At 44.2% G+C, this 59,958-nt stretch overlaps 3 protein-coding genes across 3 annotated transcripts; 1 reads left to right on the top strand and 2 right to left on the bottom strand.

Moving 5' to 3' along the window:
• Positions 1–7,033: 7,033 nt before the first annotated feature.
• Positions 7,034–13,714, bottom strand: LOC128977781 (histone H3.3A). The gene is made up of 4 exons (XM_054395463.1): positions 13,700–13,714; positions 12,100–12,254; positions 10,436–10,589; positions 7,034–7,685 (listed from the first exon to the last, which is right to left on the bottom strand). The coding sequence occupies exons 2-4, from the start codon at positions 12,225–12,227 to the stop codon at positions 7,557–7,559; spliced, it is 411 nt and encodes a 136-aa protein (XP_054251438.1). The 5' UTR covers positions 12,228–12,254; positions 13,700–13,714; the 3' UTR covers positions 7,034–7,556.
• An 18,210-nt stretch (positions 13,715–31,924) lies between these two features.
• On the top strand, positions 31,925–44,214 carry SDE2 (SDE2 telomere maintenance homolog). Its single transcript, XM_054397276.1, has 8 exons — positions 31,925–32,007; positions 33,569–33,809; positions 34,957–35,074; positions 37,102–37,213; positions 37,716–37,885; positions 38,574–38,685; positions 39,969–40,377; positions 43,451–44,214. The coding sequence occupies exons 1-8, from the start codon at positions 31,925–31,927 to the stop codon at positions 43,664–43,666; spliced, it is 1,461 nt and encodes a 486-aa protein (XP_054253251.1). The 3' UTR covers positions 43,667–44,214.
• A 7,112-nt stretch (positions 44,215–51,326) lies between these two features.
• On the bottom strand, positions 51,327–55,615 carry LOC128978241 (left-right determination factor 2-like). The gene is made up of 4 exons (XM_054396055.1): positions 55,351–55,615; positions 53,990–54,233; positions 52,729–52,968; positions 51,327–51,666 (listed from the first exon to the last, which is right to left on the bottom strand). Exons 1-4 carry the CDS (start codon positions 55,613–55,615, stop codon positions 51,327–51,329), a joined length of 1,089 nt encoding a protein of 362 aa, XP_054252030.1.
• Positions 55,616–59,958: the final 4,343 nt, after the last annotated feature.

Below are 59,958 nucleotides of genomic sequence, written 5' to 3'. Positions count from 1 at the left end.
GCAAGGGGGTTGGAACAAGATGATCTTGAAGGTCCCTTCCAACCCAAACCATTCTGTCATTCCTTAGAGATTTTTTTGGTGCACATCCTGTCTTCTAAAGCAAGTCTTTAGCCTCTGCTGCATGCACTGCTGAGCATCGTATGTTTTAAATTCAAAAAGACAACATGAACTGGGTTTGGTACCCTCTGAAGAAATCAGTAGCTTACATTAAGCAGACCAGCCTACGCAGTTTGTTACAGGCCCTTTTTAATTCTGCTATTGATAGATGCAGTGTCTCTCACCCACTGAGCCAGGGGGGTTTTGACATCATATTATCCAGGTCAGAAGACAAAGCCTCCTCAGATTAAAAGAAAAAAAAAACAAAACCAAAACACAACCATGAACAGTGGCTTTTTGTTCAGCAAAATACTTTGTCTGTTTGTAAGCAAACCTGCCATAAACAAGCATGCAACGTCCACTTAGTGCAAAAAAACCAAACAAAAAGGTCTCCTCACTGATTACTCATTAATTACACATGGTGATGGGAATAATAGACAAGTAAAAGATCCCCAGGGTCATCTAGACCAGGGGAAAATGTTCCTGACACTGAATTCTTCCTCCTGAATTTCCCTCCTCTGAATTCAAGTCTTTGAAGCCAAGTGATACAAAAAGTGCTTTTAACTCCTTACCTATGAAGACCAAGAAAAGTTCCATGCATTTGTTTGCTACAACAAGAAACAAACCTGCAGTAACCAATGGAATCAACATCTTTGATCTGAACACTGCCTCTGCTTCATCAAACCTTGAATTTAACATTAAGCTCTGGAAGACAGACTGAAGAAACATGAGCTACTTCACAGAGGACTTGGCACAGAGTCTCAAGAAGGGCAAGTGTGGCAGGAAAAGCTGGTGCTGGAATGGCAGCACAGGAGTAAGTTTGGATCTGGCTCATTGTGAAAGTGAAACTAAACCGTGTGCTGCTAGGGAAACACAAGAGTCCTGCTTGCCAAGAGGATCTGCCAAGTCAAATTATTTGGCGAACTGAGGAAAAAGGGTGACATGGGTAGCGTGTGTGAGACACACTGCTTTCAGTCACATCACAGAAATGGATTACAATCAACAAGTGGTCACAAAACTCCATGAAAGAAGGGAAGAATGCATGTCCTGGGAGAGTGAGCCCAAACTACAAAACATCCCACTGCTGGTGAGCAGTTCTTTCAACAGAAACAGTTCCTCATGCTCTCCTTCCTGAGAAGGTGGTGATACTGATTTCAGCTAGGTGCCACAACCTGTCACAGAACAGGTGTTAACAAGTTTGCAGACAACACCAAGCTGTGTGACCTGGGTTGGAACACTGGAGGGAAGGGATGCCCTCCAGAGGGACCTGAACAAGCTGGAGGGGCAGGCCCATGCCAGCCTCATGAAGTTCAACAAAGCCAAGTGCAACATCCTACACCTGGGTCAGAGCAATCCCAAGCACAAAAATTCAGGCTGGGTGAGGAGTGGCTCGAGAGCAGTCTGGAAAAGAAGAACTTGGGGGGGGGGGGGGGGGGTGTCAGTTGATGAAAAACTCAACATGAACTGGCAATGTGCACTGGCAGCCCAGGCAGCCAGCTGTATCCTGGGCTGCATCAAAGGAAGCATGACCAGCAGGACCAGTGAGGTGATTCTCCCCCTGTACTCTGTTCCAAGACCCCCAAGAAAGACATCAAACTATTGGAGTGGATCCAGAGGAGGCCATTAAGATGATCAGAGGGCTGAGCACCTCACCTCTGGGGACAGGCTGTGAGAGTTCAGTCTCTTCAGCCTGGAGAAAAGAAGGCTCCTGGGAAACCTTAGAGCAGTCTCCCAGGGGTCAGTACTGAGTCCAGCCCTGTTCAATATATTCATCAATGATCTGGACAAAGGGACAGAGCCTCAGCAGGTTTGCTGATGATACCAAACTAGGAGGAGTGGCTGACATCCCATCAGGCTGTGCTGCCATCCAGCATGACCTGGACAGGCTGGAGAGTTGTGGGGGGACAAATCTAATGAAATTCAGTAAGGACAAGTGTGAAGTCCCACACCTGGGAGAGTACAGCCCCGTGGGTCAGAATAGGTTGGATGCTGCCCTGTTGGAGAGCAGCTCTAAGGAAAAGTATCTGGGAGTCCTGGTGGACAACAGGCTGACCATGAGCTGGCAACGTGCCCTTGTGGCCAAAAAGGCCAATGGCATCAGGGGGTGCATTAAGAGACGTGTGGTCATGGGAAGCTCTTCTCCCCCTCCACTCTGCACTTGTCCCTGGCCTCACCTGGAGTACTGTGTCCAGTCCTGGGCACCCCAGCTCAAGAAGGACAAAGAACTACTGGAGAGACTCCAGTGCAGGGCCACTAAGATGCTGTGGGGACTGAAGCATCTATCATACAAGGAAAGGCTGAGAGAACTGGGGCTGCTTAGCTTGGAGGAGGCTGAGGGGATGATCTTATTAATGCTTACGAAGATCTAAGAGGTGTGTGTCAGGAAGATGGTGCCAGACTCTTTTTAGTGGTCCCCAGGGACAGGGCAAGAGGTAATGGGAATAAATTTGAACACAAGAAGTTCCATCTAAACATGAAAAGGAACTTCTTTATTTTCAGGGTGGCAGAGCTCTGGAACAGGCTGCCCAGGGAGGTGGTAGAGACTGTCTCTGGAGACTTTCAAGGTCAACCTGAATGGGTGATCTGCTTTAGGTGATCCTGCTCGGGCAGGGGCATCAGACTCAAGCTTCAGAGATCCCTTCCAACCCCTACCATTCTGTGAATAAAACAAAGACCTAAACCCAAACAGCCTACAACATACACATTATAAAGACCTTTATCAAAGTCAGAAACCTGGACACACGTGCAACAATAGGCCTCAAAGGGATGCTCAACCTCTGAACGTGTGTCACTTCCATTTCTCCACCCAATACGTTTTAACTCCTCCCCAGGAGAATGTCCACACCACCAGAACTTGTTTCTAGTATCCAACATCTTGGCTGCAACTGAATTGACCAAGCAATAGCATGTAAGAAAAAAAGAAAGAGGTAAAGTATGTTAGGAACTGCTTTTTTTTCCAGATGTTAGAGGAACCTGAAGCCACCTGTTGCCCAGAATATTGTTGCTTTAATATCAGTATTACATCTCTCACAGGATTTCTTAAGCAGATTTTTGTCACTACTAAATTGTCCTGCATTCAGGTATTCCCTTTCCTCCCAACCCATAAATGCCACAAATTAAAAGGAATTTCCATTTTTAAAGATCACAATTTCTTCTACGTGCCAAGTGTAGATACTAAGAATCTTACAAAACTTTAAGCAGTGCTTGCAAACCTGGCTGAGGACAAGTGTGCTTCCCTGGAAAAAAATAAAAACAAACCCTTAAGTTATTTTAAAGCCATTAATATGTTTTTTTCAATAGTTCCCTCAAAACAATCTCATCCAACAAGAAAGAACTGAACAGTTCCAAGAAGACCATCCCTTGTTTTATCAAAGGCACAACTAGGACACCCAAGAGCAGTAAGATATTTTAGTAGATTGTCATCTTGTAGGTCAGCTAACCCTCCCCATGACTCATTTTTCTACCTGTCAGCTCCAGAGGAAGCACCCAGAAGACTAAGAAAAGCTGAGATACCCATTTGGTAAACACCTGCAGACTTGGTACTACAGGTTGATTTTCTTTTTGGGTGATGCCCAAATCTGCACAGCTAACAGGGCCATCAGCAGCCACTGCTCAATCCAAACAGCACAGCACAGGGCAATCTGCAAAATGGGGAAATAGCACTCATTAAAAAAAAAAAAAAAAAACAACTGTTCTTCAATTATTTTTAAACTACACCACTGCATGCAACTGGATCTGAACTACTTTGTCCATCCTTACGAAGAGAGATTGAGGGAGCTGGGTCTCTTTAGCTTGGAAAAGAGGAGACTAAGGGGTGACCTCATTAGTGCTCGTAAATGTATAAAGGGTGAGTGCCAAGAGGATGGAGCCAGGCTCTGCTTGGTGATGCCCAATGACAGGACAAGGGGCAATGGGTGGAAGCTGAGGCATAGGAAGTTCCAAGTGAACAGGAGGAAATTTTTTTTCACTGTGAGGATGACAGAACACTGGAACAGGCTGCCCAGGGAGGTTGTGGAGTCTCCCTCTCTGAGATATTCAAAACCTGCCTGGATGTGTTCCTGTGTGATCTGGTAGAGGTGATCCTGCTCTGGCAGAGGGGTTGTACTGGATGATCTTTTGAGGTCCCTTCCAGCCCCTAACATTCTGTGATTCTGTGATCCTTTTTCACCCTATGGAGTATGAATCTGTAACAATGAAGTGACCAGCAGAAGGGAGTGCCAGCATCACACCAGCAGCTTGAAACTTTAAGGTGCTGTATCCTACTTTCTCCAATAATCCACACACCCCCTAACTATGGATCTCCAGTGCTATGCAGTCCTCCTGTCCCTCCACCACTTCCCCAAGACGTTTTTGTAGGAATGCACCAGGAAAAAGGTGGGTGAAACAGGAACTGCAAATGGTCTTGTTCCTCCCTCTCTGCAGCTTTTGCATTAACACCAACCCTCACCTTTTTGTTTTGCTCTTTCTTGCATTGCACAGCCTGTGAGACACCACCAAGTGCAAGTGAACAGTCAACGCTGGATGAGTTCCCCTAAGACAGCTTCTAAAATCTGCTTGGGGGGAAAGAAAATATAATTCTGAATAACTAAATAAACCCTAAATAAACAAACTCTCAGCATTAAAAAAAAAAAATCTAAGAAAGAAAAAGAAAAAAAAAAGGCAGTGACCTTCTGTATGCCACTTCCTCCACTAACATTAACTAAAAGATCCATCCAATACTGGACTGACACCTGACCCATTTTGGCAGTTTTAAAAAACAACAGCAGTTCTTAATGAAAGCTCACAATTTAATTGTTCTTATTTCCATGTTGCTGCACAGGAAAGACAAAAAGTGTCCTCAGGGTAGGTGGGGGAAAAGCTGGAAGTTAAGTAATTTGATCAGCAAAGCAGCGGACAACTCTGCAGAAAGAAAATCTGTCATACTTGAAAAAAAATAAAAATGAGAAGCAGAGAAGTGGTACCCTAAGATTCCTCAGGAGTGAAACAGACACCACTTGGTATCAATATAGTCATAGACAGCTGACCACTAACAGGATTCACATGGCATCTCTAGGACTACACCCATCATAACCAACACTCTGAAAGAGGCAAAGTTTATCCCTAAGCTTCACAGTTAAATGTTGTGGGCTGCATAGATTCTTGATGACCCCATCTTTCACCAAGAATTCTTGTTCTGCCTTTAACAGCTGAACTGTATTGTTAAACTGGGATACTCCTCACCCCAGTTACCTTAGTAGATAAAGAGCTTGACATTTTGATTACTAGAATTTCTAAATTAGGTTTTCTAATAGAGCTGAGAACAAAACAAACAAACCCCAAACCCAAAAAACCCACCACACAAACAAGTTCCTTATCAATACTTCAAATCCAGATTATTAAACAAACAAAACCAAAAAAGTCAGCCCAATTACCTTTTTGTCTTGACACATGAAACAGAATTCTTAAGCACAGGACAAAACAATGATATTGAAATGCATTTACAGCAAGTTTAACAGGGTTGTACCAAGTAGACAGAAGTGACATCTTAAATCAGTGAAATCTCAGTTGCTCACCTCTTTTATTTCTAGTGTTCTGGATGCTCCAAGACAAGTCTTCCTCAATTTTTAGTTGATAGCTATGAACTTCTTGGCATCAAAAGGATGTGATGATATTTTGTCTAGCATTAGTTTTCTCTGTGACAAGCAACTCCATTTACATAAACTTCGCACTGCACAACTCTGGCAGACAGCATTCGTTACCAGAACTGAGCATCTTACGAATGATTTATTCTGCAATTTTTGAGTCTCTGTTCAAGATACCAAAGCAGATAATACATCTCTTATTAATCCACTTTGAAAATCTTCAGACAAGTTCACTCCTGTGTTTAGAGCTTGCTCAGAACCTCTTGAACAAAGCAGCAAATCAGCTCTGTAAGGGCCTTAGTGTAGAGGTGAAATCTGCTTACATATTTTCTTCTATGTAACTCATTTTGTGATCTGCAAAAGCTAGCAGGAAGTGCACCACAGAACTCATTTCCAGACCAGTCCATCTGAACCCTTAACGAAATTTCAGGTGCAAAACTGAAATTGAGTTTTTACAGAGCATAACTTCAGCAGTCAATTTCTTCACAGGACCTTTCATCAGCGATTGTGGGGGAGATACAAAAAGTCAATTTCAAATACAGCTTCATTCAAGTATTGTAATTAACAAAAAGGGTACAAAAGTGTCTTTTTGACTGGAGTGTACAAACTGAAACTAATCACACCAGGACTAAGCCCTCAAATATGCTCAAGGATGTGACTGAAACAGAAAGGTAACCAACCAAGAAGTGAACACCCACAAACCCAGAAACCAGATAACAGGGTGCAGTAAGTGTTGGGTTTCTGTGAGATTTTTTTGGGGTTGCTGGCATTTGTTCTTCTGTTTTGTGGCTTTTTTACTTTGGTTGGTTTGGGGTTTCTTTAAAGCAAAAAAAACCCAAACCAAACCACCAAAACCTGCAAACCCCAAAACATACCCAAGAAACACCCAAACCACCATACCATACTAAGGAACCACCATACCATACTAAGGAACCAGGAAAATTAGAAATACTTCCAAATTCAGCATTAAGTCAAGTAAGAAAGGAATATAAACAGCTCCAAGATTGCCTTTTCTTAGCACTGTAGCTTAGTTAATGGAGCTCAGTCCAGCTCCTGACTCTACCTGGTAATGTACTACCCAGCTGGCTTCACATGGAATAGACAGAAATTTTACACTCTTAAAAAAAAATAAAAAAAAAAAAATATTTCCCCCCTCACCCCACTACTTCAGCCAAGTGAGTATTCCTGAAGTGTTTCCTAGATCTGCTCTAAGTCTTTAGGCAACATATTGAAAAGAGGAAGTGGAAGATCATTATCTTTTAATCAATTGCAACCCATATATAATATTTAAAAATTGAGACTAAAAGCAGGTATCATTTCATGTATTTTAATAGCAAACTTACAGGAACAGCACAGAAGACAGACAACATTAAAACATGTACTTGCATGTAGGACAACTCAGTTAGAAAAGTATAGTGAATGGATGGAATCTACTGTATGATATAAATGCTACAAACACCATTTAGTTGCCATTGATAAGAAATTTACTTGTTTAAAAAAATCCAAATGCTGGCATTGTCCAGAAAATTTTGACAGGTTTATTTATATCTTTTTTTTTCTTTTTCTTTTTTAATAAAGCTGAATTGTTGAAACTTTTGTTGTTGTTCTTGTTGTTTTTGACCACATTGATGATTTACGTCCCCTTTGTTTATATTAAAAATCCACACACAAATGAAAATGGAAAGAAAACTTGCCAATATCCAATTCTATTTTTCCATTTGCAACCATATACTTAGGTACCTTTGAACCCCATGGAAAAAAAAAATATCTAACGTTCATTACTACCAATAACAGGAAGAAGGTTTTGCTTCGAGAATGACAAACTCATCAGAGTGAGGTTTAGGCACGCTCTCCACGTATGCGGCGTGCTAGCTGGATATCTTTTGGCATGATTGTGACACGTTTGGCATGGATAGCACACAGGTTGGTGTCTTCAAACAGGCCAACCAAGTAGGCTTCACTTGCCTCCTAGTGTAGAAGAAAAAAAAGAGTTAAAAGACACTTTCACTCTCTGAGCGCAAGGAAAACAATAGCAATTCAGAATACAACGTAACACAGGACTGAGGTTAGGGCTTCTGTCTTTATTATTTGCAAACATCACAAGGTTCTAGGTTCTCACAAAAATAAAAGCTTGCATTTTCTAATGAACCACTATTCTACACCAAAGTTGTGTACTACTGCCATTTGGTGAAGACATCCTCCAGAAAACAACTGAACCAATCTTCTGATGGGACTCTCACAAGATAAGGGATGTTATCTTATCAAAAGGTCTGTTTGTTTAGCAAATTCTCTTTTCAAAGGCTGGGTTACACTGTTTGAGTGACTTGTCTGCTTCTTCTTCCAGAGTAAAAGCTACTGAGCATCAGGAAAAATTGGCAGATGCTAGGAAAAAGAAGGTATTCCTTCACAACACAGCTCAGGCACACAGCTCCTTGCCATAGGATAATGAAGAGGTGACTTAAAAAGCCAAAACTTAGCAGGAAATAAAAACATGTAGTGAGCAGGGGAAAAAATGTGTATTAAGAATTATTAGAAATAAAAGGACACCTCCTTTAACTCAGGAACTCCTTGAATCACCAAAAAATGGGACAGCAGTCAGAACTACTATGAAGACACTTGTCCTGTTCCTATACTTTCTTCCTGCCTAAGCATCTCCTGGCTATTTGGGGCACACAGCACAGCTCCCCATTATCACAAAAGGTTTGCACCTCATATCTGAGAGAATCATAGGGTCAGCACCTGGGACAACAAAGGACAAGCCCTACCCTGATTAAAACCATAACCCTGACCATAGCATTTTCCTTGTTACTGAACAAATGCAAACAGGATTCTTCATTAAGATCAATGCTCAGTTGGACCTTATGGTTCTTCTGGCTCCTGTTAAGTTAGTTGCTAACAACCTCAGCACAGCAATGGTAACTGTTTATACACTTTTTGGATAGACACAGAACTTTTAACACTTAATCTCCCAGGAATCATCTCAGCATGAGAGCCTAAGATCAGCACATGGACCAGGACACAGCTATACTGATAAGGCAGGAATGATAGGGCTTGCTTACAGAGAAGAGACTGAGGTCCTCCTTTCCAGGATAAATGCAAGAAAACAGCTTGTGTGAACCATTTAATTACCAGGAACCACAAAAATCAACTTACTAGGTTCAAAGTTTCTGTTTAAAAAACAGATTATCTAACATGAAGAAAGGAAAATTTTTACTACAGCAGATGAACTGCAGCATTAGTAAGTGATTTTGCATGTGGTAGGATATGGGTAGCCTAAGTTCCTCTAATATAGTTTTGCTAAACTACTACATGAAAAGTTAAGACACTCCACTGAATACACCATGCTGGCACAAACACCACGGTACAAAGGGGTTAAAAGTTGGGGGAGTTTTGCAAATATGCAAGCAGGATGCACTGGGCTTACTGTGTGAACAAGTTCTATATACCAACAACTCTTTAATGCAGAACCCAGAACACTCAAAACAAACTTCTGAAAATATAGTAAATGACAACTAAATTTTAATAAGCAGTTGCTGATAAGACAACACACAGGTAAACCTCAGGATTTAAGAACCACCACATCTACTCACAGCAGTAAGGACAGAACAAGAACTAAGAGCAAAACCAGCAGCTTTGAAAATGCATGCAGCCACCTTCTGAAGCTAAGCATCTGCTCAAGTTTACAGGATTTCAGGGCATACGTCTTGACCCTTATCAAGTGGGAGTCATTAACCAGAAAAATACCATTTTGCCTGCATATCAGATATTCTACAGTTACAGACAAGTTCTGGAACAATCTGTCAACACATAAAACAGTAAAGACCTACCTTTAATCACAAGTGTCTTTCTATCACAACAAGGAAATGTTCCCATGATAAGAGTTTTGGAGGGGGGCTAATTTAAATGCAGGAATTTGTGCCAAAAAGAACAAATGATATTTCACTCTTAATATATTCTAAGTAAGTTATTTAAATGATCACATAAAAGCACTTACTTCACTAGTTGTGTTTAGATGTAGCTTATCAAGCTGTTTTTGTTTAAAGAACATTTGAGGATATCATGACCTCCATTTGGACACACCAAAACAAGCTTTACATGCCACTTTCAGACTGCATAGCTTTCAAAAGCAAAGCCTCCAACAAAGCTCGAGGATAGAGGAAACGTTTATCTTGCACCTTATCAAGATGCACTGGTCTGTCAAGGGCAACTACTTTGAGGGGTAAGGGCTAGCAAGAAGAAACACAACCACCACCAAAAAAACCCAAACAAAACCACCCCAAAACACTTCAGCAAAATCAAAGCAAAAAAGCAGCATTCCCCTATCCCCCCAACATTTATAGCTTTTGCAAGGAGCTGATGGCTTATCACTGTGCTATTTTAGCCTGTGATACCTACAGGGCATCACTAGGTCCACTTCGAGCAAGGGAAGGTTGAGGAGCACATCCTCCCACACCAGCCCTCCCCGCCTCTCCTCCAATGAGGTGCCACTCCCACCATGGCAGCCCACCAATCAGGTGGAGTTTGGGCTAACCCTAGAAACAGCCTGGCCAATAGGGGCTGGAGGCAGAGCTCTCTCATACCTTCAGTCTCCAGGTTTTGGGGGGGGCAGAGGGGGATGGCTTAGCCTGGCTGTGACAGCGCTTACAGGACTAGCCCTTGCCTACTAGCAGAAGGCCCTCACCCCCTCAGAACTAGCCCCTGACAGGGTGTTCCCTCACCTGCAAAGCACCGATGGCAGCGCTCTGGAAGCGCAGATCTGTCTTGAAGTCCTGAGCAATTTCACGCACCAGGCGCTGGAAGGGAAGTTTGCGGATCAGAAGTTCGGTAGACTTTTGATAGCGCCGAATTTCACGGAGAGCCACGGTACCTGGCCTTTAACAATGGAGGAAGTTTTAAAAAGAAAAAAAGAAAGAAGAATTAGTATTTAAAACATATTCTGTATCGCCTTAAAGATATGGATTTACCAGTGGATGTTAGGAACAAGTCTTTACCATGAGGGTGGTGGAACACTGCAACAGGTTGCCCAGGGAAGTGGTTGGGGCCCCATCCCTGGAGATATTCAAGGTATGGTTCAACAGGGCTCTGGGCAACCTGATCTAGTTGAAGATGCCCCTGCTGACTGCAGAGGGGGTTGGACTAGGTGACCTTCAGAAGTTCCTTCCAACCCAGACCGTTCTATGATTCTCTGATCTCAACTAAACACTACTCATGTTCTGTTTCTACTAGAAGAGTTCCAGTTCTTATGATATAAAACCAGGTTCACTGGCAAAGGGTCACTGTTTTCTCACCATTGATCTGTGCAAACTTTCACTGGCCTCTCCACAAGGTTCCTTCAAGCCCTGCCTTCAGTTTGGGAAGAGGTGGGCAGCACATGTCAGCTAACTGACACTAACACATCTCAGTGTGTATATGGCAAACCATAACACTGCTGTGAGCTTTTGCAGACTCAAATCCATCCATGAAATTAACACCACATTTATTTCTGTAGAAACTATATTTTCCTACTTGAGCCTTTCTACCTTTCTCCCAGTTGATTAATTCTGCCTCACACCTACTTACAACAGCAGGTTTTTAGATTATATTCTCTATTTCAAGGCTGCTTCTTCCCCAATCCACTTTCTCCCTACCTAGCCCAAGACCACTCTCCAATCTCAAGTGTGACTGGTGCTCACCGAGCAAGGACCGGAAAAACTTCATCATTAAAGGCGACTGTCACACTGACCCACCGCCCACCCTAGCCTACATCCTCCCGTGCACCAACACCCGTATTCGGGACGACCGAGCACAGGACCGTTCGTAGAGTCCCTGCACATCGGTAGCCACGTCGCGCCCTCGCGTGGCTGATTACCGTCTCTACACGCTGAAACGGCGCGGGGAGAACGATCCAACCCTACAAGCAAATTAAAATAACGCCGGGAACAATAAACTTCGCGAAGGCTGGACCCTGCGGCAGCTCTTCAATAACCAGAATTAGTAACAATAAAAATAAGTCATAGAGGTGAGTTTGCGTCTGTGTGATTTGGTTTTTTAGGCGCCGGTACCCAAATGCTCGATAAGGGGCTCATCGTAAATACCGAGCCCAAGCCCGCGCTGGGCATTTACGGGTTTGGGCTGTGGCGTTAAGGGTTTGGGTTTTTTTGGGTTTTTTTTTTAGTAAGTGGGGCCCTGCGCCCCGCCGTAGCGGAGCGGTACCGGCGTGGCGGTGCGTGGTAGCGAGGAAAATGAACAGCCCCCCCCCCCAGCCAACCAATCCTGGTGCCCCGCCCCCCGCAGCCCCGCGGGGGTGGGAGGAGGGAGTTTTGGGGGTGTGGGGGGGGTGATGTGTGTGTCGAGGGGTGCTGCCAGTGCCGTGACGGAGCCGCCTGTGCGTGGCGCTGCGTACCGGTAGCGGTGCGGCTTCTTCACCCCGCCAGTAGAGGGCGCGCTCTTGCGGGCGGCTTTGGTGGCGAGCTGCTTGCGGGGCGCCTTGCCGCCGGTGGACTTGCGGGCCGTTTGCTTGGTACGGGCCATGCTCCTGCCGACGTCGCTGCCTTACACCTGCCGCGGGGAAGGAGGGAGACAGAGAGAGAGGGGGCCGTCCGCCCCCGATCAGCGCACGCCCCCGCCGCACCTGTCTCCCCCATCCCACTCAACGGGCGGACCCCTACTGCCCCGTGCCCCGGTGGCCGCTGAACGGCGGGACGAGCCGTTAGCCATGCCCGCGCGGCCGCCTAACGCCTCCGACTGCCAAACAGGGAAAGAAAAAAAAAAAAAAAAAAAAAGGAAAAAAAATTTAGAAATTAAACGCCTGCTGATCGCGGAATATTAAAATACAGGTTTTTTTTCCCTTTTTGCCCAGGAATTCAATAGCTAGGCGCCGGCGGCAAGAGCCGAGCAAGCCGCCCGCCGGCAGGCGCGGAGAAGCGGCTGTCGCTTCCCCCCGCCGGCCGCCCGTCACCTGCCAAGTGTTTGCAAATACGGCTCGGCAAACATCGGGGGGCTAGCACCCGACCCGCCGCGTCCACCCGGCGAAAACCTCCTCCGAAACTGCGGAGCGGGCGAGAGCGGAGAGACAGCCCCCGCCGGCCCTCTGCCGAACAACCCGGCCAACGTCGCCGCCCGCCAGCGCTCCCTGACCCGCCGGTAATCGCAGGGAAACCGACATTTATCGTGCAAAAAACGAAAAGAGTCCAGATAAAGTGCGAAAAAGCAACAAACTTTTGGGGGGGTTGTTTTTTCTGGGTACCGTCTTTCTCTTTCTAACTGCTTCCCCAAAGCCGCCTCGCTCCCAAGCGCCTCTCACAGGCAAACTCATCTCCCAGACCCAGAACAAAATGGAAACAATCACGAAATGCAGCCCTAGTCCTTTTGCAAAGGAGGAAAAAATAAATTGCGAAAAATAACGCCGAAAAAATCGCAAGAAACTCCAAACCATGTGGGTGCAGATGAAGGGGGAGGCTGTGGAAAAGTTTGCACTCGAAAATCAAAAAATTGCGTTGGGTTTGGGTCGTTTCTTGGGCGAATTTCTTTCCCTTTTTATTGTTTTTTATGCAATAGGAAAAAAAATATGGTCGGTGACCAGAGAAAAGAGACAAGATGGTGAAGCTGAGCAACAACTGTGGGGAGCAGGGGAAGGAAGGCAGGAGAGTTACCCTGGGCTGGCGAGTGGCTCCTCTTTGCGGCCGCTTCCCAGACCCGATCCGGGGGGATGTCGGGCTGAGGAGATAGCTAAGGGACTGGGGAAGCTACTGATGGGGGTTTGGAGAGGGGGCGAGGGGAGCAGAGGGGGGCAACAACCGCGCGAAGTGGGGCCGGGGGTGCCGGCGGAGGGAGCAGTTCCGACTGAGCCGCGAAGGCGGCACGGGGAAGGGGACTTGAAGCCGCCGCTACCTCCCAAGCCCCCCAAAAGTTTGTGAGGAGGGTCAGGGGAATGCGTCGGGGCGCCTCAGTGGGGTGGTGGGGCGCGGGGGAAGGGGGGGCGGCGGGCACTGCGCCAGACTTACCCCGTCCGCTGGGCGAGCGCGGCTGCCGTGCGGGAGGGAGGAGGGAGGAGGGCGGGCGGACGCGAGGAGGAGCCCAAGCTGCTGCTGCTGCTGGCGGCGGCTCGGAGCACAATTGAAAGATGGCTGACTCAGGAGGGCCGGCCCCGCGGCTGGCCCCGCCCCGGCCCCGCCCGCCTGCCAATGGCGCACAATGGAGGGAAGGCGCGGCCCGGCCCCCGGCCCGCCCCCCGTGCCGTGTGTACAAACACAAAAGGCACGCCGCGCGCGCGAAGGGGATTCCCTCCTCCGCCCCCCTGCTCCCATTCCCCCGGCGGGCCGGGGACGCGCAAGGCCACGCCAGAGCCAACGGCCGCCTAACGGCCGCTCAACAACCTCCTCCCCCGCCCAGCCCAGCCCAGCGCCCCGGCCCGGCCCTGCCGGGCTCGCAGCCCCCGGTAGCTGTCACTGCACTGCCGGGCCCCCGCCAGTCGTACCCACCGGGCGGGTGTAGCGGGGATCTGGAAAGCAAGTCCCAGGGGTGTAAAGGCACGGGGCTTCCAGCAGCCGGTTGGGAGGTGGGGCAGCGTTGCAGAGAGAGCGAGGCCTGGCCTTTACCTCCCCACCAAAGTCCGAAGCACTTAATCAGCCCCTTGAGTCCATCTTCCTGGGCTTGGGTGGGGTTTAGGCAGTTGTTTTTTTAGTATGTAGCAGCAATACCAAAAGTGTCACTACAAGCAGGCCCGTCGGGGCTGACCCGGTGAGGATCCCCTGTGGAAGTGCCATATTCCTCGTTCTGCAAAATAAGAGCTCAGCAGCAGGAGGGGACATCCCGAGTCAGTTCTGACTCAGTAACTGTACACACACAATGGGGCAGCAGGGGAATCTGAGGTTTGGGAAGTAAGATGATATTCATCTACTGTATGAGTGCCAACTAGCTCTTTCAAGTTTGAGATGCAGCTACTAGAAAAGCGACATTAAGTTTAGCACTGTCATCACCAGAGGACCCCATCCAGATGTATCAGCTGCCATGTTACTTAAAGAGAAAATTCACTCTATTTTATTCGCTGTTAATGCCAGAAATTAAATGTCCCATGGGAAAGTAACCTCTAATTCCTGAACAGTCACTTGTAGTTTTCTTAACTACATTTCAACTACAGAGTTGAATTATGCACTCACACAATCTGGGCCCACCATCTTGTCTGTCATTTAGATATAAGAAGCACCTGTACATGATATGCAAAATCTTTTAATGGGTAATGATGATGCAACACAGTTCTGTGCAAAGACATCCAAGCTGCCGCCAGCAGCAGAAGCAGTTTAGCAGAGCAACTTGCTCAGGGCTAATCAAGCCTGACAAGGAGAAGTGTTATCGTGGGCAGAACACTCTGCTAGAATAGATATAGGCTGCGCTGGTACTCAGATATTAAGACAACAGTTTTCACTACATAGATCGGTGCAGACATACCAGACATGCACCTCTGTTTATGAGAGGTGACTGTCAAGAAAAAGAAACTACAAAGCAGTTTAACTATGCTTACAGATTAATTAGTGGAATCATTTATCCGTTTATGGAATTTTGTGAGAGAGCAGCACCTTCCTCGATAGCCGGGGAGAGACCTCAAAGCTGTACAGTGTTATACAATGGAATATTTGCAAATGCTGTTAACTCCTGAAAGCCAGACACCAAAACTGGCATCTGCTCCCAACACAACACATGCATCCCATAATGAGCATCTGGAAAAGTCAAAAGCTGGCCACACTAGTTCCCAACTGCAAGAAGCTGCCCAGAGATGAATAATTCATAGATAGCTCATGACAGCTTTAGCTCTGAACACGCTCGGACGTGCAAGGAAGCAGCCGCGCTGTCACCACTCCCCACGTACTCCTCCTGCAGCAAGCAGCTGACCCCGCCATGCTCGGCGGTTGCAGCCCTCACTGGCTGCTCCGGCGGGCGCCGGGCAAGGCGGGCCGGAGCCCTGGTGTTACCTGTTCCCACCCGCGCCCGCCCGCCCCGGGGCTGAGGCGGACACGCGCGGGCGGCACCCGAACGTGCGCGGTTCGAGCGCCCGGCCTGCTGGCGCACCGCCCCCCGGCGCTAGCCCGCCGCCGCCATTGGCGGAGGCACTCTGGAATTCCATGACGTAACGGCCAGGGCGGGGCGCCCGCCCCTCAGTGCCCGCCCGGCCCCGCCGCTGAGCCGGCAGCGAGCGCTTCTTCTCAGGCAAACAGGGCATGGAGTAAGTCCTCCTCTCGCCTCTAGAACTCGGCAGCTGCTGCCTGCCCTACCGCTGGTGGTTCTGAATCATTTAAAATACTTAAGAGGTACTGCAGGCAGCACTAGGAGCTGTTAACGGCCTGCCCTGACACCAAAGAGCCCCGACACAGGAAAACTGTTCCAATATTGCAAACTTTCGCTTACTTATTTCATCCTTGCTGATGAACGCCATTAAAAACCTGCTTGTCCAGGGCTATGGGAATATATTCAACCCTTTTCCAGAGCTATGGAAGCAGCTACGACTCCGGGGTAGCCCTTTCATGCTATTTGTGTGCAAAGAGGACACTGCAGAAAGAGCTGGCACAGGGCTAAAAGGACCCAAGCCGTTCTTTCACTGGCAGCACTGATAAGCATTCGGTCCTCCTTTCCAAAGGCCTTTATCTCTGCAGACCACAGGGATCTTGCAGCCTTCAGTATCCATAAGCGACCTAATGTGATTCCACCGGTTTAACTGGAAATAACATGCCAGACACTACTGCAGCACTTCATCCTCACCCAGCATCACCAACACTGCTGCAAACATGGCCAGATTGCTACAGGAAATAAGATTAGCATGGTAAACAGCTGGTCCAGACTGGAGCCCAAGAAGACTCAAGTGAAACTGGACAGAAAATAGGAACATTCAGATTAGAAGTTGTCCGGGTTTAGCACCTTTCACAGAAAGTACACAGCCCTCATTCAGCAAAATGAGGCAGGTTTTCCACAGTACATACTCATTTTAGCTGTCCAAGTAACATAAAATTTCCAAAATACTTTCTTTCACCTTCAGCTTGTTAGGAAACTCTCATCTTGCCCAGGAGACCCTGGGCAGAAGGCAGCAGGCATTTTTTCTGTCAGGCTCGACTAGTTACAACTCACTGTACCAAGCTGAAAAAACTGTTTCAAAATTGTTACCGAAAATAAAGAAATCTTTGCTTTGAAGCCAACGCTTCGAGTATTCCAAATAGCTCCTAGGTAGCTTCCAGTGTTAGTGCAAGGCACTGGCCCTGTTTGGCACAGAGCTTACAGATCAGCCCCAGTACTATCACAAACTGCAGGAAGGTCTACAGACAGCTACAGCAGTTGCTTCCCTTTGCAGCAGCACAGATGACAAGCCCCAGAACTGCCAAGCAGATGAAGTGTGCCTTTTTTGAGACTATCTGAACAACGGAGAGTAAGAGAGTCTGGAGTATGATTCCTTTCCAGCAACACTGCAGGGATCTTCCAGAAACATTTGAAAAAGGCTTTTCACTACAAGGGATACTCACAGCTTATCACCAAACTTGTTTCCAATCCCCACCAAAAGCACAAACTAAAAATCCAGATGACTTAGTCTAGTTTGAACTCAATAGAGAAATATCCCCTCCTACTACCCAGGGGAAGATGGGGTTGTTATTAATTTCATGCAAAAAGCTACACAGACATTTCAGTGAGAGGAGTATAAAAGCAGACTAGCTTCATTTACTTATAACTCACTTGACTGCTGCTTCCATATATCTCCTCCCAGACCCAATTCTCCCTTCCTATTCTCCTTCAGATTCATCCCTTTTCTCACTTATTGAACCTCCAGCCACACTTCGCATTCATGCTCAGCATCCTCACTCCTATTCCCTGTCCCAGCTTCCAGAATGCTCACTATTCTATGATTTCAAATTTCCTACCCACCTTCCTTGATTCAATGTATTCGCCAAGGCAGCTTCATTTTTCTCCCCTTTCTCTTTGTTTCTATCCCTATCTTTCACCCTCCTGATTTCCCCTGGTTTTTTCCAGCCAGTCCCATACCTGCTGTGTTTCCTTCTGCAGCTCCCAGGCTGGACAGCCTTTCCTAGCCAATTCCAATCTCCGTCCTTAGCAGTCCTGTCCGGTGTTATTTCATCCTCACTCCAGTTCTGGCCAGCCTGCCAGACAGTTTCTGGCTGTGGCTGCTGTACAGTTACAACTTCTCCTGGAAATTAAAGTAAAATGTCAGTACAAAATGCTTACAAAGTTTTGCACTGTCTGCCTCTTAAGATGTATTTAGGAAAAATGAAAACATTTGCAACCTTAACTTTGTATTAACAACACATTTTGCAGACTTAAATATATTCCTAAATAATCATCTACATAAATGGTGAAAATACATTATTTATTATTATTTCCAGTCTTTTTAACTGGCAAGTTACTAGGGGTAACATTGTCATTTAGGAAGGAAAGTGCAAGTCACTTTAAACCTCAAAATTAGTGCCAATAATTTTGTCTCTGTGTAAATAATTTTCCTTTATTATTTATTTTGAATTTTTTTACATCAGGAATTTGTACACTGCAGAAGTTCTGGCATTGTAACAGCAGCCATTGCCCTGCACAGTTCTTTGATACACCTGATTGCCTATTACAACACATAGTGGACATATCTGTTTATTATTTATACTCTCTGTCAATGTATAGGCAAAAATTACACTAGCCAAAACTACCAGCTATATAGTACTCTTATCTTTAGAGATTGGCACCTAGTGGAAATACAGATAAGAAGTGGCGTAGTAGGAGTAGACACAGCTTTTTCTTCTCATCTGCTTTCATTGGGCCTTTTACTCATTTATTTTACCTTTTGCAGATCTCTAAAATATTTCATATACATTTGACATTATGGCCCTGCTCTTTAAAGAAAGCTCTTAAACATGTGTTTGCTTTTATACATGTCTCAATGGATTTCGATGGACAACACAAATGGTGTCTCCCTGAAGACTGATCCCTAAAGTCAAGTCCCCCTGTTTAAATAATAAGGAAGGAGTAGATGTGCCACATGAAATAAACCTTGGAATTCCTGGATTCTTTAGGAAAGCTTAAAAGAGATAGCTCCTTTAAAATGAAAAAATATCAAACTATCAGTCCTGTTAAAGGTATTTCTTTTCACACTTTAAGTATTGCATATGTACAGGGTGCAAACTGCAAAGAGCAATGTCCTACACTTGGGTTGGGCTAATCCCAGGCACAAATATAAACCAGGTACAGAGTGGGTCGAGAGCAGCCCTGAAGAGAAGGACTTGGGGGTGTTGATAGATGAGACACTCAACATGAGCCGGCAGTGTGCACATGCAGCTCAGAAGGCTAACCGTATCCTGGGATGCATCAGGAGGCCAGCAGATCAAGAGAGGTGATTCTTCCCCTCTACTCTGCTGTTATGAGACCCCAGCTTGAATACTGTGTCTAGTTCTGGTGTCCCCACTGTAAGATGCACATAGATCTGTTGGAACAAGTCCAGAGGAGGGCCACAAAGATGATCCAGGGGCTGGAACACCTCTGCTATGAGGATAGGCCAAAGGAACTTTGATTCTTCAGCTTGGAGGAGACTCCTGGGGGACCTTATAACTGTCTTCCAATACCTGAAGGGAACCTACAGGAAGGCTGGAGAGGAACTTTTTACAAGAGTGTCCACTGACAGGACAAGGGGAAATGGATTAAAATTGAAGGGAGGTTGAATTAGATGATCTCTAAGGTCTCTTTCAGCCTAGGCCATTCTATGATTCAGAAAAATCTTTTTTTGGAGACAAACTGCATTTTTCTAACATCTCATAACCCATGAACAGCCAATATCTCATTTTTGTTTGTTTGTTTTGTTTTTTAATACACACTGCTTCGATGACAAATTTTTCCCAAGAGGAATTTCAAGGATAAAGTACTAAGAGAGTGAAAATAAACCTACAACAGATTCGGGATTCCTGGATTTTGCCTCTCCTTTTGGATTACTACTAATATTTAGAAGGCTTGATGAGTTTGACTCAGCCACCATCTTTGTGGTTCCTCTCCTGCAATGACTTACCAAGTGCTTAGTGTCACTGAGTACATGCCTTCTCCTGGCTCTAATTCCCTGTGTATCATCCAGGATTTTCTTATTACAATCTCATTTGTACTGCCTATTATTAACATACATGCACTGCTGTAACTCATCTCTCATCCTTCTAATGGGGTCCTAGAGAACATGAAAGAGTAAATAACATTACATGAAATAGCACTAATTCCTTCTTTTCCATGGTCTAATGAGTTTCTTCTGGTGGGAAGAGTGCTACACACAAAAGAAGCCCCGACAGTAAAAGCACTATATAATGACATCCTGAAGCTCCACTCCTGTTCTTGTTGGCATATTTATATATTCATAATAGCCTTTTAATGCACTTAATATTTTAATATATATTTATATTTTTTTTAAAGTCTACTGCCTTTTAAAAAATATTTTTAATTGCCTGATACACAGCTAAGAACAGCTCTATAAGGTACATGAGATGCGTTGCAGCTGTAACCACAGTCTCCATTATTTCTTACCAGCTTTGAAGGGCTTGCATACAACAGTTCATTATCTTAAGGTGGAGATGGGATCTGAAATATTACAACAAAAACCCCAGTATTCCTATTATACTGACACTATAATAAAACCCCAAAAATATAGAAACAGAGGTAGATTTTAAAACAGCCATCCTCTATTTTATATTATGTTTTTATTTGCTTAAGGGATAATTATATTGCCATCTGTTTTGATGGATGGGACGATAAAGGAAAATAACAATAAAAATAGCACCACCTGTTTACACAGTAACAGATCTCCCTGTGATAAGAGAGACTCAGCTTCTTATTGAATTCTCTAAGCTTATGTCTTTTCTTCAGACAGTATTATGTTATTTTTGTGCTAGTTTTGAGTGCAGTAGAGGGTTAACAAAACTGGAAACTGAGTCCTAGCAAGAGATTAGGGACGAGGGTACAAAAGATAGTTGTGAGGTTATTGTACAGTCTTGCCAAAGACTAGAAACTACATAATACAATAGGAATATCTGTGATTTTTAGCTAAAATATGGTCAAATGTCATTAATACCTTTCAGAGATATGCTGTGAAATTTAATTATAGACAGATTTCTAAGGCTTTGGATGAAAGGACTAGTGGACAAGTAAAAGGAAAAAGGAGTTTATTTTTGGTAAAGATTTTTAATGGACTGTACCTGCTGTGTTATTTTGCATTGACAGGCACATTTCAGGCAAGATTTTTTGCAGTACAGGGAAAAACAATTGGTTCTGGGGAATATTTCTTCCTAAAGTTACAGTATGATAAAATTCCTAAACTCATTTTAGCACTCCAGGTTCTTCACAGACGACTAAGTTATCATAACAATCTTTTCTGTCTGTTTGAAGCATTGTATTGTACTGTGGAAGGAACTGGAGCGCCCATGGGTTTCATCCTAATGGACACTACTGTAAAATCTTTTATTTCCAGTACTTCTGTGTTGATAGTTTCATTAAAGCTGCCACGGAAAAACAAGCAGCACAAGCTCTAATTGGTTCCCAAATAAGATCCCTGCTACTACAGTGATTTATGGGTAGGTTCTATTGTAGAAGAATTTCAAGCAAGCCGATTTGCCCCAAGACTCACACACACTGGAAAATAAACCCCTGTAGGCTTGCATTTGGGAGGGAAAAAAAGGCTCACTCTTTTCCGTGGAAAGGCTCACACTGGCCTCATTTTGCTGTGCTGCTCTTGTAAAAGATGGCTTTTTATGCACTGATGAAGTACCTAGCCCATGCTAACGCAGCCTTGAAAGGCCCTATGAGCTACTATACTTGACAGAACTAAAAGAGTAATATTATTTATTTCATTTCTTTGATCAGTGGGGTAATCTCAGGAGATATGAATCTCTTGTTCATGAGGGCCCTGGGAACAGCAGAATGAAACTCAGCCGTACCTTAGTACAATGCAAACAACACAGCACTCAGGCTCCAACAGCAAACAGCAGGGATGGTGCCCAGTATCATAATTTATTTGGAACAATGTTCTGCAGACTGGTTACTTTCAAAGTAGACCTGCTTCTTCCTTGTAAAAGCACAAGAGTAAGATTGTCCTGGAATGGCATCGATGCTTCACAGGCCTCCTTTGTGAAAGTCAGCTGAGGAAGGGTCTCAGAAATTGCAATACTATTCTGAGTTCTGACTGTAACATAGTTGTGATGTGCTCTGCTATATCACATCTTTCTCAACAGGTACTCCCAAATCTCAAAGCCTACTTTCTGGAGAACTAGTCTCCTGAGAGCAGAAAAAGGAAAGAGAAGATGGAGTGGCAGACAGTATATCTTAAAGCAACAACAAAAAACATTATTATGTTATTTTCAATCTTAGAAGACTAAAGAGTTTTGGGCTTTTTTAAAAGAAACGAAAGCTTCCTATTTTCCCAGCATTCTCTGTAAGTCTCACACTTTGTAGACTGTACTTTACCATGTTTTAAGATAATTTGTCTTAATTTCTCCTCCTCAAATTCACATCTCAGAAGGCATTTCAATGTGAAAACAGCAGCTGCTGTTAAGAACAGTACTTAATATTAGTTCTGCTCACTACTTTCCTATGCTTAGCTTCCCAGTGAAACTTGTGTGGCACAATGGATAGACTTCAAGAAGAACTATTTTGCCCTAACCACTCATTGTTGAGTACCTACGATCTCAGCTGAGAAGAAAAGGATTCACAGGTATTTACCACTTCCGAAAATCAGGCCTTTGACAACATCAGGGCACCACATAGAGGCTATTTTTAAAAGCCTTCAAAAATGCTCACTTCATGGCTTTCAGGTCATAAAGAAGACAGTGCTAAAGCCAGAATAAGAAGTTTCTAGCTCCCAAAGATGCTCTGACCACACATTTCTTGTGACAGAGAAGAGAGACAGGAGCAAGGATGTAAAGGAATGATGCCTGCTAAGACTCACTCTCTTTTTGGGTGCTGCAGAGCCACATTCATGTGGCCAAGCTGCTTTCAAAGGAGTCCGGTGATCCTTGGTGTACGAGAGGAATTTGTCAGGCAGAGTCAGTTCTTCATGTATGACTTATATATTTTAGCTGCTGGCAAAATTCCACCTTAAGCTTTACAGTAAGTTTGGGGAGTTTTAGTAAAAGCCCCAGATCCCTGCAGACAGGTGATAACATCAAAATCTCATGTTTTGGTTTTGAATTCTAAAGAGTCAGGCAGTTATGCTTGCAGAGACAAGCTTAATTCCCTAACAGTTCAAATCTCATCAAAACAAACAAACAAGCAGCAGAAGGTAAAGGAAAATGCACAAACTTAGCACGTGCTAACATTGCATGATTCCAGCAAATCTTATGCTCTGCAGGGACTCACTACAAATTTTGCATGCTGTCCTGGCACTACTGCCTGAAGTGTACAAGTGATTATAGATTCGTAGAATTACAGAATGGCTTGGGTTGGAAGGGACCTTAAAGACCACCTAGTTCCAACCCCTCTGCCATGTGTGGGGACACCTTCCACTAGACCAGGTTGTACAAGGCCCTGTCCAACATGGCTTTGAACACTTCCAGGGAAGAGGCATCCACAGTCTCCCTGGGCAACCTGTTCCAGTGTCTCACCACCCTCACTGGAAAGAATTTCTTCCTAATATCCAATCTAAATCTACCTTCTTCCAGCTTGAAGTCATTCCCCCTCATCCTATCACTCCAAGCCCTTGTGTGATGTTAAAATACAAAATACAAGCCACACTCTAGTCACTACAGTGGATGTCAGTTGGGTTTAACACGGACTGCACTGATCTCATGGCAGAGGCAAAGAAACAGTGTCACTTGAAATGTCAACAACAGAGAACTACAAGCGGTTGACAGTCTCTTTCCCCTGAACCACAAGGTTTTCAAGCACAGCTCCCATGCTCACACACTGTCTCCTGTCCAGCGGAGGGTCTGTGCTTATGTAAGATAAATCCCCACTGTGAGAGGGAGTAATTGATCAGATGCTATCAAAGCGGACATTACATACTTCATTACATCTTGAAGATGCACCCTACAGCCTCTAGCCCTGACCCACAATGGACAGCTAGCATTCCTGGGAGACCCTCTCATTTCCCACCTGCAAAAAGCACACAGCAGCTTTCCCCCTTGCTTCACCAAAGAACAAGCTGGCTGTGTGGCAGTCCTAAATTTTGGTGTGTGGCTCAGAAGGCCAGGAAGATTGGCCACACCACATCTGCAGTATTTAGGATTCTTGGTTATGAGAACCACAAGGTCACTTGTAGAGCCTCTACAGGTAAAGGACTACCTATACGAACTATGCAGTGAATATACTTTGGTACCATGCCCAGTTCTGTAGACATGAGACAATGTTCAAGTGGCACAAAGACTTCTCCTGTAGTTTCCTGCTGAAAAAAAAAAAAACAAAAACAAAATAGCAGGGAGAAAAAAAAATCCAACCACCATCAATGAGATTTTCCAACCATGACTTTCACACACTGGCAAGATTTCTTCATAGCCCTACTTTAAGAAACAAGTGATCTGACATATTCTGACACCAACATCACTTTTAGGCCAGAGCCCAAGTCAGACAGGAACACAAAGGAACAAAAGCACAGCTGTATCATTGTCATATTGCTAATATTCTAATATAAATATGTGTCAACATGATTTTTCCAGGCCTCACATAGATATGACCTAAGAAAGATCCTCAAGGGGCATAGTATGATGCATTACAAATTCCTCATAGATGACATGTAATTACCTCTATTTTGGAAAGGATTAGAATAAACACTGGAGGGGAGTCGAAAATACTCCACTGACATTCCTTGAACACCATACTAACAATTTAAATTCAACTGCATGGGTGCAAAAAGATGTTGTATAAAGAAAATGGCAAACAATTCCAATATTGAGCCAATAAGAAGCTACACAGGTCTGTCATAGTGTAATGTCAGTATTCTCCAATGAGAACTTACTGCATAAAACCAACACAATCTCAAGTATTTACCCTGAAAATTATTTGTATGGTTTCTTTTACAGAGAAACAAATAACCCCCTGCATCCATTATTAGTCATTTGTAGGTCCTCTTTAAGCTAGCAGAACATTCTGTACACAAGGAGACAAATATTTCAAGAATATGCCTGAATGTAATTAGGACTTACAATGACAGAGTGAAGACAAAGCCATGTCAAACTCAGCACCCAAAGAATGAGGCCTCTCTATCCTACAGACTGGATCCTTAAAACATTTCTCCATCAAGCCAATGAAGTTTTGAAAAGTTATACGAGCTGAGAATCTGTCTGATAACATTTTATCAAGAAATGAGTGAATCAGTGACATGATCTGGTTTAAATAGGATATATAAACACCAACAACATGCCATGGCCATGTCGTCTCTGCTGAACGTAACTCAAAATGAGAGTTTACCCACTTGAGACACTGCTTTAAATTTCTGTCCTCTTAGACCTGTCCTGTGTGTGCTCCCTTTTACCGCTGTCCTCCTTTTCTCTTTCAGTTTCTTTGCAGAATTTCCCCAGGTAAACTGAAAGCAAGTGATGTGGGTGGGGCAATGTAATTTGAGGGCTCCTCCCAACTACTGGAAATGCAACTCCTTTTACCAAGGAACATTTCCAAATCAGCTTTCATCTCAATTGAAAAACAAATGACAGTACCTTGATGTGTAATTTTCTTCCTTCAGCTGATCATTTCAATATAACTTACTTTGGTCTACGAATTTCAAATAGTTGTAAACAGTGTTGCAATGAGATCAAAAGCTCACACTGCAAGGGTGAGCTATGTTCCCTCTCTCTTGTTTAAAAACTTTAAGGTATAGGGGTCTGACAGATAATAGAGATCTACCAGGTACGTAATACACATCTTGTACCATATGCTCACTCTTAGCTTTGAGTTTTTGCAAAGTTGCCAAACTTTCAGGTGCCAATTAAGAAACTAGAATCCAGTCCTTACACAGAGATTAAGTAATTCAGCATAATGCCTCTGCAAGCTATAATTAAAAGCAGCTAGCTTCATTACAGGCAGGCCTGTTTTTTGCATTGTGTTCCTATAAAATACACACTACAACTAACTCCTTCACTACTATCCAGCTGTATTCAGTTAAAATGAATCACAGCAAATCAAATCTAAGCATCAGAGGAGACACTAGGGTAAGGAAATCTGAAGTATTAACTTGTACAGTATTACAATTCTAACTAGCCAATTAATCACTAAACATTGCTACTAAATTTAAAATTATTATTAACCATAGAATCATAGAATGGTTTAGGTTGGTTGGAATAACTGTAATAAAGCCAATTGTGCTGATGGTACTTATGGCCAAACAAAAAGGCACTTTAGTTTCTCAGTTTCAATACATAGAACATGTACAGAGCAGCACATGTTCTTTTCCTGAAAGGAACAGATAACTGATTGCCTGAGCTTGGCTGATATATATTGGTGATTAACTGCTTCAAGCTTGGCTGACCACAAGAGAAGATAGTCTCAGAAAGAGGAGGGTGTGAGAGATGGTTTAAGGTTATGCTGACACTGAGATGGCAGTGTTCTGAGATAATTGGCCCTGGAACAACACCTTGAGTACCTATATCCTTGAAGATTAATATTGTTTTGAAAAGACAACAGAGTCCCCCAGACTGGTGCCTTCAGATTGACTTTGTCTTTATAATATCATTCTAATGTGAAAAACAATACCTACTAATAAGAGAAGCCCCCTACCCGAATAAGCCCCTTACCCTCCAAGCTTTTGCATGATTCTATCCGATGTGCATTACAACCAGGGTGCTAGCTTTGTGGAGTTATCACCTAGCACCCTTTTACGCTCAGAACTGGAATAAAACAAATATCTCAGCTCTATATGTTGATTGTTTTTTGTATACTGAGTAAAGAACCCAGATTTGGGACAACAGACTCACAGTTTAAACATCCTTGCATAGGATGGAGACAAAGATATTATGCACAATAAAGACTCTAGTATCAGTTTTACAGCTATTTCAAAATCTTGATTTTGGCTAAGTATCTGTGTTATTGCTGACTGTGGACTGTATGAAGAATAAAATACAGTTATTCACCACAGACTTCTTAGGAGATTGATATCTAGGCATTCACTATGAGACAACAAGTAAATCTAACAGTAGCTATTGTATTAATACAAGGGTAATATAAGTAACCTAACATTTGCATTTCTCTCCTACCTGCTCCCAGCCCAGTATCAGGTATCTTAACACACAATCTCTATCCATTGCATTGATGACACAGAAACTGAAGCAGATGGCATTTGGCAGGAAGCTGCACTTGCAAATATCAACTCAGATCCATTACAGTTAATTACATTTTTGTCAAACAGTATGATGTCATAGTATCTAAAGTGAAAAAATGTTCCCTCATGTCATACAGCATCTTAATTATTGTCCTAAGAACAGATATACAAAAGTTTTTTTTCATCCTGTCCTGACTCTCCATGCAAAAAGATTATGAAAAAGTCTCAGCATCTGGGAAGGAGTAACAACATGCACCAGTACAGGTTAGGGGCTGCCCTGATAGAAAGCACTTCCACAGAGAAAGACCTTACAAGTTCTCCACAGGACAACAATGTGCCCTTGTAGCCAAGAGACCCAATGGTATCCTGGGTTGCATCAAGAACAGTGTCCAGCAGGTCTAGGGAGATCATGTACTCCAACCTCCCTGCCAATGGGCAGGGATTCCTCCTAACTAGACTTGGTTGCTCAAGGCCTCATCCAGCCTGGCCCTGAACACCTCCAGGAAGGGGGCAAATCTATTCTAGAGTCCCACCACCCTCATACATAAGAACTTCTTCCCAAGATCTAGTCTAAACCTACTCCCCCTCAGCTTAAAACCATTCCCCCCTGTCCTATCATTGAACACCCTTATGAAAAGTCCCTCTTCAGCCTTCTTGTGGGTTCCCTTCAGGTACTGGAAGGCAGCTATAAGGTCCCCCTGGAGTCTTCTCTTCTGCAGGATGAATAACCCCAGCTCACTCAGCCTATCCTCATAGCAGAGGTGCTCCTGCCCAGGTGTCCCTCCTCTGGACTGCTCCAATACTTTACATGATATCTTTCATCCTTTGTCTTCCCTATGTCTATGAACACTTTTAGAAGTGAGAAACATTGAATTCTTATCAGAGCAACTTTTGACACATCCTTTGTTAAGCAGGGTATGTTGTGGTCAACTGGGTTTGTATTCTTCACTCCCACAGGCATCTTTCATGTGCCGATTAAAAGGCAAGGGCCAATGACTACTTTACACCTTCTCTCTGTACACTCTTGCATAATGTGACCTTGGTCCTAACAGACCATCATTAAGCACTATAAAGCACTGCTACTACTATTAAAATGGAATATAGGTGAGGAAACAATAAGAGTGAATGAATGAATAGCAGCATTGTGACAGTTACACATAGCAGATAAAGGTATGGTTCCATGTCAAATCAAGTTAAGAGATTTTAAGCAGAAAATTGTCTATTCTAACACACAGCATGTTATAGGCCACAGAACTACACCAAATAACTCAGGCATCACACTCACAGACATCAAAATAAGAAAAGAATGAGTTGACTTATCTCTTAAGCGTGAAGTTTTAAATTCCAGTCTTCGTCCTTCCACTGATTTGAGAAAGTACTATAACCAGTTTGCCCAAGTCTCGCTATTTAAAAAGTCAGAGTACTTACTTATCCCACAAGGATCCTGTCAGGTTTAATTAATTATGTCTGCAAAATCCTTTCTAAATGAAAAGTGGCAAGCATGATTTATTAATTAAGTCTAAAATACCAGTGCAGAATCAAAGACTGATCATTTTTCTTATCAAGAGAATAACATTTCTAATAAAGTACATTTCAAATGGGAAGCTATAATAACAGCCTTTCTGACTTTATTTAGACTTTTTTTTTTTTTTTGAGGAGCAAGGCAATAGACTTTTGATGAGTTCTAGAAATAGAATAGTGTATCCAAGAACAAGAGATGCAGGTACACTCACCCACTGCCATTAAGGTAGCACTAGCTAAATCACAAGAACGAGGACTATACACCCAGCACTGCTGTAGGACCAAGCTTAAAGCCTCTGCCTATTAGACGTCACTTGCTTCATAGCCTGTGTGCAAGTCACCTAGATACAGTCACTCAGAACTGACTATGGCAGTAAAAGCCCCAGACTACCTGTTAAGTGGCAATGTATGATCCATAAAGGACCTGATCTATGTCACTATGACTGCTACAGGCAGCTCTCATCCTCATGGGTACATCACAGCTATAGTTATCTGCAGGTAGAATTCAGATGTCTAAGGCCAGAATTCATCAGCACAGATAGAAGAGTAATCCAAAACATTCAGAAAAGACATGGATCAAATGACCTGTGAATTACAGTGATTCAGAACATCCACTGGACAGGCATGTGGCCCAACTCTTTCCAACTCCACCTATTTGGCCTGTACTGGCAAGCTCCACACCCTCAGCACCAATCACTGGAGTTTCAATGGAGGAAATTAATCATGCCCTCAGAATGCAACTGAAATCCCACAGATCTAAGAAAATACTTATTCATCCGCATTTGTGTATGTGCATAGCTCAACTAGTACCAGTTACATTTCAGTCAGACACCAAATATGAACAAAATTACCCCAAATCTAGTGGTATTTAACATTAGGTGGCACCTGGGTGCCAGAAATGTGACTATAAATGGAAAAAGCAGTATCACATGACTTAAAATAAAAGGTTGACTGAATCTGAATCATAGAATCACTGAATGATGGGGGTTGGAAGGGACCTCCAGAGATCAAGTCCTATCCCCTGCTAAAGCAGGATCACCCAGGGCAGGTCACACAGGAATGCATCCAGATGGGTCTTGAAAGTCTCTAGAAAAGGAGACTCTACAAGGGCTCTAGGCAGCCTGTTCCAGTGCTGCATCATGCTCACAGTAAGGAAGTTCTTTCTCAAGCTGAGGTGGAACTTCCTGTGTTCTAGGTTTGTATCTCTGTTGCCCCTTGTCCTATCATAGGACACCACTGAAAAGAGCCTGGCCCCTTCTTGACACCCACCCTTCAGATATTTGTAAACATTAATAAGATCTCTTCTCAGCCTTCTCTTTTCTAGGCTAAACAGCCCCAGGTCTCTCAGCCTTTCTTCATAAGACAGATGTTCCAGTCCTTTAATGATCCTTGTAGCCCTTTGTGGGATACTCTCGAATATACCTCTGTCCCTCTTGAAATGGGGAGCCCAGAACCGGACACCATACTCCAGATGTGATCTCACCAGGGCAGGAGAAGAACCTCCCTTGACCTGCTGGCCACACTCTTTTTAATGCACCCCATTTGGGCCTAATCCATCAGAAAATAACCACAGCTTTTCCAGGCTACACAGACATGAGGTTTGAATGGTTAGACTCCAGGAACACAACACAGTTTGGAAATATCAACTTGTTACAGAAAGACAGTAAGGGATGGTCTAGACTGGGTCAAAATGCTTTGAGGAAAACATCCTAGCTAAAATTAATATAAGAAAGGATGAGGGAAGTTTAGTTTGTGAGTTGGCCAAGACAATTAAGTGGAGAAATCCCATCTCCTTAATTAAATTATTACTAATTTGTTTACATTTGCGTGTGAAGTCTCCATCTGTAGACCACATCACCTCTTTGCCTCTTTGCTTCCTGGGTTCCTCCTCTTTTGCCACACCAGCTTAAGACATCCAAGCATAAGAGCTATCTATCCACACTCATACAAGCCTGCCCAAGCAGCATAGCTCTTCTGCAAGTAAAGTGTGAGACAACCACAGCATTGAACATTTCTGGAACAGTCAACAAGCTCAGACACAAGTCCCATCTTTTTAAAGCAATGTTGATGCCTAAGACCTTAATTTATCTGCAGGCTCCAAACAGGTGCCTGTTTCACATGCTAACAGAGGTTTTTCAGGGTATCAGGTACCCTGCACCACAGATCTTGGAGCAGCCCAACCACATCTTTGCTAGTGTTTGCAACAGTTCCTACCACAGCTGGTAGCAACCTACTTTCAAATATCCTTTGGTTGGATGCTTATGTTGAGACATGGAGGAGATTTAAAGCCACCAAAGAATGCAGTAGCTACACCATTTGGATTGCCATTGTACCTCTGTTTGCATCCTTTCCTGGAGAGGGAGATGTGTGCATTTTCTTCGAACCAATTCTTCAATCTCCTCCTAATGGGTAATTAAGTTACCCCATGTCATCACAGCACCATAAAGCACAAAATCATAGAACTGTTTCAGTTGGAAAAGACCTCTAAGATAGAGTCCAACTGCCAACCTAAGACCACCATGGCCATTAAACCATGGCCCAAAGTGCCATGCCCACGTTTCTTGAACACCCCCTGGTGGTGACTTCACCACCTCCTGGGCAGCCTGTTCCAATGCCTGACAACTCTTTCAGGAAAGAAACTTATTCTAATACCAAATCTAAACCTTCCCTGGCACAATTTCAGGCCATTTCCTCTTGTTCTATCTGATACTATCCTACCTGATGCTAGGGAGAAGAGACCAACCCCCACTTCACTCCAATATCCTTTCTGGGAATTGTAGAGAGCAATGAGGTCTCCCCTCAGCCTCCTCTTTTGCAGACCAAACAATCCCAGTTCCCTCATCTACTCCTCACTAGACTTGTTTTCTAGACCCTTCACCAGCTTTGTTGTCCTTCTCTGGACATGCTCCAGCACCTCAATGTCTTTCTTATAGTGAAGGGCCCAAAACTGGACCCAGTATTCAAAGTGTGACCTTACTAGTGCCAACTATAGAAACACAATAATTTCCCTACTCCTGCTGCCCACACCATTCCTGATACAGGTCAGGATACTGTTGAGCTTCTTGACTTCCTGAGCACACTGCTGGCTCATGTTGAGCTTGCTATCAACCAGCACCCCCAGGTCCTGTAGAGCTGAGTGTTGCCTCCTGCTCCACTTTAACACTGATGTATTATGTGACTATGTAACTGAATCTACCCCAAATATCACAGTTCGTGGCATCTCTCCATACATAGGTCAAAACACACATAGGGACAGAGTCCATCATCCTGCAAGCCCTTACATGAAGTTTGCACCACATTTGATCAGACAACTAAGAGTTGCACATTTCCACTACATTTCTCACACTTGCAGAGCTTGGCAGTGATAGCAATGATGCTTCCCAGCAGCCTGAGGTGTATGAAGTCTTTCCATTCTCACGTTGCTGCTGCTGCCACCACTACTAAAACAGTATAGAAGACGAGCATGTTTGGAGCCATGGTCCATTTTGTCTGCTGTTGCATGCTTACAGTCGATGTGACAGGCTGTAAAAAAGCCTTTACACCCTGGTAGGTTGCACACTATGGTCTGAATTAGAATGACAGGGCTCTCTTGTGCAGAAAGGTAAAGGGACAGAAACTGCTCCCTGTGATGGCTTCTTGCTATCACTCAAAGCTATGACAGGGGAATTTCTGAGTAACACATTCCACACAAACGGTGCTCAGGGATATTTCCTAAAACAAGGTACCAAGACACCAGTGTAAGGCTCTATAGTGTGATGAGATCTTTCCTTCCCTCCTAGGTAAGGGTGCCATGCTCCAGTGTTTTCACTCCCAAAGGCTGACTGCTAGAAACACCTGGATTCACATTTAATCTTATATGTCTAGAAATTATTTGGTCCGTAACAGGACCACTCCAAAGTTTAAAATCTAAGAAAATACGGGTTGCAGGTATAAAAATTATCGATTGGGTCCCTATAAAGACCAAAACATCAGGCTAACTCCAAAACATCAGAAACTCAGGATGCCTCCAGTCCAGTTTGAACCTCCAGCACTTAAAAAACCCTAAAACATGTCTTATGAAGAAAAGCTTGAGAGCCCTGAGGCTGTATAGTTTAGAAAAGACTGAGGGGAGATCTTAGGAATGTTTACAAATACCTGAAGGGTGAGTGTGATGGTTTGAAACTGTCTTTTTAATTTTTCCTTGCAAAGTTCAGAACAGAGAAAGTGAAAGAGTGTAAATAAGTCACTATTGGGTGTAAGAAAGCAAAATAACGATTGTTCCAAACACTTTCATTGGATAGATAGAAATGTTTAAGAACTATTACCCAAAACAAAGTGGGCACTCTGCACATTCTGCGTTCTGCAGTGGGGGCAGTTGCTGGGCTGTCTGGCTGCTGCTTCTTTTTCTCTTCTGGCTGAAGATAACACACACTGACCTTGGCAGCTAAGTTAACAACTTTCTGCTTAACTAACTCTGCTTCTCTGTCCAGGGGGGTCTGGGGGGAAGCTCCTGGGAGAGAGAGGCCCCTTTGGGAGGGTCCCCTTGGGGGGAAGCAAAGGGAGATCGGTTGTGCTTTTTCTGTTGATTGTATATATTTGTAAATGTTGTGAATTTTGTATATTTGTACATATTCACTGCATTTCATCGTAGATTTTAGACTCTGCTTGTAAATACAGCCTTCATTTGCTTCCAGACTGGGCTAGCCTGGTTACTTGTTGGTGGGGGGGAATTTCAGCTCACACCGACACAGAGACAATGGACAGAGACTGGAACACAGGAAGTCCCAGCTCAACAGAAGGAGGAACTTCTTTACTGTGAGGGGGGTGGAGCACTGGAACACGCTGCCCAGAAAGGTTGTGGCGTCTCCTTTTCTACAGACTTGCAAAACCCGCCTGGATGCGTTCCTGTGTGACCTACCCTGGGTGATCCTGCGTTGGCAGGGGGGTCGGAGTGGATGATCTCCAGAGTGTCCTTACTACCCCTATCATTCTATGAAGCAACCCGAAACCAAGAGAAACCCACCAAGCAAGAAATATTTTTACAATTCAATTTAAGGAAAAGCAGCTAACAGCAATGAGCAGCCCGCCTGAACCACCCGCGAGAGAGAAAGACCTCCCACGACCCTAGCACAAGCTGGGCGTCGCCTCAGCCGCACTGCCGCCCACGGACGGCCGCTATCGGTCCGGTGCGCGTGCGACTGGTGCCCGTGCGCCGCTGTCGTCACAGGCGCATGCGCGGCTGCAGCTGTCCGTGCCAGGCAGTAATGGCGGTGCTGGTGCGGGACCCCTTGGCTTCACGGGCCCGGCTCCTGCCGCTGCCCCCCGGCGGCTCGGTGCGCTCCCTCCTCTGTCATCGCGCTCGGGAGCTGGTGAGCGACAGAGGGTGAAAAGGAAGCGGTGGCGCTTGTGGGGCGGCGTCGTCCCCTCAGGCCTTGTGTGGGGGGGAGGGTGCCGGGTTTCTGCTGCCGGGTTTCTGCTGCCGGCGGTGGGTAGCAAGCCAGCCCTTGCACGGTCGCAGAATGGTAGGGGTGGGAAGGGACCTCTGGAGATCATCGAACCCAATCTCCCCCAGCCAAAATAGGTTTGCGTAAAGAAGGTCGCACAGTAACGTTTTCCGGTGGGATCCGTCCAGAGATGGAGACTCTGAGGTTGCCCTGGGAATGTGTCTCGGTGGCCCAGCTGCGGTGGCCACTGACGGGCTGTGGCACATCGCAGGTGTGGGTACACGTTATTCCTGTCGTCCAGCTGAGCAGGAGGCTTTGCTATAAGACAGCCCTGGAGTCTGATACATACATGGAACATATACATTTAATTTTTTTACATCGTTCACAAAATACTGAGTTTTGTTTAAGTACTTGGGGTAAGGTTTCCTATAGCACAGCAGGGAAAAGTTGTGCTATAGGAAACCTTACCCCAAGTACTTAAACAAAACTCAGTATTTTGTGAACTATGGAAAAAAGTGTAATTAGTTACATGTGTTAATGTTTTTAAAATTGTCTCCTTTTTGCTTTCTCTCTGTGCCTGTAGAAAGTCGGGAAATGTTACTCCTTAATTATTTCTTTATCAGAAAGTTTCCAGTCAATTATTTTCAGTCTTATAAGGAGCAGCTGAGGGAACTGGGGTTGTTTAGTCTGGAGAAAAAGAGACTAAGGGGAAATCTCCTTGCTTTCTACAACTCCCTGAAAGGAGGTTGTAGTGAGGTGGGGGTTGGTCTCTTCTCCCTAGTAACAAGTGATTGTATGAGAGGAAATGGCCTCAAGTTGCCTCAGGGGAGATTTAGGTTGAATAGTAGAAAAAACTTCTTCACTGAAAGGTTTCTCAAACGCTTCAACAGGGTCACAAAGGAGGTGGTTGAATTCCCATTCCTGAAAGTGTTATGCAGATATGTGGTGCTGAGGGTCATGGTTTAGCACCAGACTAGGTAGAATTAGATAATGATTGGACTTGATGATCTTAAAGGTCTTTTCCAGCTGAAACAATTCTTGATTCTATATGACTCACTTTTGCTTGTTTTAGAATATTCCTGACGAGAGCTTGTATGTGAAGTGTAATGGGCGACTGGTTAATGATGAAGATCTACTGCAGGATGGAGCTGTTTATAGTCTGGAACCAAGACTCTGTGGTGGAAAAGGAGGTTTGTAGCTTAACTGCTTTTTTACCAATTAGATTCTTAGTTTAAAAAAACCCTTTTATTGCACCGTGGTCTATACTGACAGCAGCAGACCTAACCCGTCTCTGTCAAGTCTCTTTAAATGTGGGTGACTGACTGTGAGCTGAAACCAAAATCTACTTTGCAGAGCTGAAAATGGCCAGGGAAGCTTCAGTTCAGCTAATGGCTTTGCTGGCACAGCTCTTTGCATCCCTAGTCAGTTTAGCTCTACTAGTAGAAATCTGTAATGTGCATAAAAATTACTTTAGAGTTCAGATTGTGTTTAAAAACACCTTGCTTCTTAGATTCCTAAGTTTCACTTGTGGTCACTTGGCACAAAAGTGCCAATCTATGATTTTGAGTGTGTTACATGGCCTAGTTTAATTTTTTTTAATATTTTTTTAATCTTATTTGAAAAAAGATCTACAAATTCCAAGATCTCATTAGCCTAAGAACTGAAGAATTTAAGCTAGATTCCTTTTACAGACAAAATATTTTACTTTTCTTACTGAGGATGTGTATTAATTGTATGAAATGATGCAGCCACTGATAATATAGACATTCCTTGAAGTGAAACATGATGGATGAAGCAAGTCTAGCAGAGTATTTGAGTGTACTTGGAGTCCGTTTGTTTGCTTTTTGACTCTAGATCTCAGAATTTTCCAGCTGTTGCACTAAAAAGTGCATCTTTACATCAGACTGCAGCTCAGCTTTGCCTTCTTCAGCATTAGATAGAACTGGAAAGAAATCTTATTGCTTATGAGGTATTGCAGTTTCTTTAAGCACCCTAGAAGTGGTGCTGTGGTGGAAGTTCATGGGTATAGGGGGCCTCATCACATTCGACCATCAGCTTCAGTTATCCTGGGGTGACTCAGGATACTCATTCTGTGACTCACTGTGTGTTGCTGATGTGCCATTTGGGTCAGTCTACAATTCTTTGTTCCTTTTGTTTTGACCATATAACTTAAAAGCCTGATAAAAGCAGGCAGACAAACACAAGTCAGAACCATTGAGACTTACTGTATGACCTAAAGGGAGCTATGGTTGCCCAGGGAGATTGTGGATCCCCCTTCCCTGGAGGTGTTCAAGGCCAGGTTGGACAGGGCCTTGAGCAACCTAGTCTAGTGGAAGGTGTCCCTGCCCATGGCAGGGGGATTGGAACTAATGATCTTTAAGGTCCCTTCCAACCCAAACCATTCTGTGATCATTCAGGCTTAGAGAATGAAGTATTTTGTTACCAGACCTAATTCAGCACTTGCAACCTTAGTGAATGCTGTCTGCTTTGGTTACTGTTTGTAACACTCCTTAAAGTTATTTTTGGGGCCCTGAGGTATAAGTATGTTGAGCTTCAAGTTAAAAATCAGTGCTCAGCACTTTCAAATTGCTTTAGTATTAATCCACATTGGTTTTTTGAGGTAGTTAAACAAGTGTCTCTCACAAGATATAGATGACACAAGATGGGACCAAGTGAGAGAAATTAGCAGTCTTGTCTATGAGGCTGAGGAGCATCTAGAAACCCATTTTGGAGGGCTCTCCAGCATAATATTGTTGATCATTATCATCTCGATGAAGTGGCTAAGGTTATCTCCTAAAAGAGGGTATTTTTTGTTAGATTTTTTTTAAAGGGAATTTGTTTGCTAGGGGAAGGTATATCTTGGCTAAACTAGAAAGGATCCAAAATGTTATCTTGATACAAAAAAAAGATTTCAAACCATTTTGCTGGGGAAGTCCAGAAATAGGATGTCACGTTAGAAGTGCTGCACAGGTTCTAGCAAACCTAGAGTCAATCTTGTGTCATATCAGGAACACAAAAAGGAGGTGAGTGGTAAACACTGGGTACCTTTTTTACCACCCCCCCCAGTGTTTCAGCATTTCACCCAATGATAACTCCCAACACAGTGCGACTTTCAGCTTACCCTTTATTTCAGTTGAGTTAAGGGAGAGGGAAGTGTTGAATTCGCTGTATTTTCGTTGTGTACTGGCTCACCTTGATGGCTTTGTTTTTCTCTCAGGGTTTGGATCTATGCTGCGAGCTCTCGGTGCTCAGATTGAAAAGACAACAAATAGAGAGGCTTGCCGAGATCTCAGTGGAAGGAGACTTCGGGATGTCAATCATGAAAAAGCGTAAGGCATTCTCGCGGAAGCTAGAATTGTAGATAAACTGACTCTGTAGGTCACTGTCACAGGTCAAATAACAAGCTGCTGTAGCAATGAAATTTTGTTTTGAACACTAAAACCAGCAAAAGTCAAATCTTAAACACAGGTGGACTAGAAGCCAACAGGATTCTTTCTTCTGGAATTATATAGATGCAAAATAGATGTGATCATGCCACTCTTTTGTACCGCTTAGATTTCTCAACTGGAATTCTTACAAATTCTTCTCTCTGAAGCATCAGGAACATGGTATTTGGCATATGTGACCTTACTGCTCTTTCTGGCTTCCAAAATGAGCTTTACTTTCTCCTCTTTAACAGAATTTCTATATATTCCTTTAGTCATTCCCCTGGGTATTGTTAGTTGTCTTTTCCCACTGTCTCTCATTATAGCAGGTGTTAGAACCATTCAGCAACTGGTACTACACCAAATGCTGGAAATGCTCTTGATTTTCATGTCCTGTCATCTGCAGGATGGCTGAATGGGTGAAGCAGCAAGCAGAACGAGAGGCAGAAAAAGAGCAGAGGCGCTTGGAAAGGCTGCAGCGGAAGCTTGCGGAGCCAAAGCACATTTTCACAAATGCAGACTACCAGCAGCAGTGTCATGAAATGGCTGAGAGACTGGAAGATTCAGTACTTAAAGGTATTGCAGCTTAACCTCACTTTCTCTCCTCGAAAAATAAAGCAAATTAAAAGTCCCTATAGCCTCACTCCAGTATGAACATTTATTTTTAAAAAATTAATTGGTGACTAACTCTTAATGAAATTATAAATTCCAGTAAAATGTTGGACGTAATTTTTCCTCTGTCTGCTGTTTCTCTTAAATTGCATTAAAGAGCATACAAGATACAAGAAATGCTTCATCTCGCTATGGAAATTGTTATCTCATAAAAGCAAAATTCTGTGGAGGTATTGTTAGTAGTTCAGATGTAAAAATTGCATCATTTTCATTGAAGTAATAAAATACAAACAGGTCTTCTGTAAAATACTAGGAATTAAATACCCTGTTTCAATTACTGTTCTCTGTAATTATTTTATTTCTCCATGGAGTCTTACCTTGCTGGCAGCTTGATAATGAAACTTAAGGCAGAGTGTAGAAGCTGAGAGTTTCAATTCAGGAATCCAACTTCAATTAACTATGTGTCTTAGTAAAGCTGTGTGTGAAAGCTTTTGCTGCTGTTGAGTTTCTTTTGAAGCTTTTGTGTCTACATAAATGTGCACCAAAAGTGATTATTTTCAGTTGCCGTTTTGAATTGCATCTGAAATAAAAATAAATAGAAATTACAACATGTATGAATTGTGTGGTGTGACTTCTGACTTCTGTTTTGAAGGATTGCAGGCTACCTCGAGCAAAATGGTGTCACCAGAAAGCAGCGAGAGTCGGAAGCGTCCAGGTGAATCCGGAAAGAATGAAACAAGACCTCGAAAAAGAAAATGTTTTTGGTGAGCATTATGCCTTGCTTTAACACTCAAGTATTCAGTTTTCAACAGGGTGAAAGGTTAGGTACATGCAAGTAAACAACATTTTACCTGAGATGTAGACTTAAAAGGAGGCTCTGGGAAGACCTAATAGCTGCCTTCAGTACCTGAAGGGGGCCTACAGGAAGGATGGAGAGAGGCTGTTTACAAAGGCCTGCAGTGACAGGACGAGGGGCAATAGCTTCAAACTAGAGAAGAGCAGATTTAGATTGGATATTAGAATCATAGAATCATAGAATCAAGAAGGTTGGAAGAGACCTCAAGGATCATCGAGTCCAACCTGTCACCCTACACCTGATGACTATCTAAATCATGGCACCAAGTGCCACATCCAATCCCCCCTTGAACACCTCCAGGGGTGGTGACTCCACCACCTCCCTGAGCAGCCCATTCCAATGGCCAACCACTCTCTCTGTGAAGAACTTTCTCTTCACCTCCAGCCTAAACCTCCCTTGGCACAGCTTAAGACTATGTCCTCATGTTCTGATGTCCTCTGTACCTGGTATTAGGAACAGGTTCTTTGCTATGAGGGTGATGGAACACTGGAACAGGTTGCCCAGGGAGGTGGTTGGGGCCCCATCCCTGGAGATATTCAAAGTGAGGCTCAACAGGGCTTTGGGCATTGTCTAGTCGAGGATGCCCCTGCTGACTGCAGAAGGGTTGGACTAGATGACCTTCGGAGGTCCCTTCCAACCCAAACCATTCTATGAATAAGAAAATTGAAATTATTAAACAGAGGAGTGAAACTAAATGTTGTGTTAATACAATTCTGTTCCATTTAGAGCAGACAAACTTGATTTGCAAAAATAAGCATGTTATGTTTTATTGCTTCTCATTGTCCTTTTTCATTAATGAGTTAAATTAACAGTGAACTTGAAAAGATTTATTTTTTTCCCTTGGCATCTTTCACCTATAATAACATAAAAGGGAAGTCTTAATGATTTTAAGTTTCTGGAGTAGCAATAGGTAGGACACATTTCTGTATTGGGAATGCTGTAAAAAGATACTGGTTTGGGAATATAAGTAGCTCTTTCACTTACTAAACTATCCTAAACAACTGCTAGAATATTCTGTGTCTCTCTGAAAGGAGTTTGGAAAGAAAAATGAGGGAGAATTGTTGTTGTTGGGGGGTTTTGTTTTGTCTCAATTTTTATTTAAAAAACCCCAAAACCCAACCAGCCAACCAAAAACCCAACCAAGAAGTTAAAATAGCTGAATATTAATTTGTAACATACTGCTTGTGCCAGGCTGGGATTGGAAGGATTGGATGATGCTGACAGTTCAGACTCTGAGGGTGAGAGTGAAGATGATTCTCCTCGTGCATCTGACGGAAGTTGTCCATCAGGAAGCAGATACAACGAAATTGCTGGAAAATCCAATGAATGTTCAAGCAGCTCTGTGGGTTCTGTAGAGGATAGTCCAGCTAGTAGTGCAGCTGAGAAACCGCTGGAGCAGGCAGAAGGTACTGAAAGAGAGCTGCAAGGAGAGACAAGCTCCGGTGGGAAAACTGAAATTCCAGATGAAGAAGACAGTAAAGTGACAAAGCCCTTGAAGGAAGAGGCCCAAGAAAAGAGTGAAATAACCCAGGCTCTGAAAGAAGAGGAGCAAGAAAATGTTTCTTCTAAAGCACAGGAAACGAACCAGTCACAGAGCACAGTAAGTATGAAGTTTCTTTTCTTCAGCTGCTTTTACTGTCACTTTCCCCATTGTGGATCCTGGTGGGGATTTGTACCCTATGACTTCAATGCATTTGATGTACATGCTTGAATTAGAATCCTAGTCTCCCTAAGAAGCTAATAGTCTCCAAAGTTTGATTCAAACTGCAAAAAACAACCCCAAGGTTCAAAAGAAAAACACCTTAGCTGAAGATATATGATATGACTTTGGAAAATGGAATGTAGCAAGTTAATGGAATCTGCAGCCAAAGAAGGCTCTTGGTCTCCATGGAGAAGATTGAATTGTAGTATGGCACTGTTGTCATGAGAGATGCTGAGGAGAATGAATTCAGGAAGGATTCAAATAAGATTTTAATAGTCTAGAATTTCTGCTAGGGTGTAGTTGCCCTTGGCTGTCGTCTTTCTCAAGACCTATGTTTCTCTTGTTTGTTTTTTGTTTGTTTGTGGTTTTTTTGTTTGTTTGGGGGTTTTGTGTGTGTGTTTTTGTTGTGTTTTGGTTTGGTTGGGTTTTTTGTTGGTTTGGTTTTTCCTATATATTTTTTTTTCTCCTTTTACATAAATAGATGCATTCTGGATCCAAAGTTCTTCATTGGGTGAGGGAGGATCTGTAGTCTTTTCATCTGTAGGATGAAAGACTTACAAGTACTTTTGAACACGTTACCAAACACTGTCCCATTTGACTATTTATAACCTAATTTGACCTTTAGGTTAATAATTTACCTGAAATTTTAAATCAGAAGTTGTTTGAAGTAGATGCTCCTGATCAAACCAAAGTTTTCATTATAAAAAGACTCGAGTCTAGTTCATAGATAACCCTAGTAGTCTGCTGCAAATTTCAGTTCTTCATTGATAGTCAAAAGTCTGAAAAGAGTAGCTCCTGCACTAGAGAAGGCAGGGTTAGTGTAAATGTTGGGCTGCTTCTGAACTGCAGAGGGTGATGGAAGAGTGGTTTTGAAACAGATCCTTCAGTGTATCTGTGGTGGAAGCAGGTCTGTACTGTTGCCATATGATTATCTTCACTGGCAATTTGGGTTGGTGTCACAGCCCTCAGCCAGATGCAGGAGCAATGCTGACCATGAAGTTCTTTCCCTGGTGATTCACAGGAGGATGCCTGAGATTCTCTTGCCAAAGAGGCTTTGGATCAGTCTTCCAGCCAAGAGAGGATGTAGCTTTTCCCAGTGAATTGAAAAAAAAAAAAAAACAAAACAAACAAAACCAACCAAATAACTACTACTTGACAGTAAATATAATACTTGACAGTTGTGCTTCATTGCTTCTTGCATAATATTACTATTAAATTTTTTTAGGAGCACAGAATCTAGCCTAATTCCAACAATAAAACAACATGTGACTTCTTTTGGTCTAGGGAGTGGCTTGGATTAGATAATACAATGCCTTTTCTCAGTTTGAGCAGGAAGTCTGCCATCAGCTGTCAATGCTGGCATTCTAGTAAATTCAATACAGTTAGATGGAAAAAGGCTGGGGATATAATCTGATAAATGAGGATTTTGTCATTTACTGTACTATTAGAGCTGGCATATTTTAAACAGGATGTTTACCATTCTCTGCTGTTTACCTTTTGCTCTGCATTTGTGAGACTGTGTCTATTCCTAGAACAGGAAACTCCACCAATGCAGTGGGCAGATTGTTATTGCAGGTGGAAATATTTTTAAAGTAGTCCTTGATGGATATATTTTTATTTTTTTAAAGTAGGATGAGACTAATGAGGCAACCAGTCTCTTTTTATATGCTTAGCAGGACAAAGGTTCTAATTCTGCTAGTGTTAATTGTTTTTACTGAATTCATAATGGAGTAGTCTCATTCTCACTGCTGCTATTTCTTGCTCTGAAATCTTTGATAACTCCATCACTGTACATACCATAGGACTAATACATAGATTTAATTATTGAACAAAATGCTCTTAGATTTTTATGTTTTTGTTTTTTTTTTAGTGTATTAATGCTTAGCATTAATGTTTAGTGTGTTACTAAATTCCAGCATTTGAATTGCCTAGTCCCTGTTCTTCTGTGGGCAAGGCCCCAGACTTGACAATCTGTAGAGGTCCCTTTCACCCTCAATTATTCTGTAAATATACTAATTTCCTTTTTAAGATCAAATTTTAATCCTTTTTTTTTTTTTTTATGGCAGGATGAATTGTGAGCTTCAGAAGTTAATTTTTGTGGTTAATCTTACTAAAAAGATGGTGCTATTATATCTATTTCTGTAATCACAGTGTAACTGCATCAGAAATAACTATTCATCCCTCTTCCTGCTACTGCTGGGGATAATGTTTGTTGTGTTATGCACTGGGTTAAAAAAGGGCTGTTTAGCTTTGAAGCCAAGGTTAAGCTTCTGAACTACTGGGTCAGGTGGTAGGGTGGTTTAATTCCATTTTCTTGGGAGTACTTCCTTGGGGGTAAAACCAGTGTCCACTACTTGTCTCCAAAGGAGTAGGATTCAATACTGACACTTTTTTTTTTTTTTTTTTTCCCCCTCAGCATTCCTCTATTGCAAGCAGAATGTGTTAATTCTAGTGGAATAATTGTAGAAGTTCAGCAGTGTTGGTATAATTTTAAATGATCAGCGCTTCTGAGCGGCTTGGAGGTTGTGTAGAAGGTTGCACTTGATGATCTTGGAGGTCTTTTCCAATCTTTAATGATTCTATACATTGCAAGCCTAAGCACATCTGCAGCTTGACTGGACTTGTTAGAGCGAGCCTTCAGCTAGCAGAGGCATTGGGAGGAATAAAATTGTAGCAGCACAGTTCGACACCAGGTACAAAGCTCACCTGAGCATTCAGCCTTCCTCTAGGGTGTGTTATCTCTGCTAAGATTTGCCTGTTACCCAGGCAGTAGTGCTTTGCCTGGGTAGCATTTGGTACCACTAAGAATGAGACTATCCAACAGAATACATATTGCTCAGCTGTAATTAGGATTTTGAGGTAATCTTATTCGAAGGTCTTCTGTTAAATGAAGCATTCTGTCTGTGGTTGTTCCTCCCCCTACCCTGAATAAAACAGTAATAGTTTGATTGGGATGTTTTTCTCTTTGCAGGAGGTGGAACCAATAGATCTACTGGCATTCAACTCTGCTGCTGAAATGGAAGCCCTTGGTTTAGATAAACTGAAGATGGAATTGATGTCTTTAGGACTGAAATGTGGAGGCACTTTAAAGGAAAGAGCAGCCAGGCTTTTTTCGGTCAGAGGTTTATCTAGAGACCAGATTGATCCTGCTTTATTTGCAAAGCCCTCTAAAGGGAAAAAAAAGTGATGTAAGAAAACCTTTTATGTACACAGGTGCTTTAAAATCTTTCCTTTTGTTGTCATTCTGTACTGCCACATAGAATACTTTGGCAACCCTGGATAGTTTTTGCTCTGTTCTTAATGAATTTTGATTAATGTAACACAGAGTAAGTTGCCAGTTAATTATTCATTCAATATGTCCAGTATTAAAGGAGTGAAACTACTATGTTTTGTGATGAGCTTTACAAATGGTTATAAGAAACCTTGATGTAACAGGCAGGACAAACTCTCTGTATATATAACCTGAATGTTTTTTGGAAGGTGGTTGTATGACACTGTCATCACCTACTTCAAGAAAAATAGCAATCCTTTCTTAGCTTTATATTGAATTTCCTTCAATGTGTATTGCAGTTAGAACTGTCAAATGAGAAACACTGAATTTGTGATCCAGGCTTAAAAGCTGAAGTTTCTTTAAATAAATGTTTTTTTATATGGATGAAGCCAATATAAATACATAAATAAGCTGTTCTGTGAGTTTATGTGGGATCTCAGGTATCAGTATGATAGAAATTCTTGTGTGCAAGTACTTCTTTTAGAAGCTAAATAAAGGTATTTACTTACTTTGCTCTGGAAAAGTACCTGAGTTGAGGGAAAAGAATGAATTGCATCCTTAAATTCAAAAGGATGAAGTACAGGTGCTGGCTGCTGGAGGTTGATACAGGGTGATCCTGTGAAGCTGAATGGGAAACAGAATGTGCTTTTTAATCCTTTTCCTAAGGTAAAAACAAGGGAATGGTCTCTCAAGAACTCAAATATTTGCAGTGGGGGTGCTTTATGCTGTAGTCTCTCTGCAGGAAGTTATCCTGGGAGGTGGCAAGGGTACCCTTGCTGGAAGGGCAGTGTGCTCACATGGCTACAGGTGCAGCTGCCACCTCTCTGAGAGGCTTCATAAAAGTGTTCGGTGCCTCAAATTTCAGATTTTACTGCTCTGTGCTGGAGAATATTATGAGGGCTGGAGCACCTCCCCTGTGGGGACAGGTTGGGAGTTGAGGCCATTGAGCCTGGAGAAGAGAAGGCTCTGGGGAGACCTTAGAGCAGCCTTCCAGTACCTCAAGGGGACCTACAAGAAAGCCAGGGAGGGACAGTTGTAGTGATAGGATGAGGGGGAATGGCTTTGATCATGAGGGGAGGAGATTCAGACTGGAGATTAGGAAGAAATTCTTTCCAGTGAGGGTGGTGAGACAGTGGGACAAGTTGCCCAGGGAGGTTGTGGATGCCCCTGCTTTGGAGATGTTCTGGGTCATGTTGGACAGGGCCTTGAGCAACCTGATCTAGTGGAAGGTGTCCTTGCCCATGGCAAGGGGCTTAGAACTAGATGATCCTTAAGGACTTTTCCAACCCAAACCATTCTATGGTTCTATGTTTATTGGTGTGACTTGTAGAGATTCTTGAAAGTCTCCCCTGACATCATCCCATCCACTCTTCTGTTTTAAAGTTTGGCTTAGACTTGAACTGCAATAGTGGTGGGAAATGAGCTTCGCTTGTATGCATTTAATATTCCTGACCTGAGTGGTTTGTATCTGAAATTGCAGTCAGCTCTGTGGTCTTACCACCTATCTTCAGACACTGTTTAGTTTATGCTTGGAAGTTTTGGATTGAAAAGAGGGTGTTAAAGCTCCAGGACTTGATCTTAAGGGTCTCTTCCAACTGAAACAATACTATGATATAATCTTGTAAAATCCTGCAGGCAAACTATTGGCACAGCTGCTCCAAAATGCTGCTTAACCTGACAGTTCATCCTCCTCTCCCAGTGCCACCTTCCCAGGCATGCTTGGTTATAAAACGCCTTTGGAAGGCTCAGTGCCCTGCAGGCTTGTCTGTGTCCCTGCTTCCTGGTGTGAGTTAAGGGGCTCCACGTCACCAGGTGTCGCTGTGAGCCCTGGGCCTTCCTTCCTACCCCAGCAGCTGGCCAGAAGACAGTTCTGTTCTGCATAGGTTATGGTTGGTAAGAAACAGGTCTTGGCCCTGCTGGTGGTGGTGGCGGAATTAAGAAGAGTAGAATTTATTTCTCATGCAGCAACTGGTGTTGAGGTGAGTCCAAAAAAGCACCCAAGATGGATTTGAGACTATTTATCTGTTTGCAAATACAATTGATGTGCTTAAATAGAAGTCCTTGGTACCCTTTCAACTGAGTATCTCCGACTTCTAAATTCGTTAGCAACCCAAGGAATGAGGAAAAGGATGGGCAGGTAGTTGCAGTGGTGGTAATTGCACCATCATCCACAAACCTAGCACTTGTGTTCTGAGTGCATAAATCATGGCACTTCAGGGCTAAATTGCATATTTAAACTCTTCTCTGTTTGTCTGCACCTGGGATATTAGGAAAAATTTCCTTACTGCAAGAATCGTCAGGCACTGGAACAGGCTGCCCAGGGAAGGGGGGAAGTCACCATCCCTGGAGGTGTGGATATATGTGGCCATGGCACCTCAGGACATGGTTTGATGGCCATGGTGGTGTTAGGTTGAGGGTTGGAGTCAATGAGCTTAGAGGTCTTTTCCAACCAAAACAATTCTGTCTAGAAGTTCTAGAGCACTGCCTCGTGTTTGTCTGGCATTTCTGAGTTTATTGACTAGAAAAATCAATTAGCTGAAACACAAAAAGCTGAGGGAAAGCTTTTCCTCGCCTCATACAGATCCATCTGTACACCCAGGGAGGGAAATGTAGGTACATCTAATATGCAAAAAGTAGCAGGGAACAGGGCAGGTCATAAGATCATCACCAGCAGACACATACAGCAACAGCTGTCAGTCTTCAACCTAAAGGCTCCTTGCCCATTTTCCTCATCTACGCAGTCCTCTACAAATGGGACAAATAAATGAGTTACTAAAAAGCCACTTTAGTGCTTCCATCTAGATTTCAGTTTGCTCAAGTGTGCAGGAACTTCTTCCTTGGGTTTTCTGAGTCTGACAGCTTCTGCACTTGCTACTGTAGGTGGCACTGAGCTAACGGCAGAGGCTGTGTCCAGTTTCAGCAGCACCAATGAAACTCTCAGCCCCTGGAGCAGCATACCTGACCTGGTGTTGTCCCTTGGTGCACAGGCTGCTGCAGGGAGGGAATACTGGGTCACATTTACATCATTCTGCCAAGCCCAGAAACAGCCAAAATTCATCATTTTGACCCACCTGAGATTCATTAATGGCAAAACCCAGGAGATGTTGAAACTATTAAGAGGCAACTCTAGAAATACCGAAGTCCTGTGGGGTCACCTGCTCCATGAATGGACAGAGGAGTTCAGGTCCTGTCTGCAAATCCTGTGCACAGGGGCAGATTTCACATTAAATTAAAGGCAAAACCCAGGAGATGTTGAGACTGTTAAGAGGCTCCTTTTAAAAATATCAAAGTCCTGCAGGATCTCTGCCTCCCTGCTTTTGTTTGCCTAGGGTTCCCCTTTCCCAGACTCCAGATGTTCCCAGCCAAATCCCAAGGAGCTCCCCTGATTATCACCTTTGTTGGGATGTGGATTGAGCTTCTGCCTTTCCACTTACACTGGCAATTAGAAGGCTGCTCTGAAAGGCAAAGTGTCAGACATTCTTGGTAGGAGTTTGTGAAATGCAAAGGGAGGGGGGAAAAAAAAGAGAGGGAGAGGAAATAAGGTCTCGGCAGCAGGGAAAAGCTGCAGCTTCTCATAGATTTTGAAAGAAAATGAGAGCCCAGCCTTGGCTGAAATGAAGCTGTGGAAGGATCAGACAGGCCACTCTGCTAGCAGCAGCATGCAGGAAAGCTTAAAACTTTTGTTATTGCTCCTAAAATGGAGAAAGATAATGGAGAAAGAAAGTGCTGCTGCTCAACCCAAGCCTCTCTCAATAAGAAAAGCTTTCATGAGACCAATAGATAGAAATTTTGTTCCCATGTCCAGCTCCATTAAATATTGCAGGACCTCAGAGCTCATCTTGTGAGCAGTGCCATGAAGGCAAGTCAGAGCTCATGCTCATGACAAGCTTGAGCTCAGACTTGCTGCCATTGTGAACTCTTCTGCAAGAGCTTGACTTTGTGTGGGACCAACAGGGCTGTTGAAGCCCTTCATGTGAATAGCACACATCTACTTCTCCTTGAGCACACAGAATCATGGAATCATTAAGCCTCTTCTTCTCCAGGCAAAACACCCCCAGCTCCCTCAACCTCTCCTCACAGGGCTTGTGCTCCAGACCCCTCACCAGCTTTGTTGCCCTTCTCTGGACACGTTTGATCAACTCCACATCTTTCTTGAACTGAGGGTCCCAGAACTGGGCACAGTACTCAAGGTGTGGCCTAACCAGTGCTGAGTACAGGGGCAGAAAGCACAACATAAATGTTACTGCTGAGCCACGCTGCTGCCAGCTCCGTGAGATGTTCTGCCTCTCCTCAGAGACAGTGGTGCTGCTCAGATGGAAAGGATAACATGACAGCTTGACAGCCTTCGCACGCCTTACAAGTTGTACAGCTGTGAAAGCAGCGAGGTGGCAGCACACAGAAGGTGTCACAGCAAATGCAGCCTGGATTAAAGATGACAGGCCAGGAGATCATTTCCCACAGATGGGCCCATGTCTGCAAAAGTCCCAGGTGTGGCAATATTTCATCCACAGCCTCCTGCCTGGGAGTCTGCACTGTGGGAATCTCTGGAGCCTACCCACGTTGGTACAACCTCCTAGCCTGCTGCATCTTCATTGCAAAGCCAGCTGGAGGTTGAGGAGCAATGCTCTATCTCCCCAAAAGCAGGAAGTTCAATCCCAGTGCGGGTTGATGACTCCCCACAGCATCCATCATGCTGAGACAATAGCACAGCTGGTTAATTTTAAATTAAGAAGCTTAATTTTTCAGCCAACTGAACAGATGACAATGGTGCTGTGCACAGTGAGGGTAAGGATGGTATGGGCAATGCTGGAGGTGCCCAGGAGGCCCCACATGCAGCTGCTGGGAAGGGACAGACTGTGGGCTCAAAAAGATGGGGCCATGAGATGCCAGACATGGGTGTTAGTGATAACCAGCCTGGCTCTCTGTGCTGATGGCTTTCTATAAATCAGCTCTTCTCCAGGCCTCCACTTGATGCTTTCAATCAGCACCACATTCTCAGCCAGGACCATAGGCTATGCTTGAGGGGTGCAGAGAGCTGGTGGGATTGAGGAGGGTGAGATCTGGGCAGCTTCACCACCAATAAAGAATTATCCATGTTGGTGGCAGCTGGTGGTCATCACAGATTTGTGCCCTGCCCATCCCTGCAGTACCCACAGTTCTCCCCCACAGTAACATTGGGTCTCCTTGGCCATCACGACCCCCTCCCTGTCTCCACCAGTTGTCCACACACATCTACAGAGCCCCACTGCTGCCTTTTATGTACCTTGTGTTTGCAAGACTCCAGGATGAAGTGAGTCAGATGCAAATCAGAGGGAGCAGGACATGGTGCAGGATCCTGGCAGAGGAGAGCAGAAGAGGGTTCAGCCTGTGTCCACGCCACTGTTCCCAACCCTGCATCCCTCTCGTGGTGCTCTGCTCCTGCTTCCCACAGCAGCCTGGCCCTGATGGCAATGGATGGAATTGCTTCCAGACCTGGGGGATAACGTCTGGAGTCCAAGTACTGGAGGCTGGAGGGAAGCCAAAGTTAATGCTGTTCACTCTCCGGCAGGAACCAGTTGAAGCACTTTCTCTCCCAGGATAAACCATCAGCTTTGTTCTTCATGGAGACAGCTGAGCTCACGGCCTTCAGGCTATGCCCTGCCCTGAGCTGGGTGGAGAGGAACTGTGGCTGAATGCCCATCTCATTAGGATAGATGCTTCACAGTCATGAGAAGGAAATGGGCGGAAATCAATCGATCTCATCCCATTCTGATTCCAGTAGCCTGTGGTGCTGGTGCCCAGCAGTGGAGACTGGTGAGTCTGCCTATGCCTTTTGGGTTTTTTGCCTCTTCTTAAAGATCTTTTTTTGCCACAGGTGTTTACACAAGTGGAAGGTGACCTCAGACCTGGGATCCTGCAGGGCATCAGGGACATCTGATATCTCAGCCTTCCTGATGAATGACCCAAAGCTACAGCAGAGTCTAATGGGCCCTTCTTTTCACCTAGTCCATATCCACCCTGACTAGCCTGACAAACTCATTTCAGAGTCCTCCCACCCGCAGTTGGTTCAGCCAGGGACTTGAGGATCTCATCCCACAGTGACCACTTCATCCCCAGAGCCAACAGTATCTCGGTAGGTTATGAACTGAGGAGTCTAACACAAAGTGTGGAAATTATATCATTGGTGACACCTTGGCCAGCAGTTTAGCAGAGTTCAGAAAAGAATCAAACCACATTATCATTGCATTTCTCCAGGGGATGTGTTTGTCACCTCTCCATAAGGAATGGTCAGGGTTAAAGTGGGGGAAGAGAGGGGGCAGGAGCCAGCTTAACTCTTTTTTCACTGCAGCTCCAGTTAAGCACCAGCAGGTACTGGCACTGCACTGCTGCAGCTCACAGAGAAAACATCACCTCTTGCCTCTCAGATGTGTTTCTAGGTTTTCTCTTTAAGAAAACATTGTCTTAAACTCCTCAGCTGAGGAAGAAACACGGGTGGTGTGGGCTCTGTTCTACCTGCCCAGTCCCAGCCTGAGCAGAGGAGCTTTACCAGCAGGATCACACAGGTAACTGAGGAGAGCTGTCAGAGGGGGAGTGTTTGTAGGAACTGAGCATTGAAGTACATCCAGAAATAAGACAGCTTTTTTCTTCCCCCCTCCACTTTCAGACCTAAGAATAAATGTGAGAAAACACATGGCTACATTAATATTTGGAATTTATTGTTTCCTTGAGCTTGAAAGCACACAAAAACTTGGAAAATATCCCTAAATCAAAAAAGACTTCAATAACACAACTTAAAAAAATAAGGGTCTGATTCTACAAACTGTGAGCAGCCCTAAGTCTTAATATTCAGGACTAGAAATTCTGCCTAAAACTCTGCTAAGCCCATGATGCAGGGGTCAAAAATAGAATCCTTTGAGTTCTAAAAAATATTTTATGTGTGCATCTGCATATGATGCATAGGCACATATATCTATGTTCCTTTGAGCTGTAGACAGTATTTTAGGTACATCTATGCATGCAGACAGACAATTTGTATATAGCCAGTATGTATGTAGACATTCCATACATAGAATCATAGTCTCTACATATGTATGTGTGTGTGTCTGTATACAATATATACATCTAAGTGCTCTCCAATTCATCATAAACATGACACAAACAGACAAGGACCAACACCAGGAGTCTAAGAATGAAAAGCTGGAGCCACACATTACTTCTTCACCTGGGAATAATCACACCTCCTTTGCCTGGAGCTCCAGGCAAACACTCTGGAATGGGAACTGAAATAAATGGGATTGTGGCTCCACCAAGTTACATGAAATTTGACTGGTGTCAGGGGGGCCCCCAGAAGTGGTTAGTGTCCACGGGGACCCCTCACATGGGTATATGTGAAGATGGATGCTCCTCTGAGCCTATCTCTATGGACAGTGGCTTTAAGTGCACCCTCTCTGCAGGAGAGCTGCAACCCCAGCTGCTGCTGACCCCTGCGTGTGCGTATCTGGGGGGCCCCACAGGTCCTTTTTCACTGGCCTTAGGGCTGGGGACCAGGGTGGCTCTGGGCAGGGCTGCGGGTAGTCAGGTACTGGGTGCCCACGTCTCACACCAGTGCCATGCCGTCCGTGAGGCAGCTGCACCTCTCCACGATCATGTTGGGGAACTCAGCGGCTTCGATCTCAGTGTGGTTGCCCCTCTTGACGAGGTACATGACGGGCAGCGAGGAGCTCTCGGCCACGGCGCAGCTGCGCTCCCCATAGCCGAAGCGCCGCAGAGGGCCGGGGGGCTGCAGGCAGCCCCCTGAGCAGCGGTAAGCCTGGTACCCTGCTGGCTCGATGATCCAGTGCTGCGTCCAGCTGAGCTCACGGAAGTTGATGTAGTGTTTCTGCCGGCAGCAGCTGGACTTGCCCATCATCACCTCCTCCTTGCAGTCCCCGGGGCCCCTGCACGGTGAGAGAAAAACAAGAACTGATGCCCTAAGTGGAAATTGAGAAAGTGGGAGAAATAATCCCCCTGTTTATGGCAGTAGCACAGGTGGGCCCTGAGACTTGAAACCTGGGCCATGCTTGGGTTTCATTTCAGTATTGAGATAACAAATACGGGAGGAGGTGTGTGGCCAGCAGGTCGAGGGAAGTTCTCCTACCCCTCTAACTCTGCCCTAGTGAGACCACATCTGGAGTACTGTGTCCAGTTCAAGAAGGACAGGGATATAGTAGACAGCGTTCAATACAAGGCTATGAGGACGATGAAGGGACTGAAACATGTGTCTGATGAGGAAAGGCTGAGAGACCTGGGGCTGTTTAGTCTGGAGAAGAGAAGGCTGAGAGGAGATCTTATTAATGTTTACAAATATCTGAAGGGTGGGTGTCAAGAAGGGGCCAGGCTCTTTTCAGTGGTGTCCTATGATAGGACAAGGGGCAACAGATACAAACTGGAACACAGGAACTTCCACCTCAGCATGGGGAAAAATTTCTTTACCCTAAGTGTGATAGAGCACTGGAACAGCCTTCCCAGAGAGTTTGTGGACTCTCCTTCTCTAGAGACTTTCAAGACCCATCTGGATGCATTCCTGTGTGACCTGCCCTGGGTGATCCTGCTTTAGCAGGGGATAGGACTTGATCTCTGGAGGTCCCTTCCAACCCCCATCATTCAGTGATTCTATGATTCAGATTCAGTCAACCTTTTATTTTAAGTCATGTGATACTGCTTTTTCCATTTATAGTCACATTTCTGGCACCCAGGTGCCACCTAATGTTAAATACCACTAGATTTGGGGTAATTTTATTCATATTTGGTTGTGTTCCTGTGTGAGCTGCCCTAGGTGAACCTGCTTTTGCAGGGGGTGTTGGACTCAATGATCTCCAGAGTTCCTTTCTACCCCCTACCATTCTATGATTCTATGAGTAAGATTCAGGAGCAGCTTTCCTACCCTTGCCCTGGCACACACACTATGCTCAGGGGCAAAGTTACCCTGGACACAGCACAGACTGAAGTTTCATACGTACCCATAGTCCTCCAAGTTGAGAGTGTAAAGCACCAGTTCAGGTTTGCTTAGGGCTTTATCCTTGGGGTCCTGAGAAGTGAAACGCACAGCTTTGGCCGCTTCTGAGGCATGGCTGCCTACCCTTTCTCCTTCAATCCAGACCTCCAGGAACATTGGCTCCTGCTTCTTGTTTCGCAGCCAGAAGTGCACAGCCTGTGTCACATCAAAGTTCTTCCAGCCCGACTCACGTATAGGAACCAGCCTGAACAACAAGGACTTAGCATTAGAGAAAAGCCCATCAGATAAAGCCCAGGCTCACAGTGCTGTCATTGCAGCAGAAGAATAATTTGCTTCCTGCAGATCATCACAGGCCATGATTATGTGATAATTTCTGCTGAGCACTCCGGGCAAGCACCCACAGCCATTAACTCACACCTCAAAGAGAAGCATGCAGATCTAACAGACACTGAAGGGCTCAATGAAACCCTTTGTGCATGCTCATGCCAAGGTATTCATTTGTGCTCATGCAGAAATAGGGCAGTGCAGGATTAGATGCAGCCTGGTAAACACCACTACTCACAGCAGCTCCTGTCCTAGCTGCATTAGGACCATAAGTTTCCACCCACCCAGAAAATTGGTTTGATATCTAATTCTGCCTCCAAGGGTTGTAAAACTTGCACAGAGCTCTAGGCTACAGAATCAGAGTTGTTGTTGTTGTTGTTGTTGTTGTTTGCATAATTTACTTATTTAAAGTAGCTAATGAAATGGCCAATGGAAAGAATACCAGCAGCCACTAACCCACCTGAGTTAGAGAGTGAGTGAGAAGTGAGCCAGATGGAGGGGTTTAAAGGGGAAGACCTAACACTACACATCATCATTTGAAAAAGATTATTTCAATGATTCAGCATATATTGCAGCCTTAATTTCTGTACTTACAAACTCATTCTGGATTTAGAGTTTGACTGTACAGATGCAACCCCATCAGACTGACCAGAGGTACATGATATTCAAGACTGGTCACAGAATGACAGGACTGTCATTTCAAAACTAACAAGCATTCACTGTGAATACTAGCAGCTGCTTGTAGCAGGGAGAAACTGCATCAAGTAAATGGGAGTTCAAGATAAAAGCTTCTATTCTGTTGCTATTCAATGAAGAATTGTGAGGCACAGACTGCACAAGGCAGTGAGGAAAATGGCATTTACACAGTAAATTCAAATCCAGCCCACAGGACTCATAACCCATAAGCAGAATCCTATCTTCAGGAGACGTCCCTTTCTTACCTGGAGTCTATCAGGGAGGTCCTGTTGGTCCCATCATGGTGCCGTTGCACCCAGTACACGCTGACCCTGGCACTGGAGACAGGCTTGTGAGACTGCTTGGCAGGCAGAAGTGCTCTGTCCAAAGGCTTTTTGAAGAGTTTCAGTTCAGCCATTGTCACCTCGCTGTTTTTAGGTATTCTGCCCTCCATGTCAAAGATCAGGTTCTGGCGTGTGGTGGTGCCAGAGTAGAGGACTTCTGTCATGCCTGTGCATGTAGGGAACAAAAAAGACAGCTGCCATTGCCATGTGGTGAGCAAAGCTCCCACACTTCCTCCACAATTATCATAAAATGCATTGGGTTGGAAGGAACTTTCAAAGGCCATCTTGTCCAACCTCCCTGCAGCAAGCAGGGACATCTCCAACTAGATCAGGTTGCTCAGAGCCTCATCAATCTGGACCTTGAACATCTCCAGGGATGGGACCTCCACCACCTCCCTGGGCAACCTGTTTCAGTGTTCCACCACCCCTATAGGAAAAAACTTCTAATGTCCAAATTATCATCACAACACACTCCTTCCAGGCTCCCACACAGAGCTCTTGTGGCAGAGACAGCCTCTAAACACACCTTTTCTAATGCATACTTGAATCAGTGTCTTGCAAATTCCCTAATTCTTCTGTTATGTCTGAGTCTCCACAACCTGGAGGAAAAAAATCTCCAATATAATTTGACCCCCTGAAAGGTGCACATCTCTTTGTGCCAGAGCTGGGCATGACAGCAGGAAACTACACCACTTGCAATGAGAACTTGGTTTCATTTGCTGCCCAGGGTGCTGTCTGTGCCTTTTGAAAGTGAAACGAGCTCTAAGTGTCCTTGTACAGACATCATTGTGTCTGCACCACTGACTTCCTCCTTGATATTTTTCCCAGACAAAAGGAGAAAAAGAAAAAAAAAAAAAGATGAGGGAGGGTGAAACATCCTCAAAGAGGTGCGATTGCTATCTGAAGGCTTTTCTTTGAGTTTTGACCCAAAACTTGTAAGGTCTGCATTTTCTAATGACTTTTTTCCACCTGCCGAAGCTGTTGCCTGGCTACCAAGGCTTTTCCCTTCTATCAAGCTCCAGCAGCAGCCTGCCCTTTGCCAGCACTGTGAAACCCCCCTCTCTAGGTGCAGGTTGTTACTAGCGAATGTTAATCTTTAAGACTCTGTGACATGCACCTCTTCTACCCAGCTCAGCTTTGCTTTGGAGCCAGACCTAACCTCACTCCCTGCATGGCTTTAAGGCCTCTACCCTTCCTGCTGCCAGCCAAGTGAGCGTGGGCAGCTCCCCCTGGCAGTGGCAAAGGGTTTGGGGTGTTCCCGACAGCGATGCTACAAACATTACCTGCGTGTCCAGGGATGCCCCTGAGGATGCCAGCCAGGCTTGGCAAAGCTCGGCGCTTCACCCTCTGGCGCTTCAGCAGGGAGATGTACTTGTTCTTGATGTGGTCTGGGATAATCAGATCCACCAAGTCTCTCTTGTGAAGTTTAGGAACTTCAGAGAGCCCTAGCTGCTTCAGAAACACCTCCTTGAGCCCTTCCTGTGTAAATGCTTGGATGGTGACGACCAGGCAGAGCGTGCAGAGCATCTGGGTGAACCTCACATCCATCCTCGTCCGTCGGTGAAGCGGCTGCCTGCCCGGCAGAGGCGAAGGGGGGGATCTCCCTGGGGCTGCTCTTGGCAGAGATGTGGTGACAGGCTGCCTGAGTGGGATGGAGGTCCCCTGCGCCAGGGTTTTATAGCCAGCCTAGTCCCACTGGCACAACAAATTCCACAAGTGGGGATGAAGAAGAGGACTTAAAAGGATCACTCTCTTGTCAGTAGACACATGCCAGTTTAACACCTTCATCTACTGCAAAGTTAATACAAGAAGGTTTAGGGGAGCTTCTAGATTCCTTAACAGGGAAGAAGTTGCTGTCCTTTTGTTAATACCTTGTAAATTTTTGCCCAGAAAATCCCTGAGTGGTCAGTGCCTCATGTTCAGCTTAGGTGAGGGAGGACACACATCTGCAGGGGACATTGCTTTATGTACCACTCCATATGATTCTTAAAGGAAGTGTCAAATCTTTGTTGCAGGGGACTTGTTACCTAAAACAGCCAATATCAAGCAGGAGGATAATGCTTTAGGTGGAAGCCCATCTTTATGGCAGAAAAAAAAAATAAATCTTTTGGTGGGGGGCTTGAACTGCTTTCATCTCTGAATATTTGTATCGAGTGTACGAATCAGGGCTGTGAATCACAGCAGCTAAATGGTTGATGGCTTTTTACACTGCTTCTGAATTGCAGAAGGTGGAAGATGTACAGGCCTGGCATTAGAGAAAAATGTCCCATCACTCTTTATGGATTCCTGAGGGTTTCATAATACCTGTGCTTAAAAGAAGAAGGCTTTATATAAAAGCAGACCACTTTTCAGTGCACATGACAAACCACTCTGCTTTTCCACAACATGGATTGAGAATATTGGTGTTTTGAAGGCTATTAATAACCACAACAGAGGGCTGTGACTGGAGAGGGATGCTGACCTGGAAACTGGGAGGGGGGAAGGGAAGGCTTGGATGTTTGCCTTGAAGTCAACCTTTAAACTTGAAGCCCACATACTTTGCTTCCCTGGCCTTTGCTGGCATAAGATGCAGAGATCTATTTTTAGCCAAGCCCAGGAGAATGAATTGAAAAACCTAAGATGTGATCGATACAAGTGTGAAGAATCACAGCACTTAAGGCAGATTCTCATCCTCTCCAGAGGTAACAAGCCTGAGCACACAAACAAATGTCTTCAGCATCAGAAGTTCTCTTAATTTCCTATGCCTTTGTAAATAATTTAAAACTGGTCCAGTTTCATCCAACATCCAGGCTGAACAGAGCACCCTGAGAAAAGTCTGGCTGGAGGACTCGATGTAACAAATTTGACAGACAAATTTGATGTGATTCATCCCTTATTGAAACAAGAGTTGATGGAGAGGAACCTTTTTTGTTACAGGGAAAGGCAACAAAGCCACCAGAAAGGACCTAACTAAACTATTCTGTTACTGCTCACTTTGTCTTTACAGCCTTTTGAGAAACCTGTCTCCTTAAACATCATAAAGCCTCTATTAGATGTTAAACTGATGTAGTTGAACTGAGTTTTAAGGGTAAAATAGAAACATAAACTACAAACTAACAGTTTGTGCACAGCCCAAGGCAGCACATTCATTCATCTTTCCCTTTAAGATCTTTCTCTGAACAAATAAACGTTTTCTGTTATATTCATTCCCAAGACACAAACAGCACTGAAAAGTATCCACCTCAAGTTCAACTCATGTCCAAAACTCCTTTTCTTGCAAACCTCATGTTCAAAACTCCTGTTCTTGCAAACCTCATGTCCAAAACTCCTGTTCTTGCAAACCTCATGTCCAAAACTCCTGTTCTTGCAAACCTCATGTCCAAAACTTCTGTTCTTGCAAACCTCATGTCCAAAACTCCTGTTCTTGCAAACCTCATGTCCAAAACTCCTGTTCTTGCAAACCTCATGTTCAAAACTCCTGTTCTTGCAAACCTCATGTCCAAAACTCCTGTTCTTGCAAACCTCATGTCCAAAACCCCTGTTCTTGTGAATCTCATGTCCAAAACCCCTGTTCTTGTGAATCTCATGTCCAAAACTCCTGCTCTTGTGAATCTCATGTCCAAGACTCCTGCTCTTGAAAATAAGAGGAGGGAAGGTTGTTTTTTTTTTCTGTAATCTTTGTGACCCTCTCAGCCCTTTAGCTCCCTACACCCAGATGTTCCTTCCAAACTGCCCCTCCAGATAAATGGGACATTAGTGATTCCTGTGAGATGGGACATATGTAGTCATAGGATGAACTGCTTTGGAGGCTTAGGTCACAAACTGCAACTAAGCAATGTTCAGGTGGCTGATGAAGTTTCCTTCAGATATGCTCTGTAAGTGTTGGCTACCTCAGTTTCAGCAGTGAATTGATTTTGTTTATATAGTGACAGTCACCTGGATAAAATGCAGTTCATGGATTTATTATGGTCTCTTTCTCATGTCAGAAGACCTGATGCTGTAATCCTTTATCCACCCAATCAGACTTTGCTTTGGAGAATGGTCCTACTGTGCAGTTAAGGCTCTTCCAAAAAAACCCCAGATAACATGAAATGAACATTCCTGGTTGCTCCAGCAGCATCTGGCTTTCGTGGATCCAGATATGGTTTCTTCTGTGGTTGATGTCTAATCTACCAGGACTCATCACAGTCCAATGTGTATTGGAAGATGATTTATGGGCTTCACAGGTGAAATAAAATTATTGACCAAACACAGTGTAAACTCAGCTAAGAAGAAAACACAGGATATGGATTGTAGGCTTTTCACAGGAGAGTGATTACCTGGTCCAATTGGAGGATTTGCCATTCCCCCTTTGTCATGCAAATGAAGAAAAAGTCAGGAATTTTATAATAGGTCTTTTTGTCTCGTGTGTATTAGGACCTGCATGGCACATTCAAAAACTCAAACAGAAGATTCAAAGAGGCTGCAAGGCATGAAGCATGAACAGCTCACAGTTTTAATAAGAGCTAGTACTAAGTGAAGAGCTCTGTATTTAAGTTTTTAATTTAGTTACAAACAGCTGTCTAAGACATTTGCTGGGCCTATCTATGCAATGAGTCTTGGTAAATAAATCTGATGAGTTCAAAGAGAAAGTGTGAAAGGCTTATCCTCATTCTGCAGCTATTATCCTAGGAAGCAAGAATGTTTCAAATTTATTTACAGAATGTCAGTGAGGATCTGGATATTCAGTTTTCCAAGATTGGAATTTCCATGGACATAATTATTTTTGCATTACATTTGGGCTCCTATTAGAATAGCCTTGGTGTGAGTGATGTGAAAGGCAATTGTTTCTGTGTGCTTCTGACTTGTGCAACAGGCTGACTGTAGAGAGATTGGAACAAATCTCTGTGTAGTTTTTGGTCTGGTTTTCCCAACAGTCAGGGTCTTTTGAATCTAGGAGTTTGGAAGTAAAAATAGTTGTGGTTAAGATGCAGGTATAAATTTGCCAAGTTAAAAAAGAATTCAAGGAGTTCTGTTTCATATTCCTTTTTTCAGTTTCAAGCACCCTGAGTTTACGTAGCTAGACAAAGACCACAGAATAGGCTGGTCTTGTGAAGTGTTGGGTTAGAGACTTCCAAAGTGGAAGAAAACTGCAGCCTATGCATGAAGGCATGCCCTCTTTGTGCTGCCTCACCAGCACACCCCCTAGCCATCAGCCAGTGTTTCCAACTTAATATTCCCATCAGCATTTTAAACCCAAGCTAGGCACCTTTAAGCAGGATTTCACAGGCATTTTTGGGTTTTTTCTTGACTGGCATAGTCTGTGCTGGTGGTGGGACCTCTGCTCCTCTGCAGGTACCTGCCCTGTGTCAAACAATTCCAGACAGTGAGTGTGGAGCTCACCAAGCCCACCACTGGAAAGCTGCTCTGCTGCCAGCAGCTTGATTTCACTCAGTCTGAGTTTATGGCTAATTTCTAAGTAGTGACTGAGGCGAGAACCATTTCCACTTTCCATCTCTCAAGATGCCCAGCACCTTCAGTGCAGGACGAAAATGAGATGCCACTGAGAGCAGGAGACAACATTTGCCAGTCTCATGGCTTAGTGTGCCCTGGGTGCAAGTGTGGCTGGGGGTGTGACGCAGCGCAGCACTCTTCCTCCCAGCAGAGAGGCAGCCCTGCATGTTGGCATTGCCCTTACACAAGGAGAGAAGGGCTCACGCATCCCTCACTCCATCCACCTTGTGTGGCTCCAGGGATGATGCAAAATGACCAGCAGTAATTCCTCAGAAAGACCCATTCCACAGAGGCAAGACCTTTGAGAAATTCCTCTGGCACGAAGAGCAAGCGGGCAAGCCTCAGGGTTGTTTTATCACATTTGTTTATCTCCAAACACCACCAGGCACTGACATGGCCTAGAAATGCTCTGATTTGTA

This window comes from Indicator indicator, chromosome 2 (genome assembly GCF_027791375.1).
Source record: "Indicator indicator isolate 239-I01 chromosome 2, UM_Iind_1.1, whole genome shotgun sequence".
NCBI classification, from domain to species: Eukaryota; Metazoa; Chordata; class Aves; order Piciformes; family Indicatoridae; genus Indicator; species Indicator indicator.
The sequence above is the reverse complement of the archived record's forward strand: the minus strand, read 5'-3'. Positions and strand labels throughout refer to the sequence as shown.

Bases quoted from the DNA above. Each gene is read 5' to 3' on its own strand.
- LOC128977781 (XM_054395463.1), bottom strand. From the start codon at position 12,227: ATGGCCCGTACCAAGCAAACGGCCCGCAAGTCCACCGGCGGCAAGGCG. The intron at 10,590-12,099 runs GTACGCAGCGCC...CCATTGTTAAAG, and splicing joins AAGAAGCCGCACCGCTACCG to GCCAGGTACCGTGGCTCTCC. The intron at 7,686-10,435 runs GTGAGGGAACAC...CTTCTACACTAG, and splicing joins CTGCCATCGGTGCTTTGCAG to GAGGCAAGTGAAGCCTACTT.
- SDE2 (XM_054397276.1), top strand. From the start codon at position 31,925: ATGTTTGGAGCCATGGTCCATTTTGTCTGCTGTTGCATGCTTACAGTC. The intron at 32,008-33,568 runs GTAGGTTGCACA...CCACGACCCTAG, and splicing joins AAAAAAGCCTTTACACCCTG to CACAAGCTGGGCGTCGCCTC. The intron at 33,810-34,956 runs GTGAGCGACAGA...TGCTTGTTTTAG, and splicing joins GTCATCGCGCTCGGGAGCTG to AATATTCCTGACGAGAGCTT.
- LOC128978241 (XM_054396055.1), bottom strand. From the start codon at position 55,615: ATGGATGTGAGGTTCACCCAGATGCTCTGCACGCTCTGCCTGGTCGTC. The intron at 54,234-55,350 runs GTAATGTTTGTA...CTACATGCACAG, and splicing joins GGGCATCCCTGGACACGCAG to GCATGACAGAAGTCCTCTAC. The intron at 51,667-52,728 runs GTACGTATGAAA...CTCACCGTGCAG, and splicing joins CTCAACTTGGAGGACTATGG to GGGCCCCGGGGACTGCAAGG.